This window comes from Amaranthus tricolor, chromosome 2, assembly GCF_026212465.1.
Source record: "Amaranthus tricolor cultivar Red isolate AtriRed21 chromosome 2, ASM2621246v1, whole genome shotgun sequence".
NCBI classification, from domain to species: domain Eukaryota; kingdom Viridiplantae; phylum Streptophyta; class Magnoliopsida; order Caryophyllales; family Amaranthaceae; genus Amaranthus; species Amaranthus tricolor.
The window spans coordinates 29,306,639-29,378,727 of record NC_080048.1 but is presented as its reverse complement, the minus strand read 5'-3'; the positions used below and the strand labels follow the sequence as shown (position 1 = coordinate 29,378,727).

Below are 72,089 nucleotides of genomic sequence, written 5' to 3'. Positions count from 1 at the left end.
GTCGTACAAGTCATGCGTCAAATGTTGTTATTTCTTAATTCATTTTATTTGTTTAGATGTACATGTTTAACAATTGTTGTTATATTCCACATTTTGAAACCTATCAATTCCGACAAGAATTGGTGTTGAAATGAATGCGAGGTTAGAGCCTAAAGTATGAAAGTTTATCTTTAATATCACCAAGAACAACGGTATAAAGTTGGTTGATGAGACATTACTATAATAATGAAATAACAATGTAATATGGAATTTAAATAAAATAAACAAACACAAAAATCTACGAGGTTCTCTTAACTTGGGCTACATCCTTGGTGGTGTGTAGTTGCCTTGATTAGTATCAAACAATGGAATTCAAAGAACTGTTATAATGGAGGAACTACACTAAAGAATAGAACAGAAGAACTAGACTATGTGTTTAGGCTTAGGGGTTAGAATGATTAGATAATCAACAATGAGTATATTATCCGCCTATTTGTAATAACTTTTTACTTAAATAAGTTACATAGGAAAAGCCAAAAGTAATTAAAGTAATAACATCTGTAGAATACCAAATGTTAGAGATCAAGAAAATCTGCACAAAGTTGCTCATTCAAGCTCCATTATACTTGTTCAAGCAGCATACACTTTCATTCACTAGATAGTTCCGTACTTAGTGCTTTTTCGAGCGGCTATGATGCTCGTTTGAACACTATAATTTTGAATTCTATGTTTGATTCTAGCTAATATGTTGTCTCGTTCAAGATAGATGACTTCATTATACATCTTTATAATTTCCATCATTCTCACCTTTATAGGTTGATCGGGACTTTATGTCCTTCAATAGTAATACCGCAAGTGCACAACGTAGCTTAGTACGACCGTAAGTACGGGTTGCATCCACAAGGAGTGGGGGTTAAGTCAATGGTTTCTCAAATTAATTAATGCGTTCAACAACGTATATTATGATGGTTGGTGATAAAAGCTACTAAAGCAAGCAATTAAAAGTACTAAAAAAAGAAAGCTAGGCACAAAAGCAAATATGAATGCAATGAACTAAAAGATAAGATGATCAATAAGCTATAGATATAAAGGGTAGACTTTCTCATCAAGGTAGTGGCTTTGCTAAACTTTAACCTAAGGTCATGGATATGAGTTATTTGGAGGAATAGATCAAAATACTAAAGTTCTCTCTCGAGCAACATTTGCTTCCTAAAACATGTTAAACTACCTATTCTTTTAGAGCAAAACACATTTCAAGACATGAAGCACATATACAAAATTTCCAATCTAAGCATCTACCTATTCTCATGGAGATGACTTAATTTTCAAGTGTGGATTATCGTTGAAATTGGCTCTCACCCTTAATCCAATGACATTACAATAATAGAAAAATCCACCTTCAACCATAAACAACAAATCCTACACTTAGGTGAAAGAAAGAAAATTGAACTATGTTCATGGTGATAATACCTAGCCAATACCAAAATAGAATTGCTTACTCATGTTCATACTGAAATTGTAATTTGAACAAAACATAAAGGGCATGAATTTGATAAAGCAAGCTTAAACAATCAACCAAAATTAGATGAATGCAATAACAATATAGATTGAATTAAATAAAGATAATGATAGAAATTATTCTCGTGGATGCAATCCAATAGCTTCATAAATAAAACATTAATTGATGAAGAATCCAAATTGCAAAATGCTATAATAAAGTGTTGCAATTGAAATAAGGGATTGAAATTGAGATTGTAATTGAAATTGAAAGTTCTTGATTGAACTAAAAGAGAAATTACACAACATACTTAGTTGAATTGAAATGAAAACTAAACTATGAAAAATACATGAAAGTTATTGGAAAAATAAGGGATGAAATCTAAATGCCTTAGCTTGATTTTCTTCTTCTTTATTTATAGGCTCAATAAAGCAAGTAGGGGTGGTGGTTTTATTATTACTCCTCCACCCCTAGGTTGTAGGAAAAAGCTGTCACCCCTAATTGATAAGGTAGGGTTGGCTATGTAGAAATTGTAGGTGAATGGCAACAACAATTGAAGAATTGAGTCTAAATAACCTCGTATGATATTTAAAATATTGCAAAAACTGTTGGCCGCCCAATTGGCTCGACCTAGCGGAGTTCACTCGGCTAGTCAAGCGACCATCACGTACCTAGATCAAAACTTGAAGAAAATTAGGCAGAAGGTTAAAAAAATGGTCGAATGTCCTGTACCCATAATGATGATCCTGACAACATTTTGCAGCTACTGGAAGTGAATACTAGTGCATTCGCTCGACCTTCGCTCGACCGGTCAAGCGAGCCTCAACTTGCGCGTTGTTAGTGTGTAATACATAACTTTTCCATTTTAACTCAAAATTCGACATACAACCAATCAATTCGAAGCTAAAGAACTTAATTTCGATGTTAAACTAAAAATTTTAACATAATGCAAGTGTACAAATTTGTATGATGATTTTAGTATGTCCTTGCATGAATGATGTTTCTACTTTGCATAGGTTGGATTTCTTTTTATGGATTGATTTCTTTTCTTGCACTGGCGCTTTGGGAACCCGTTAACGTGAGCCTCCACAATCAGGTGAGAAGTGTATGTACCAAAGATGCTTGATTTGTACTTCGTAATGACAAATTGAACCTGAAATGCGCCAAGAACACCAAACCAAACCCTATAGTCCTAGTTAAAACCTTTTAGAACAAGAAGAGGTTTGTACCGTTTAAGAGAGCTAACAACCTTGAGCTTAACCTTATAAACCCACTCGCACCCAATTGGTTTTTTTCCCAGAGGTAGAAGAACAACATCCCGTGTTATTGGAGATAAGAGTATCAATTTCAGTCTAGATGGCTTAGACCTAGGAAGGATGTTGGGCAGTTAACTTGTAACTTTTTGGTTCAACAAAAAAACAAGAGCAAGCATGTTTAGTGGATGCAATGTTGTAGATATATTGTTCTAAGTATGAAGGAGGTCTATGTGTTCTAGTAGATTGCCTAAGTTAAGAAGGTGAGGAAAGATTAGTAGTACTCAATAAATTTCCAAACTCGAACAATTCCAAAATTAGTTTTTCACCACTGAAACAATATAAGCACCTAAACTAAAGTAATTATAATTAACCTCTAAGTCATAAGATATGTACTCCATAATCAATTCCGGAGTCATCCGAATGCAAAACTAATAACACTTTCTTATATTAAACCCAAATTCAAAAATCCATCACCAAACTAAAGTAACCAAACCTATTATAGGTTTAAAGATCAATCCAAGTTAGTTCTAATTGTTACACATTCATCCAAGCAATTATACCCAAGTTTAGTAACAACATTAAACTCTTATATCCACTTTTATGAAGACATATGCTTACTCAAAGGCTTATAGATTAAAATACCATTAACATTTTTGAGCTATTCCAAATGGATGATAAAGTAAACTCTCGTACGGCCGTAACGACATAAAATTTGCCTAAATTCGAGTCCAGACGAAGAAGATATCGCATTTTCAAAATAGGGTAGAAAACTACTAGCTACTCGCAAGCCGCGAGCTGCACTATTCTTCATTCCATAAACTTTTCTGAAAAAGACAGAAACTTTAACAAAGGGACTCGCCAACCGCGAATTTAAAATTTTCTCGATCCAAAACCTTTATTTCAGATGTTTTACGTAGAAAAACAAAGTATCACATTTGATTGACGAAAAACCCATAATTTCCACAATACATTTTATACATATAAAAATTCAAATCACTTTGAAACATTCTATTTGTAAGTAAATTGAACAAAGTTTGTGGGTTTTATCTTTATGAGAAAATTCTTTGCAATACTTGCAATCCACCAAAATTAGGGATTCACTTCTTCTAAAACACTAAAAGAGCTTCTACCAAAAAGCCCTAACAATTAAGCACATCGATGTCAATTGAAGGTCTTTTAACCTTAATTAACATACACATAATCAAAATGAAAAATGGAGATGTTTAGAACTTACTTAACATAAAAAGGTTGGAAGAAGATGATGAAGATGCTATCTACTTGGATTCTTCTATTCCAACATCTAAACAATCCACGGTGAACTTCAATTAGGCTCCACACTCCATATAAATTTTGTAGAGATTGAAATTGAACTTCAAGAAGTATTCTATGGGATAAGGGTTTTTCTTTAGTAAGGAGATAATACTAATCTCTTGAGGAAATCTGAAATTATGAGAGAAAGAAGGTGGAATTTAAATTTTTAAGTTGCTTGCTCACTTAGAGAAGATGAAATTCAGCATTTTTGCTTTGCTTGTTTACTTGGAGAAGGAAAAATTCTGAATTTGAGTTTACTTAGGAGTGAGGGGAATGAATACACATGTATAAGAAGGAAAGGGGTTAAGTGTTGGGTGAGTATTGATTGAGGGGGCATGACTTACCCATTCAACAAGCTTAAGGTGCATAAAAATACCCATATTTTTGTCTTATAATTTATTTTGTCCCCAAATAAAAAAAACGGACATCTAAAACGTAGCAAAATTTTATTTGAAAATGACAAACTCATTTTACTTATTAAAATAATGATTTTTAATGAAGATGTTTTTGTAAATATTTCACCTTCCTATACTTCAAAAATACATATTGACAAAAAAATGAAAGCATTCGATCGAATCCCTTCTTTAATCGGTTGAATGAAACCTGGCTTGGGCGAACGAAGCCTCCATTCGTTCGAATAGAGGTGGTGCTCAACTTAAAAACTTGTAAATGGTCTAAAATTTGTCAATGGTGCCCTATACGGTCGAATAGATCATCAAAAGCTTACTTCAATGCTTAAATGCACTGGAAACATCGAATACAATATCATTTGGTTGAATAAACCCTCATTCGGTCAAATGAGGGGTCCAATCGGTCGAATGGGTTTTAGAAACTGTGCGAATTTTTTTTTCACAAGTTTATTTTCGAGGGCTTGTTCTTCCTTTTGTTCTTAGCGTATAAATACACCTCCAATCTTTTGTAATTCCCCTATGCCTACTTTAAAAGTTTATTAATTCAACTTAGAACATCAACTCTTTACTTGTTTTTATTTCATTTATTCCTTAAAATGGATTTAAGTTTTCTTTTATGCTTTTCTTTATTGTTTTTCTTTACAATCAAGTCTTTTTCAAGTTTTGTATTTGGATTCATGTTATTTAATTCCAAGCACTTTCATATATATAAGTTTTCTTTCCTCTGTGCTTTATTGTCATTTAATGCATTTATTTATGGTTCTTTGATTCCATTCCCTTCTTTATTGCTCTTGTTTATCATTCATTACTTGATAGAATAGTTGTTTGTTTTATTTTTGGCTCTCTTTATTGCTTTATTGCTTTATTGCTATCTTCATTCAAGTTCTTCATGTTTTCACTAATGGTTTTCTATAGCTTTTCTTTTAGTTATTTCTAGTATGTGTGAGTAATTTTCTTAGGGGTTTTGGTTTTGTGAAACCTTAAGATTGGTCTTTTTCTTCATATGTTGGATTAGGGCTTGATTATTGATAATTGGTTGATTAATATTCGATGTGAATCTTGTCCTGCCACTTTTAGGAGACTTAGGGCGATTATAGGTTATTCGTGTAATTTATATGGTCACAAACTTTCTCTCACTATCTAGAGTGTCTCGATTGATTATTGTATGATTTTTCTTGACCTAGATTTTCATGAGTTCATATAGACCTTCCTAGGGTTGATCTAATCCAGCCCCATTTGTCTTTCATTGCTATTCATTATCGTTTTTATTTTTTTTTGTCATAATTGCTAGTAATCTAGTTTAAACAACCTTGCACCCTTATAACCTCCTTACGTTAAGCTTAGAGTCTTGCAAGTCTTGTCCTCGTGGCTCGATCCCCGACATACCATTACACTAGTTGTAGTTGTATTAGGGTGTTTATAAATATTTTTTGCATAACCTGGTTCTTAGTTAATGACGCTAAGAGCTGGTTACTAGCTTTCATCCATTCTCTATCAATAATTTCATCAAACAAATATTAGTTATCTCGACAAAGTTTGAGTATTTGAATCCATTAACGGACAATGATTACTAGAGTTGCGCTCTAATTCAATTGGGTTTTTAGGAAACTTCAAAATCAGGGAGTTTTTTAAAAAAAATTTTGATCATACAAGCATACATTCGATTTTAAGTTTAGGACTCAAGTTCTAAGCTACTCTTTCTTTTCCAATTCATTGTCTCATTCTTCCAGTTAGGTTTGTTCTCATATTCAAATCCTATTATTCTTATATTACCTGATTTTTAGTTGCATATGAGAGGAAGACATAGGAGAACGTGGGAGGAACAAATAAAGAATGACTTTGCATGACCTACACCTTTCTAAAGACCTGACCAAGAATAGGGGTAGTTGGAGGCGCCTTATCCATGTCTTAGACTACTGATATTCTTTCGCTTACCAGTTGGTGTTCTTATTTTTTCCTTTGCCTTTTACATATTAATTATTTATTTGTTTGTGACTATTGAGGTTGTTTTCAAGTATTCATCTGTATGTGTGTGTTGGTGACTATTAAGGTTGTTTTTGAGTATTCATCTGTGAATCTTACTCAAGCCGAGGGACTCTTTGGCCGCACTCTTCTATACAGGTATGATTTGCCGCTTTTCTTCCCTCTCCAGACCTTGATCATAGATGTCTATGAGAGGAATACACTTGATATGATAATTGATCGGGACTTCACGTCCTTTAATATGATAATTGATCGGGACTTCACATCCTTCAATATTTATGCTACAAAGCTCATCATTTATGCCATTAAATGATGTTTCTAAAATAGGCTTATCTATAGAGGAGGAAGATTGGTTAAGAGCTTGTCTTAACTGCATACGAAATTCCTTAAATTCTTCATCTTCATAAATCAAAACATCATCATCATCAGACTCCTCGAAGGGTGGATAAGGACAAGGGTAAGAAAAAGGTAAAGCAGAGGACCCGCTAAGGTATCTAGGATCCGCATTTTTTACACTAAACTCACTAACCATGTCATAACTTCCATATGAATTTTTCCAAATATAGTCATCCTTCAATGCTAAACATGAAGGACTGGCCTCCAAATGTTTAAGAAAGGTTGTGTGATTCATATTGAGAGAAGGGAGAGTATGAGCCATTTCTTGTTCATAGGTTTCCTTGGCCAAGCATTTAAAAAATTCCCAAGCTTTTCTATTGGTTGGTTTAGAAACTCAAAGTTATACATGATCTCGACTTGATCCCTAGTCTCATTATTTAAACCATTATACATCATTTTGCATATATTCCACATTTCAAGGTCATGGTCATGTGGGAGGGAGTCACCAAGCCTCCAATAATACCTCTAAAAAGCTTCATGCTTAAATTGGCAACACAACAAGCTAGCCATAAGAGTCACACAAAGAATCAACTAACTAAGAAAAACCATCAATATAAGACCGTCACTCCCCGGCAACGGCGGCCAAAAACTTGATCGGGACTTTACGTCCATCAATAGTAATATCGCAAGTGCACGGCGTAGCGTAGTACGTTGGGAAGTACGGGTCGAATCCACAGGGAGTGGGGTGTATATTAAAGGATTCTCAATCAATTAGTTGGTTCAACAATGTATAAATAGATGTTTGTTGGTGTAATTAACAAAAACAAGCAAATAAAAAGTAAAGCTAAAATAAAGTATAAAACACGTAAAGATGCTAATTAACCAAGAACATAAGATCAAAGCCAATACAAACACATCAAAAGGTAATATGATGACGAAGAGGAAAAGGCTAGGCTTTCTTACCAAAGTAGTGTTTACTAATCTTCAACCTAAGGTCATGGATATGGGTTATGGGGAAGAATTCATCTTGGATACTAATGTTCTCTCTCGAGCAACAAATGCTTCCTAAAACATACTCAACTACCTATTGTCATGGAGCTAAGCATATTTTAAGACATGAAGCACACATTCATCACTTCCAATCAAATCATCTACCTATTCTCATGGAGATAATTCAATTTTCAAGCATAGACTATTATTAGAAATCGACTCTCGCCCTCAATCCAATGGCACTAAAATAATAGCAAAATCCATCTCAAACCATAAACAACACAACCAAGCCAAAGGTAAAGACAGCAATTTAGACTACATACATGGTGATAATACCTAGCCTAAGGCAAATTGAACTACTCACTTATTTTGAAATTGAACATTACTAAAGACATTGAATTCATGATAAATAACAACAAAATCAAAAGCAATAAAGTGTAGAGAATAGGAATTACTAGCTTGGAATTCAATCCAAGGAAGACAACCAAATGAAGAATTAATGAATACCAATGATAAACTCCATAAAACTTCAATTGCAATTCAAATGCTTGATGAAATGTTTTAATAGAATTAACATAATCTCAATTACATTAATGTATCAAATGATCTTCAATGATAAATCAAAAGCTTGAACTATCTAATAAGTGTTTGAGTAGAAAAATGCAATTAAGAATACATTACCAGAATCATGGAAAGTAATTAAGGAAGTTTAAAACTAACAAATACCAAAGAAAGCTTGAAGTACAGAAAAATGAGTAGTAGAAGGATTAGATGATTTGCTTGAGCCTTCTTCTTTTCTATTTATAAGATGGAGGACAAGTGGTGGGTGGTGGCTTCATGATTTCTCCACCACCCTATGTGTAAGATAGGTAGGCTATATATGGGTAGAAAATAAGGGTGGTGGAGCAGTAGAGTATGAGAAGCATAAGCATTGGGTAGGGCATCCAATCAGCAGCTTTTAAAAGCGTAATTATTTCTGACCGCCCAAATCGCTCGACCCGAGCCAATTCGCTCGACTTGTCGAGCGAGCATCAGGTACATAGTTCAAAATCTTTAAAAACAGAGCAGTCACCAAAAAGGCTCCGCTCGACCTGTCCGCTCGACTGAGCGAGCTCGCTCGACCCATTGAAAATGCTCTTGCCGACATTCTAAAGCTAATGGAAGTGAATAGTACTTTCGCTCGACCCGAGCCAACATCGCTTGACCAGGTTGAGCGGCCTTCAAGATGGTCCTTCTCAGATTCTATCTCTAATACAAGTCTTTTTTATGTTCGAGCAAGCTTGGCTCGACTCAGTTTTGGCCGAGTGGGCTTAGAAAGGTCTAGTTGAGCTCCTTTTGGCCTTGTTTCCTTGACTTGGGTCATTAAGGCTTTGATTACTTGAGCTTTTTGAGTTAAGTGAGTATTGTATGCGCCAAATGTACTTGGTTTGTGATCGGTTTTGTTGAATATTACCTAAAATGCACAAAAACACCAAAATACCCATCCAAGCGTAAAATCCCAAATGAAGCAAGCATAGTTATGCAAAATCCCAATACAATAAAGCCAAATAATGGGGATAAAATATGAATAAAATGAAGCTAACAATAATGATGATGATGATGAATCGATCGGCATCCATCTAGAGTATAACCTACACCGAGTTTAATCCTGACAATGTGGTTAACCAAACTCGATTGCACCCGACATATTACAGCTCGACCCCGTCTTTAACCCGATAGGTACTTGGCATTAATCCCATCCAAAATGATTCAAAATATACATCTAAGAATAACCCGAAAATATGGTAAACCGAACTCGATTCGCACCCGACCTATTACAACTCAAACCCTAATTTAACCCGATAGGTATTCAACGAAATCCCACCCGAAACAGAGAGAATTCTTTCTGAAAACTTGATAAAAATTATCGAAGATCGTGGGCAATTAGTAACATACTCAATTAGAATGTTTTTAGGAAGATGGTTTTTAAGGAATAAAGGTGGGCAACATCTTAATATTTATGAGAGTTTCTGAGAATATGGTTTTTGCTTAAAAAAGATTGAAATAATGGGATAGATTGGTGGGAAACCTTTGAAGCTTGGTAATACTTTTCACATTATTATTATTATTATTATTATTATTATTATTATTATTATTATTATTATTATTATTATTATTATTATTATTATTATTTATTTATTTATTTATTTATTTATTTTGTCAAATGATTTTCCATTAAACACTAAATGAAGAGAATGCATCCGTGTGAAAGAGGAGACGATTTTATATGAAGAGTTTCTCGACCTCACTCTTCATGTACAATGGACCACTAAGATATCTCAAAAATAGCAAAAGTGCCACAAACGGCTTTACAAAAGTATCTCTACCTATGTACTATAAATATGCAGAAAGTCAAGCTACAAGTGTTGTGCGACAGCAGAAGCAAAGATCGAAAAACAATAATGAAACAATAAAGATTCAAACAAACAATAAAGAAAATCACACCGAGAAATTAATGTGGTTCACTATCAACGTGATAGCTACATCCACCGGCACCGAGAATAAACTTTTCACTATAAACAGGGAGATTACAAGATGAACACGAGAAACCACAACAATGGCTCTCCAAGCTTTTTCTCTCTTAGTTTTCCTCACTTTGTGTTTTGCGTTGCATCTACTTCATAATTCTAATTACATGAGGCCTTTATATAGCATACCTCATAATAAAAAGGAATTAGGTTAAGAAAATACAAAAAAACCGTCAAAGACTAAGAGTAACCGGCCAAAAACGTGCCAAGAAACCGCCATTACGCGAGCCGCGAAACTGGGACAGCACATACTCCGCGCCCCGCGGAGTTCTCCGCGACCCGCAGACTGGGACAGCATGTCCTCCGCGCCCCGCGGAGGTCTCTCTGCCTGGCAATGGCAACTTGTTTGAGTCACCTTTTTCCAACAATCTCCACCTTGACGAGAACATGTAGTCAACCACTACCTCATCAAACCACAGTGAAGCAAAACCATTCTCAAGCCAAAACCCGATGCAAAGCTCAAGCATAAGCCATACATCCCGACAAGTCTCCAACCAAGACCCATCCGCGATAAGTCTTCAACTAAGACCCATCACATACTCGTTTCCAAGTATAACAACTCATAACGCTCAACTAGCATCCCAAGTTCACTCATAATGCTCCACCTGCATCACAAGTACACGAGGCAAGCTCCACCTTGAGGTTGTGCACACCTCCACCTGTGAGCTCCCTCACACCGCCCCTAAGGGCCTATGCTAATGAATCCAGCATAGTAAAGAATCTACTAGGACTGTCAGACCATGCTACCTTCTTTACCTCTATCTTCACGTACGTGCATTCCGAATGAAATCTGACCACACTGTGCTTCTCCCGAACATCAAGTACCTGATCACTAAACACACAATCGTAGTACACAAAAGCCAGACAAGGTTGATCACAAAGAACCATCACCGGGATCAAGACATAATCAAACTCAGCGAACACAACCCAAGCTTCAACCGATGTAACAAAGCATTTAGTATCATTCCCGTACATAAGAAACACAAAAGCTGATCCAAGCAAACCGTAGAGAGAACAAATCTTTACCTGCCAGTGCCCCCACCCAGGTTGAGTCACAAACCTGCAAATGACACTTCTGGCATGCGCAGAACAAGTACACATCAACGCATACTTCAAACACCGAACCATTACTCTAGACATGTAGACCGACTTAGTCTCAAAATGAGGTGATGTAATTGAGCTAAGTAATACTACCAGTCCATACAACAGTTCCCACACTCTGCTCATACGTAAAGTCATAGCAAGCCACTGCGCCCGCTCACTATACTCTACAATGTACTCATAAGTTGGAGGTCCAAGTGACTCCACAAAAATGGCTACCAACCTTGCCAATCCCACAAGGTTCAATGCATAACCTTCCACACTTATAACAACCAAAACAACACTCCCTACAACCAACCTATTAGACTTCTCGATAACACATATAGGCTTTTCTTGAAACCCTTTAGATCGGCAGAATGTTCCCTGTATTGACTCCTTTAAACTATCCACAGAGATAAAGATAGCACCAGAAATCACAGTCAGAGAGATACCTGGGGTAGCATTAACATCATCAATCTGGGGTCGAACAGAGATGGATGAGGAGTTAACCTCATACTCCACCTCAAACTCGGTATCACTATCACCATAACCAGCTACTGCAAAATACACAACAACACACCAAAGCCCTAACAAGACTCCAAATATGAGATAGCACGATACCCTACTGAGCCACACCACACACATACTGGGCACCTCTAATCCTGTGTGTAAACCCCGATCGAACAAACTGATCCAGTATCTACTCAACAACCAAGTATCAGAGAGCATGCATAAGACTCCTCCTAACAAGGTCCAATTTGCTATTCCTGTAACACCATTCTGCAATGGTGTTATCCCATAGGTATGATGCCACAAAATACCTAAAACACAGAACATAACAAATCCACAAAACGAACTATCCAAATGTAGCCAATTAACCATCTTACCATACAAGTGATCATGAGCTTCAATGCTAAGCTCAAACCCGTGTTTAAACCCAAACACACAATGCTTGTCTTCTTCAAGGTAGGCATCCTTGACACATGTAAGACGATTCTCAATGGACAATTCCAGCCCTCTACTTTCACCCATATGACCATGCCTATCACAAATCGTCATCTCCTGGTGACAAGTAGAAGCACTAACAGCAGAACTAGGCAGCGTAATACCCTGAAAGACATACAGGGATTTCACCTTGACACCCTTAAGTATCAAATCCGAACCCTTAAAGAAACTCACTTCCCCATTGCTAAACTCACCCTTGAGCCCCAAATCATCTAAGGTCCCAAGCGATATCAAGTTCTTCTCCAATGTAGGCACATGCCTCACCTTAGTCAAAGTAACCCTTCTCCCATCACTAGTCCGAAGTCTCATGGAACCAATACCTACTACTTCACATGGAGTACCGTTAGCCATAGTAACTGAAGCCCCAAAACAAGACTCATAAGTATCAAACCAATCCCGACGAGGACTCATATGGAACGAACTACCAGAATCAAGAATCCAGCTATCAACCAAATCACTAGATTCAACACAACTAATCAACGCTAAATCTTCCTCCGAATCACAGCTCTTGTTCTGTTTACTTTCAACTACTGTGGCATGAGATTTATTCTTTAATTCTGGACATTTAGACCTGAAATGTCCTGGTTCCCGACAGTGATAACATATTATGGTCTTAGTGTTGCTAGACCCATCTCTACTATTACAAGTATCCGACCTAGCACCGATACTATTGTTAGACCCTTTATTCTTTTTAGAATTTCTACCCGACCTAACAACTAACCCACTGCCATAATTCTCATTATCACCTGTCACCTTTTGACGCAACTCCCTAGTATAAAGTGCTGCCTTAACTTATCCTAGGGTCAACGAGTCTTTGCCAACCACAAAAGACTCCACAAAGTTCTCATTACTATTCGGTAAAGAAACAAGCAATATTAAAGCTGCATCCTTATCATCTATCTTAACTTCTAAATTACGCAAATCTAGTAAAATAGAATTAAGATTTTCTAGATGATCCCTTAATGGCGTACATGACTGCATCCTGAGGCTAAACAACCGCTCTTTCAGTAGTAATTTGTTGGTTAAAGATTTTGTCATGTATAGTGACTCCAATTTTAACCATAATTCTGCGGCCGCCTCCTGATCAGCAACCTCCGTGATGATATGATCATCAAGACTTAGTAAGATGGTAGAATGAGCCTTCTCTTCCATCACTACTAACTGTTCATCAGTCCATCCGTTTCCAGATCCCGACGTAGACGCCGCACTCTTTGGGATCAACGGACGCCAAATCTGCAACTACTTTAATAACGCCTTCATCTTAATCTGCCATAGCCCAACGCTATTCTTCCCATTATATTTCTCAATCCTTATTATAGAATCTCCTACCATTGTTTCCTTCAAAAACTCTTCCTAGGATTAAACCTGAGCTCTTGATGCCAATTGTTGTGCGATAGCGGAAGCAAAGATCGAAAAACAATAATGAAACAATAAAGATTCAGACAAACAATAAAGAAAATCACACCAAGAAATTAATGTGGTTCACTATCAACGTGATAGCTACATCCACCGGCACCGAGAATAAACTTTTCACTATAAACAGGGAGATTACAAGATGAACACGAGAAACCACAACAATGGCTCTCCAAGCTTTTTCTCTCTTAGTTTTCCTCACTTTGTGTTTTGCGTTGCATCTACTTCATAATTCTAATTACATGAGGCCTTTATATAGTATACCTCATAAAAAAAAGGAATTAGGTTAAGAAAATACAAAAAAACCGTCAAAGACTAAGAGTAACCGGCCAAAAACGTGCCAAGAAACCGCCATTACGCGAGCCACGAAACTGGGACAGCACATACTCCGCGCCCCGCGGAGTTCTCCGCGACCCGCGGACTGGGACAGCATGTCCTCCGCGCCCCGCGGAGGTCTTTCTGCCTGGCAATGGCAACTTGTTCGAGTAACCTTTTTCCAACAACAAGACTACGCCATCCAACTCAAAGAGACCAACAATGCAGTACAAGAGCTAGCAAGATAGTCAGTTTGATTGGGATGTGTCTCACACATTTGTGGCTGTTAGAGACACCACAAAATCAGGCAGCAGGTTGTACTAGAAGTCTGTTCTCTGGAGGCAGCTGATGCTTACTGTTGCCTTGCAAACAATGCAGTTAGTGATAGGTGGTGCTGCTGGCGTCAGTCTGATCAGGAGCATGAGGCTCATCTGGCAGCAGTCGAGATACCTGCCTATGAGGGCTGCTGGTACAATGAGCAAGTGGTGGGTCGTGGCTCTCATGGTATATGCTCCTCAACCATGAATTAGTAGTCCTGTTCATCGTCACAATATTGAACCTGATTTTTGATTCGTTTTTGATGGATTCAACCACTCGCCCATTTCTCACATTTCTCACATTCGTTTTTGCCGAACAGCTCCATTTCTCACATTCCATATAGCATAAACCAAGTTACTGAAGATTGCTTGTACAAGTCTCAATTTGGGTTTAGGCATTCTTCTTTCCGATGGAGGTCTTGCAAAGTGTTGGTTCCCCATTGTACGCCCAACCATCCCCGAACAGCTGCCACACATTGACTACTGAAGGTGCATTTGAAAAAGAGGTACACCCAACTATTATTATTATTATTATTATTATTATTATTATTATTATTATTATTATTATTATTATTATTACTATTATTATTATTATTATTATTATTATTATTAGAAATATTATCAATGGTAGCCTGTATTATAGCAAAATATCAATGGTACCCCAATTAATTTCAATGGTACCCTCCAAGTATATGCTAATTACAACCGTGACACTATTATTGATTTTTCCGTTAAATGTCCATTAAATTTTGAATTTAACTTAACCATGGTTAGTTTTTTCTTCTTCCCTTTTCCCTTTCCTCTTTCTGCTCTGCTTCCATGGTTGCTTTAACTCAAGTCCGACAATGATCAATCCGAATATGCAGAAAAGAGTGAATTGATTTTTCGTCGCCGGAGAAAACATTGTTGATGGCATGAATTGAATTTAGACACAAATAAAAGCTTAAAAAAGGCTGAACCAGGAGAAGGAGAAACACAATGATGTTCCAAAGGTAGGACCCACAAAAACCACTGGCCGTCAATATGATCGTATATTTGGGATTTGGGTTAAAGGGGTTAAACTTCTTCGTAGTTGTACTGCTGAGCCTACTCATTCTGGAATCTTTTGGAATGTTCGTAAGGATGTAACTAAATATTCATTTCTTCTTATGAAATCTAATTTAAATCTTTCAGTTTATATGGGAAATATTGTTGATAAAACTTATACTGGTGTTTATCATGTTAACGTCACTTTTCATTACTACCCATTTGAGAATTTTGATCAAAAAAAGGGGAATTTGGTTGATATATATGAAAATTCAGCAGATTTAATACTACCCATTTCCAGAAATTTGCCATTAAATGATGCGTTATGGTTTGAAAATCAGAATTCTATTGATTTTCAAATGAAGGAATTGGTAATCCCTAGGAATGTTTATAGAGTTGTATTAGAAATTTATGTTTGCCTGGAAATGATGAGTTATTTAATGGCTAATAATTTGAGTTTGCCTGGAAATGGTCCTTTTAGGGAGGTTTTAGTGAAGTTAGATGATGATTTAGTACGAGTTGTTTGGCCATTTACTGTGATTTTTACTGGTGGAATTAATCCCCTTTCTATGAAGACCAATTAGTGCCATTGGATCATTTGATTTACCCTCTTACGACATCGAAATTACTCCGTTTTTGGGTAAATTGTTGGATGGAAACCCACATAGATTCGGGTTTTGTGTTACGAATTCGCTCTTTTCTGCATATTCGGGTTGATCATTGTCGGACTTGAGATGAAGCAGCCATGGAAGGAGAGCAGGAAGAGGAAAGGGAAAAGGGAAGAAGAAGAAGAAACTAACCATGGTTAGGTTAAATTCAAAATTTACGGACATTTAACGGAAGAATCATTAATAGTGTCACGGTTGTAATTAGCATATACTTGGGGGTACCATTGAAATTAACTGGGGTACCATTGATATTTTGCTATAGTACAGGGGTACCATTGATAATATCCCTTATTATTATTATTATTATTATTATTGAATAAAGAAAATATGTCATTGATCAAACCAAGATAGATACAAATCAAAGCCTAGGGAAACCAATTCCTTTTTACATGTTGCATCAGTATGAAAATAGAGTCCACCTTTGAGGAAAGGTTGACCCACCTCACTCTATATATGCATTAAGGACGAGGACACACCTTAGGTATAAAAAAACATAAACTTAAACATCAATGAGCTTCCTAAAGTAAGTTTGGCAACTCTCCAAAGCGTACAAACTCATAAGTGGTATCCTCACTTCGTGGAGGATCCTTTTAGTGACAACAGCAACAGTGCTCATACTAAGCGACTAGACAGCTTCATTCCAAGTTCTCCAAACCATATAATTAAGAATGCAGACTAGTGAGGACCAAAGTTATACGAAATTTAAACCCCCTCCATTTCTTTGTAGCAATACAGTGTAAATCATATGGAATCTCAACAGCTACCATTGCTCAATAACCTGTAAACACTGCATACTGAATGCACATTGAAAGAAGGGATGATCAATAGACTCAGGAGTAGCATTACACATGAGGCATACATTCTCATCAATGACACCCATTTGAACTAGCTTATCCCTAGTTCTAAGACTCATGGACATAACAAACCAGAGAATAAAACACACTCTAGGGATAGAAACATGATTCCAAAGTTGAATAAAACACCCATCTGACTCTAGAGGTTGTATCAAGGTAGTGCATATACACCTCATTTATCTGATATTTTCATTTGTGCATCCGCTCACCCAACCGAAGTTGAACAGAACACAGCTTCTTCAAAGCCTAGCTAGCCTTTATGGAAGTATCGAAGAGCATCCAATCAGCACCCTTCGTATATACTTCATGGACCCATTAGACCCATGGGGACTTGTATTCAACTGATATGCCAGGCTAATTTTTCCGCCGCCACCATATTCCAAACATCAAGGTTCCGGACCCCTAGGCCACCACATTTGTTATACTAATAGACCTTAGGCTAACTTAAATTTCCACCAGCTATTATTGACATCACCATGCCACTGAAACGATCTATAGATACTTTTTACTTTCCTAATAACTATACGAGACAAAATAAACAACTGACACCAGTAAGAAATAATTCCCATAAGGACAGAAGTTACAAGTTGCAAACGAGCAGCGTAGAAAAGATTCTTACAATGATACAAACGCAGTCGAGCTGTCATCTTATCTATAAGAACATCACAATCCTCTGTAGATTATTTCTTGGAAGTCCAGGGGATCTGTAGGTACCTGAAGGGAAGGTTACCCAAAGGAAGACTCATCTAGGTTGCCATGTCTTCTCTCACCATCAAAGGTAATCCAACAAGTTATATGGTAGAGTTTTTCTTATTAGAGATTAAACCAGAAGCAGAAGCAAACTTGTCTAGACACTGGCATAAGACTCGAACAGAGTCTATATCACCCTTTAAAAAATGCATAAGATCATAAGCAAAACAAAGGTGATTAAGTTTGAGCCTCTACATCTAGGGTGGAACTTAAACATCTCAGTAGAGCTGGCACTATTAAGCATTCTAGATAAAAACTTCATCCCAATGAAAAATAGTAGGGGTCACATAGGATCACCTTGGCGCAATCAACATTTAGGTTGAAAATTCCCAGAGGGGTCCCCATTCACCAGCTAAGTATACTTTGTAGAGAAGAGGCGAGTCCTCACAATCTTGACAAAGTGAGGAGGAAAAATCAGATCCACGAGCATATACTGGATGACACTCCATTCTAATGTATCATAAGCTTTGCGCAAATCCACTTTTACCAAGCAACTAGGTGAGCAGCTCTTCCTAGTATAGTGTTTGACAATGTCCTTACATAAGAAGATGTTATGTACAATGTTCCTACCAGCAACAAAAGCACCTTGTGATTGACTAATGATATCTCTAAGAACCTGTTTCAGCTTAGTAAAGACAATTTTTGAAATACATTTATAAATAAATGGCAGCAAGATATAGGCCTATAATCTCTTAGAGCAGAAGGGCAAGAGATTTTAGGAACTAGAGTAATAGTAGTAAAGCTCATGCTTTTGAGATATTGTAACCATCTAACCTTTCAAACTTCCTCAGCAGTAAAAGACGATGCAAGGCCCTCCCACACAGCAGACAAAACAAGACCAGTGTTAATGATACTCATTGTAACCGCCTTGAATTATGAAGACAAACACTAACTGGAATTTAGTATTAATCAAGCGGAAGCTTACTTTTGCCAACACAATTAAGGGGTTACTTAATGGTCAAACCAATATCCAAGTATAATATTTGAACCAAACCAAAGCAATATAACGGAAATCTTAACTATCCAAAATATACAAAATTACAACCAAATTGAAATAAGTCCAAAGTTCAAATTACATCCTTAAATTAGTCTAAATCTAAACTAATAGTCTCTCAAATACAATAAAGAGATCTAAACAAAAGGGGAGTCATAATCCATGATGTGGAAGTGTAATGGGACCGTTTTAGAATGTATGAATTAGCTTAAGAACAAGCTTAACAAGGAACGAAACAAGAGAACACCCACGCAACTTAGAAACTTATTCTAGATTGGATGGTTTCTTTGAGCAGCAAAAATTCAATAAGTATTTTAAACTCTCAAAGCTTTTACTCTCAAACACTAAGTAATAAGAATAAAAGGGGCGTGCAACACAAAGTAAGCACAAAGAAATTCACAAAGAAAATCAGAATTTTGTTTTCAATCTCACTTGCCTAAAATGCATGGCAATGAGTTCCTTTTATACTAAAAATAATGCAAGTGTTACAAGTCTTCAAGGAACCTTTTAACTTCCCTCAAGGAACCTTTTAACTTCCCCTTCAAGGAGCCTTTTAACTTTCCCCCTTACAAAAAATCAGAAAACAAAGCATTAAACTAAAGCTAGAATTAAGCCTTTTTAATGTTAAGCATTTAAGGCTAATAATGACCCTTTATTAATAGCTATTTAAACAGCAAATTATGGCTAATTAAACTACTTTGAACCGTCCATATTCTCCTAAAAAAAACTCTTGCATTTCTCCTAAAAAAAACTCCCATTTAAGCATTAAAGCTAGAATTCAAGTTGCTGCTTGTATTCAACTTCCCATTTAAGGCAAGTAATAAAGGATTGCTTTGAAGAGAATCCCACGAAATTAACAGCCATTTGCTTGACATTTGCATGGCTAAGTAAAGCATGGACCGTAGCTTGTGTTGTAGGAACCGTAACTTGATGATCTTGGACTTTTTGGACTGAATTCTCATCATTCTCCCCCTCTTTAAAGAAGTTTGCCCTCAAACTCTCATCTTCAAGGTATGGAGACAAATCACCCACATTGAAAGTTGCACTAACACCACCATAGTCACTTGGCAATTCAAGCTTGTAAGCACTTTCTCCAATCTTTTCAACCACACGAAATGGACCATCTGATCTAGGCATAAGCTTGTTCTTCCTAAGGTTAGGAAAACGTTCCTTGCACAAATGTAACCACACCAAATCACCTTGAGCAAAAGTAGGTTGTTTCCTTCTTTTATTAGCTCTTTCCTTGTAAACGGTATTCATGGCTTCAATCTTTTCCTTGACTTGAGCGCATGTTTCTTGAAAAGCTTCCCATCTTTTCTTTGAATCAACATGAACTAGATCTTTCTTGGGCAAAGGAATAAGATCAAGAGGAAGTAAAGGATTTACCCCATAGACCACCTCAAAAGGAGCACGAGTAGTAGTAGATGACGGTGATCTATTGTAGGCAAACTCAGCATGAGCCAACTTCACATCCCAATCCTTTTGCGTTCTACTCATTAGACCACGCAATAAGGATCCCAAAGTGCGATTTGTGACCTCTGTTTGACCATCCGTTTGTGGATGATGAGAAGTACTAAAAAGAAGTTTAGTACCTACCAACTTCCAAAGAGTCCTCCAAAAATGACTTAGGAACTTAGTGTCCCTATCCGAAACAATGGTCCTTGGCACTCCATGTAGGCGTAATATTTCTCGAAAGTACAAATCAGCAACTTTAGATGCATCATCCGTCTTGTGACAAGCAATGAAATGCGCCATTTTAGAAAAACGATCAACAACCACCATGATGCTATCTTTTCCTCTTTGAGTCCTAGGAAGACCCACAATAAAGTCCATACTTACCTCTTCCCAAGGAGCATTAGGAACGGGTAAGGGAGTGTAGAGACCCTTATGAAAGGTACTCTTGGACTTTTGACAAGTAGAACATCTTTCAACCACATGTGTTACATCCTTTATCATTCGTGGCCAATAGAAATGTTCTTGAAGTATCTCCATAGTCTTATGAATTCCAAAATGACCCGCAATACCTCCTCCATGGACTTCACGCACCAATAACTCACGCACTCCACTTTTAGGGATACATAACTTGTTTCCCTTGAATAAGAAACCATCATGAACCAAGTATCCTTTAGTGGGCTTAGAAAATTCAGTAGCAAAATCATCATCACTTTCATATAAGGCCTTTAGGTGTTCAAAGCCTAATATTTGAGTGTGAACCATAGCAAGTAAGTAACTCCTCCTTGACAACGCATCCGCCACCACATTCTTCTTCCCTTCCTTGTACTTCGAACTAAAAGTGAAGGATTGTAGGAACTCCACCCACTTTGCATGTCTATGGTTGAGCTTTTGTTGACCATGAATGAACTTCAAAGCTTCATGATCGGAATGTAGAACAAATGGCTTTGGCCTTAAGTAATGAGACCAATAATCCAAAGCTCTAACAATGGCATAGAATTCACGATCATAATTTGAATAATTCAACTTAGCTCCACTTAACTTTTCACTAAAATAACAAATGGGACGCCTTTCTTGAACAAGAACTGCACCAATGCCTACGCCACTTGCATCACATTCTACTTCAAACAACTTGTCAAAATCAGGTAATGCAAGTATTGGAGCGTTGCATAACTTGGTTTTGACGTCTTCAAAGGCTTTGTGGGCTGCTTCAATCCATTGAAATGCACCTTTCTTCAAGAGCTCCGTTAAAGGCGCCATAAGAGTGGAAAAGTTCTTGATGAAGACTCGGTAAAATGAAGCTAGTCCATGAAAACTTCTAACCTCATGAACATCTTTGGGTACCTTCCATGTTGAGATAGCTTTCACCTTCGCGGGATCAACCTGTACTCCTTCACTAGAAACAATGTAGCCTAGGAAAGAAATACTACTACACATGAAAGTAAATTTTTCCATTTTTCCAAACAATTTATGCTCTCTCAATGCCTCAAGTAAAACTCTCAAATGTATCAAATGCTCATTTTCAGTTTTACTATATACTAGAATATCATCTAAATATACAACAATGAATTTATTCAGAAAGGGACGTAATACATCATTCATGAGTCTCATGAACGAACTAGGAGCATTGCAAAGTCCAAATGGCATGACAAGACATTCATATAGACCTTGCTTTGTCTTGAAAGCAGTCTTCCATTCATCTCCTTCACGAATTCTCATTTGATGATAACCACTTCGCAAGTTAATTTTGCTAAAAACTGTGGCTCCACTTAATTCATCAAGCATGTCTTGTAGCCTTGGCATGGGAAATCTATATTTGATAGTTATGTTGTTGATGGCACGACTATCAATACACATCCTCCAAGTTCCTTCTTTCTTTGGCACCAAAAGGGCAGGCACCGCACATGGACTAAGGCTTTCACGCACATAGCCCTTTTCCATGAGTTCTTCAACTTGTCTTTGCAACTCCTTAGCTTGCTCGGGATTGCATCTATAGGCTGCCTTGTTTGGTAATGAGGCTCCCGGTACCAAATCAATTGCATGTTCAATACCACGAAATGGAGGCAACCCTTTAGGCAAATCATCGGGAAACACATCTGCAAATTCTTTAAGCAAGTTTCTCAACGGAATAGAGTTAGTCACATGAGAAACATCATCAACAATGGGCTTTACAATAAGCAGAAACCCTCCTCCTTCTATCACGCATTCTTCCTCAAACTCCTTCCTAGACATAAGGAAGTTTGGTTTCTTTTCCACCATAGGTTCAACCATAGGGGGCAAAGGTAACAACCTAATCTTCTTTCCTAATTTGGTAGTGACCGTATAGACATTAGAAACACCATCATGAATAGCTTTTCCTATCAAATTGCCATGGTCTACCAAGCAAAATATGACACGCACTCATAGGTAAAACATCACACCAACGTTCATCATAAAAATTTCTTATAGTGAATGAAACTAGTGCTTGTTTCTTAACCTTTAAACCGGTGTCATTATCCAGCCAATTTAACTTGTAAGGTTTAGCATGATTTCGTGTAGGTAACTTAAGCTTACTTACAAGTTCAGTTGAGGCCACATCCGTGCATGATCCTCCATCAACAATCACATCAAAAACCTTGTCTTGAACCTTGCATCTAGTATAAAAAAGGTTCTCTCGTTGTTGCATATCTTTGAGAGGTTCGGAATATAGAAGTCTTCTCACAACACCACATAATGGAGTGTCATTTTCTTCAGCACCATATTCCTCATATTCCTCCTCCTCTTCCTCTTCTTCGAAACCCCACTCTCCTTCTTGAATAGTAAGTGTATTCCGTTTAAGACATTCACTAGCAATATGTCCTCTTTCATGGCACTTGTAACAAGTTCTTTTGGATGCATCTTGCTTGAAATCTGGTTTTCCTCCATAAGTTTTCGAAGGGTTAGTAGGAACAATTGATTTAGAAGGGCTAGGAAAAGAATCAACTTTTCCCGCGGAAGAGAACGCTCTAAAAGGGGGTCTTGGAGCATTCTTTGGTTTCTCCTCTTTGTTTTGTGCTTCAACCTTCCTAGCAGCCTTCACAACCTCATCATAAGTGGAATAAGGTAGAAGATCCACCTTATTAGAGATTGGTTTAGAAAGCCCCTTTGTGAAACGCGCAATTTTGAGTGGTTCCTTCTCTTGTATGTCACACACCAAGCTAAGCTTCTCAAACTCACGTACATATTCATCAATATTACGCTCACCTTGATTTAGGCGAGTTAATTTGACATATTGATCCTGCACATATTCACGTGGGACCCAACGTTGCTCCATTTTCTTCTTGAGTTTTTCCCAAGATGCAATCTTTTTTTTCCCTTCTCTCCTTCTCTTGGCTTTGAGGTTATCATACCAAAGCCCAGCAAGTTTTTTCAATTTAAGAGTCGCCATTTTACAAATCTTATCATCATCATACTTTTTATACTCAAAAATATTCTCTAATCTTTGTACCCAATCATAAAAAACCTCCGGATCACTAGAACCATCAAATTCAGGAAGGTCTAATTTGAAACTTCTATCTTCTTGATTGTTACGAAAATGGGACTCGCCATGGGTGGGAGTGGAATTCTCTAATTCCTCTACCCTTCTACCCACTCTAAGCAACGTCTCTCCAATGGCATCCATCCTTGTTTCATGCCTCTTCATTCTATCGTGCATTACATGAAGTTGATCCACGATTACTTTTAACATTTCGGCATTGGACTGATTATCACCCATGCTGCGTTTTAACGAGTGTAATCTCGTTCAACACAATTTGGCTCTGATACCAACTGATGTGGAAGTGTAATGGGACCGTTTTAGAGTGTATGAATTAGCTTAAGAACAAGCTTAACAAGGAACGAAACAAGAGAACACCCACGCAACTTAGAAACTTATTCTAGATTGGATGGTTTCTTTGAGCAGCAAAAATTCAATAAGTATTTTAAACTCTCAAAGCTTTTACTCTCAAACACTAAGTAATAAGAATAAAAGGGGCGTGCAACACAAAGTAAGCACAAAGAAATTCACAAAGAAAATCAGAATTTTGTTTTCAATCTCACTTGCCTAAAATGCATGGCAATGAGTTCCTTTTATACTAAAAATAATGCAAGTGTTACAAGTCTTCAAGGAACCTTTTAACTTCCCTCAAGGAACCTTTTAACTTCCCCTTCAAGGAGCCTTTTAACTTTCCCCCTTACAAAAAATCAGAAAACAAAGCATTAAACTAAAGCTAGAATTAAGCCTTTTTAATGTTAAGCATTTAAGGCTAATAATGACCCTTTATTAATAGCTATTTAAACAGCAAATTATGGCTAATTAAACTACTTTGAACCGTCCATATTCTCCTAAAAAAAACTCTTGCATTTCTCCTAAAAAAAACTCCCATTTAAGCATTAAAGCTAGAATTCAAGTTGCTGCTTGTATTCAACTTCCCATTTAAGGCAAGTAATAAAGGATTGCTTTGAAGAGAATCCCACGAAATTAACAGCCATTTGCTTGACATTTGCGTGGCTAAGTAAAGCATGGACCGTAGCTTGTGTTGTAGGAACCGTAACTTGATGATCTTGGACTTTTTGGACTGAATTCTCATCACTCCAACTTGGGTTCAACTTCCGCTCGCATATCCATTCTCCGTCGAGGTGCCATAGGGGTTTACTCTAAAAACAAAACCATTGGAAAAACATACAAAGCATAGTATCAGCAAAAAGGCTGAGTATAAACACACTAGTGTCCGTCAAACAAATTATTAAAATCTTTTTTTTTTGCGTAAATTCATTTTGAAATATGCTTTTTCAATTGATAAATCATATTATGATTCAAATCCAGTTCAATGGCTCTATAGTCATTTCAAATTCTCATTTTTCATCATAAATCATAAGATCTCAATAGATCCAAATCAATTTCAAACTCACATCATAAGTTTACATGGGTACTCTGTGAGTCATCCTGTGACTCGTTTGGTAGTCAGTCTACCGTCCGCGACATATCCGGTAAGTGTAACACAATGGTATTGTGAACAATACGCGCTCGGCATTGGTGAGCCGTTTAATCATGCACACAACATTTGCTGTGGCATATGTACCCGCTATTTAGGCTAAAACAATTTTTGTACATAGTATATATCTTGTAATTTTAATAGCATTTGATAGTCAAAAATATAACTTTTTCCATATGATAAACATCTTTTATTTGCACATAGCAAAACATACTTTATTTGCGACTTAGCAAAATCAAATCATAATATTTTCCACATGGGTAAAACATGCTTAACATAATCATATCATTAAACATAACCTTTGTATTATATTGGGGCATCACTAGCATGTATGGAAATACATCGTAACAAAAAGTGATTAAAGTTCAATACGATTTTTGTAAGGAAACCACTAAAATGTTTCGTTTCAATCCTTCTTAAAGTAAATATAACTTAAAAGGGTTTTGAAATTCATTCAAAACAACTAGAATGTGATTCATAAGTCTATAAAATCATTACGACAGAAGATTTCATAAAACACTATTTTCTTTAATACGAGATAGTTTTGCCGGTAATAAAATCGATAATTGATTTACAAAGTACATATTAATTCTCCAACAAGGCTCAAATTAATCAAGTCATTATAATACCTTATTTAAAATCAATTTAAGGTTGTCCCATCAGATTATAATTGGTTATGCGAATTTATAATGATCTTACAATTATTTTCGACAATTTGGGTATTTACCGTTATTTAAATGGTGTCTTAAATCCGTAAAATTTATAAACCATCTAATTGAAACTTAATTTATACTATGAGGCAGTAGGTTATTAATATAATTATAAATTTTTAATATAGGTCTATTTTTACCCAAATTTAATAAAAAATATTACACTTTTTAATAAATAAACATTTTCTACTAATTTGATAAATTAGTAAACAATTAATAATTTATTTTGCAAAATTATACCAAAGTTTCAGAAGTCATATAACATATTTATTAGGCCATATAAACTTATAAAAATCATGTATGATGTTTTATTATTTTTTGTATAAACATTTTATCGATAAATAGAATAAAATACGTTTAAAATTATTTGAGTACGAATAAAATATTATAAAACTTATATGTTATACCAGAAGCTATTTTAAGGGGTATAAAATTTTAAATAACCATTAAAAATCATGTGGGGTATTTTTAATAATTAATATCGTTATTTTACCGATAAACCTAATAAAATTTATTTAAGTCCATATATGGTCAAGAAAATCCATATAAATTTTTGAACATGTATCTACTATTTATATAAGTGTATCATAAAAGTTTTATGTCCAAAAGAAGTCATTTAATATTTATTTTATATTTTACCGTTTTCCAACTTACCGATTATTAATAACAGAGTAAAAATTATTAAGGTCCTTAAATGTCAACGAAACCTTCCCAAACTTTTACCAGTTTTACCTACTGTCCATATGAGTATGTGATAAAAATTTTAAGTCCATATGTCTTTGTTTGGTAATTATTTTATATTTTACCATTTTACAATTTACGGTTGAACAATTTAACGATTATTCAAAAATAAAAAAAAAATTCCAAACTAAATATATTCTGGCCAAATCTTGTTGGAGACATTATAATATATTTTTATTAATTATTTTTGATGATGAAGAGTTCATCTAATACCATGTTTTATAATAAGAGTATTTAACACCTTAAAATCCATTAAAATATTAATTTAACGAATAATCTCAACAAAAAGTATCCAAGAAATTTTCTTAACATATAACTACTGAAAATTTGTTTTAAAATGAATTTCAAATATTTTGAAATTGATATAATCATTTCCATCACAATAACTTTCACAAGTGTTAAACATGCCTTTAAACATACAATAATTTATAAAATCAACATGCATGATGCCCACAATAATAATACATGTAATAAATTATTCCATACTCAAATTTATCATTTTGACATTATTTTTCAAGATTTAAGAACTTCTCTTTGGGATTTTTTTTTTTTAAAAAAACAAGTTTATACACAAACTTTCCCAACTTGTTCTTAAATCCTTTAAAAATCACCCCATGTGACATACCTCGACTCCAAGCCTATATAATTATTCAGTAAGCTCCTACGCGTTCTTAGAAGTGGTTTTAACTTCAGGTCCTTGCCCTTCAAGTCTCAACTCCAACTCTTCAACTATACATATTGCATTCATCCAAAAAAATCATTAATAATTTTGGATTTCTAACATGCACTTAACTTTCCATAGTTAGAGTTGTTAGACTAATACTTGTGATGATTTTAACATATTTGGAGTATACTTATTATGTTGAGCAACATACTTAGTTAACTCCCATAATTTTACTTTCTATTATGGCCTATTTTTATAGATTTATAAGTGATGATTTTCTTAGTTTAGAGATAAAATACTCATTTTATAATGATTTAAATTTATAGGATGATTCATGTAGAACAAGTTTTAACAAAAATTAGTGGAATAAAGAAATGAACATAACTTACTCTATACTTGGTGGATTTCTTTAAGTTTGGTGTCTATGGAAAGCTCTTAGGATGAAGATTATTTTTATGGGAGATTTGAGTTTATAAACATAAACTTTCAGAAGTTGTAGATTGGTTTTTGAAGGAGATTTGATGAGAAAAGAAGGTGTTTTAGTTATTAAAAGTTTGAAGTATTCTAGTGTTTGTTCATGGATGAACTTGGGAGCAATGTGTTGGGGTTTATGGCTGAATAATTATTCAGAAAATTGAGTGTTTTTGCTTCAAATATTTGCCTCTTGCATGCTTGTAATGATGCACAAGCTTTGGATAGAACAAAAGGGGTTCTTGGGTAGAGTTTTTAGCTTCTGTATGTAAGTATACAAAGGGCTATAAGGGGGAGTAGGATAGCTTTAGCATGGCTGGTTGGAGTTGTTTTTTTGCTGATTTTTGTCCATCATTTGATCTATTATAGTGTAGAAAAGGTTTATCTAAGATAGTTTAAGGTTTGGGTAAAAATTGTTGTACATGTAACAAGTTATGTAACTTGTACTTCATGTTTAAAAATCACTTGTATATGTGTGAAATATTTAATTTACTCCCATCATGGTTATATAATATGCTTGGGTAATAATTAAAATTTTCTCGAACTGTTATGGGTAGTTGCTCAACTTTAAGTTTTACCTCCAAAGTTTATGTTACTTGTTACGATTCATAATCACGTTACGAATTAACAAGTTTCTAATCATTGTAGAGATTTTTCAAATTACTACCATCACTAATTAAATTATAATTAGTAACGAACAAATATATAAGGAAAATTAGGCGCTAAAAACGACTAATTAAATCTCCTAATAATACGACTGTTTCACTCATGCTAACCCTTTGTCTATTATGCATTTTATGACATAATAATTCTAAATAAAAGGAAACAAAAGCATGTTTAATGATACAAAGGACTACTCAGAGTGTTTCCATCTAGCACAAGAGTGTTAATTTTATTGTGTGTCGCCCTCTGCTTGATACTATTGTGGAAGAAAGCAATATTATCATCCCCATATTTCAAACAATCCACTTCAATAATAATAACAATAATGGCTACTAAGATAAAGCTCTATGGCTTGATGGTTTTAATAGTAAATTCTACAAAGCAGCATGGTCTGTGGTCGAACCTGATGCGATAACTGCCATCCAATCCTTCTTTCAAAATCGAAATCTTTTACAAGCATGGAACATAGTAACGATCACCCTTGTCCCTAGAGTCCCATGTTCCTCTCAGCCTGGGGATTTTAGGCCTATTTCTTGCTACCATATTTTGTACAAGTGTATCTCCAAACTTATATAATCTAAGCTGAAATGTGTTCTTGGGAGATCGGTTAATCAAACACAAGGGGCTTTTTTTGTAGGGAGATATATACCACATGACATTGTGTTATGTCAGGATCTTGTGAAACATTACTCAAGCAAGCATTGCTACCCTAGTTGTATGATCAAGGTTGACTTAAGGAAGGCCTTTGATACTATGGATTGGGATTTTATCCATGACATGTTGATAGCACTGAAATTTCCCCCTCATTTTATCAAGGTTATTATGGTCTGCATTTCTTCAACCAAGTACACTTTGTTGATCAATGGATGCTCATCAGAGGTTTTTGAACCTAAACGAGGTCTTAGACAAGGTGACCCTTTTTCTCACCTTCTATTTTAATTGGGATTGAATACCTGTCTAGAATCCTCACTATGGCTGGATCTCACAAAGATTTCAAGTTTTATCCTAGGTGTAAGAGGCTAAACCTCAATCATATTTCTTTTGCGGATTGTCCCATGTTATTTTGTAAGGGTGATGGGACTTCATATAAGATTCTCAGTCAATGCCTAGAGTTATTTGCTGCTTCATCTGGCCTGTATGAAAACACTTCCAAATCTATTATCTTTCTTGCAGGTATTCCTAATAGTATGAAATCCCACATAGCCTAACAAGTCAATATCCCTCTAGGAACTTTACATGTCCGATATTTAGGTGTTCCCCTCACATCAAGGAGGATATCAAAAGCTGATTGTGAAGTTTTTGTTGATAAAATGAAAGCTCGTATCATATCATGGAGCTCAAAGTCTCTCTCTTATGCTGCTAGACTACAATTGGTATCAGTTGTCTTAATGAGCATTAGTTTTTTTTGGTGTCAGCTTTTCATTCTCCCAAAAGTTGTAATCAAGAGGATTAATACTATTTGTAGATCATACCTATGACATGTTGACCCTAATAACACTGCCCTAGGGAATGTCAAGCAAGAGGATGTATGCAAGCCTAAGAAATCTAGTGGGCTTGGTGTCCGAAATCTTGAAGTTTGGAACGAAATGGTTGTTGGCAAATTAGCTTGACATGTGCATCATATGACTGAATCCCTTTTGGTTAGATGGATTATGGGATTTACACTAATGAGATGACTAGCTTCACTTCAATTCACCTGTTAGTGCTAGCTGGTCCTTCAAGAAGATATGCTATGTGAAAGAAAAACTTAAATTAGGGATCAACAAAGACAAGTATAGTATCCCAGAGACATACAAAAGCTTCATTGTTGAAGGCTTTAGAGTCTCCTGTAGAGATTTGTGTGGAATAGACCCTCTATTCCTAAGGCTCAGTTTTTGCTTTGGATGATAATGCTTAATAAATTGAAAACGAAAAAAAAAAAAAAAAAAAAAAAAAAACTTATGCAAATGCAAGTGCTAAGAATGATTTATGCCCTATGTGTCTGACAACAACTGAATCTGCTGAACATCTGTTTTTTGAATGTCAATTTAGCTTCAAGTGTATCAAGGAACTTCAGCATTGGCTTGGTATTAATTTATCTCCTCTGGACTTGAAGATGATTACAAGAAAGAAATGAAAAGGGGATAGCTTCAAAAGGCAAGTGATAATTTCTAGTTTATGTAGCCTATGCTATAACATTTGGCTCACTAGAAATCAGACTATATGGCTCAAGCAAATGAATACCATTGAGAAAATTTTGTATTGTGTTCGTCAGGAAATTTTGTTTAGATTTACTGCTTTATACCCTATAAAATCTCGAAGCAATATGTGGTTTAGAGACCTTAGCCAGTAGTTTATTTGTTTGAAGGTCTCTTCACTACTATTTGCACATAAAGAGTGGGTTAATACAACACTTCATAGAAGGTGAATACTTCCTCCATACTAATGCAGATTCAGGAGGGTTAGAGCCCTTTGTCTTTGTGTTTTGTATTTTCTTGGTTTGGTTGGAAAGTAAGCTTTTATTTTCAAAAAAATAATAATAGTATTATTATTATTAATATTGTCGTCGTCATCATCATCATCACTACTACTATTATTATACTAGACTTTAATCCAATCATTTAGCCTTATTAGCTTTTGGCAAAAAGACTAATGAAATGGACATAATTAATTAAAATAATGTGATATTTATATAAGGTAATAGAATTGCTAATTTATATTGTGTAAGTTTGTTTTACAGGTTCTATTAATAAGGAATATCAATTTTTTTTTTTTTTTGAATCAGTCTTCCATAAGTATCAATTGAACTCATTTTAGAGTATAGACCTATATTTATCATAATTAGGTTCGATACTAATTCTGATACATACTAGTACTTACAAATTAATCAATAACTACTAAGATATACTAATACACATTAATATTAATATAATACCTGTGATGCCAAAAATAGGTTTAATTTAGTTGAATCAAGTTTTGTTTAGTTAAAAAATACTCCCTCTGTTTTTTTTTATCTTCCACATTACTATAACGGGTAGTTTCAAAAGTTCTTCTACTTTAGAATACTTTCTATTTTTAGAAATTTTTTATCCCACTTTTACCCCCTTAAAACCCCCCATTTTCTTTTAATGTACCCATTTTCTTTTATTTATAATTATTTTCTCTCTCATACTTTCAATACAATCATTACTTCACACTATTATTTAATTAAAATAATACTCACTACAACATCATACTTCCAATACAATCATTACTTCATACTACTATTTAATTAAAATAATACCCATTACAGTCCAAAGATTCTATCTTCCTTAATATGTGTGAAAAATCCAAAGTGGAAGATCAAAAAAGAACGGAGGGAGTATTTGATAGAGGTGAATCAAGTATATTTTATCTAAAAATAAGCTTGATTAAGCTAAATTAAATTTATTTTAGGTAAAAATAAGTTTGATTTAGTTGAATTGAATTTAGTTTAGTAAAAATAAGTTTGATTTAGTTGAATTGAATTTAGTTTAGTAAAAATATGTTTGATTTAGCTAAATTAAATTAGCTTAGCAAAAGATAAATTTAATTCAACTGAATGATGATTTGTTCATCTAAATCTAATGTGATTCTGTTGCATAAAGTTTAGTAAACTAAAATAAGTTTCGTTTTCCTGAATCAAATTTAGTTTAGGTAAAAGAATGCGAATTACGGCCTTAATGTTTGATGCTGTTGCGAATACAATTTTGATGTTTTTTTGCGAATTACAGCTTTTAAAGTAGTCTTTTGACCAGGATTCAAGCAAGTGAGCGAATCATTGACCACGATTTTTACCTTTGACATTTCTTTTTTTTTTGTTCTTAATTTTTTTTTTTGAGTTCTAATATTTTTTTCACATTTAATTCCTTTTTCTCAATCTTCTTCATTGAACCTGTTGGATCATATTCAAGAACAAGCTCTCCAAATCCTTCATCGTTCATCCATCTTCATTAATAAATATTCCCAAACTACTCCCTTTCGCAAGGAACCCTAAATTCCCAATTGAAAGCACTAGTGATTTCAATTTTCAGATTCGATCGACTACGAAGTCAATCCTAAATTCCCAAACTACTTCCTTTCGCAAGGAACTAAATTCCCAATCGAAAGCAATAGTGATTTCAATTGTCTCTGGTAATGTGGTAAGTATTAATTTGAAGAAGATTGAGAAGTTAACTTATGTATCAATGAAGATGGATGAACACAATAGAGGAAAAGAGAAGTTTACCTCCTGCGATAATGGAGAATTTGGAGAATTCAGCCCTTGATCCACTTGAAAATTATTTTGATAGAATTATTAATGATCGTCAAATGCTGCTTAATCATGTGAAAGAACAATCCAAATTAGGGTTTCCAGATTTAGAATTCCCCCTTTCCCTCTTTCATCAATTGGCTTCTTTACACCCATTTCCTGCTGTTTTTGTCTTCAATATGCTATTCTCTTCCATGGTCAAATTGAAACCCCTTCAACCTCATTCCAACATTATTAATTTCTTCAACCAACTTCAGTCTCTATTGGTATTCTTACCAATTGTTATTGCCATTTGGTTCACGTTGACTTATGTTTCTCTCTTTTCGGAAAATCAATTAAGCTTGGTGGTCCACTTAATCCTTTCATCTTTGATACACTGAATGGTGTTATTTATTGCGATAATGTCCCCCAAGTTGTTGAATTGTTGGAAAAACTTGCCCAGAATTCAGCCATTAATAATTTTATCAAAATATTTTCTAGGCAAACGTGGAATGGTAGTTTGGTAAATATTTTTTGGACAAATCTTAGAGAATTAAACCAATTCGAATTAACCATTGATCTACTTGAGGAAAAGATAATCATCTATTGAAACTGTTATTCTTTCTCTTTGCCCAGAATTCAACCAGATCGACATTGATCCACTAGAGGAAAGGATAATAAATTATTATTCAATTTCAAGATTCTGAATTTCACTAAATTACTAATGTGTGTTGAATCACTTCAGTAGCTGGGAAGGATTGAAGGGAGGGAGAAATAATAATTATTACTAATGTGGGTTATCAAAAAAGAATTAAATGTGAAAAATATTAAAACTCAAAAAAAATTAAAAACAAAAAAAGAAAGTCAAAGGTAAAAAATGTGGTCAACGGTTAAAATTGTACGGAACCGGACACTTACTGGTCAAAAGGCTACTTTGGAGGCTGTAATTCGCATTAAAAAAAATTAAAAAAAAAAAAGACATCGAGACTGTAATTCGCAAAAGTATCAAACATTAAGACTGTAATTCGGCTAAATCAAGTTTAGTTCAGTAAAAAGTTTGATTCAGCTTAATTTGGTTTAGTTCAACCAAAATATGTTATGTTAAGCTAAATCAAGTTTAGTTTAGGTAATAAAAATAGGAAAATAAATTTTTGATTTAGACGAATCAAATTTTTTCAACTATAATTAAATTTGATTGAACCGAAATAATTTTTGAAAGTTGATAAGAGGTCGAATACTTTCTAGAGGGGTGAATAGAGAGTATGCACGTTTAAAATATATGTAATGCTTCAACATATCCTTGAAGAGCAAGAAAGCTTCATCCGTCAATTTCGTTGATCTGGATAATCTGTGTCAGTCTTCAAGATCTTAAGCTTTAACTCAAACTGACGTTGCACTGACAGCTCATATAATTTTTTCATTGTGCGTTGTAACTTGTTATTATCATCCAATGTTGTGCTACCATGTTAGAACTCACACAAGATATTGAAAACTCAGCAAAAACAGATAATTCTACATGTAAATAATTATTCAAAATTAATTCATATTTTTAGCATTAATTTAAATTGTCTTTTCCTATTTTTAGCATCAATTTAAATTATCATCTTATTTATAGAAAACTCTCTAATTAGCATAACTTAACAACTTATTTAATTTCAAATATAAAACGTGTAATATTAATAGCAAAACGTGTGAAGCTTGTACTTTAACATTTAATCATCTAAATATCTTAAACACACATTTTAAATTCAAATTCAAATTTAATAACTAAAATACATACCAATTATTCACTTTATATTTAATATGATTTTGGACCGACTTAAACAACTAAATATAATCACTTAATTTATTGTTTAATTTAATATGTGTTTTAAATTATCATCACTTAAGAGAGTTGATTCTTTAATCTCCCCCTTGATGAAAGTCAAAACCATATTTTCCTAAATCATATTTCTAAGTTAACATGAATTTAAAACATGATAAGAATAACAAGATATCATAAAGCAGAATGTTTTCAAGACTTTGAAAACAGTTTCAAAACAGAATAGTATAAACCAATAAATTTTCAAGCATGGATATTGAAATCATTAATAAGATAAACTACTATCACAAGTAAACAAATAACTAATCACAATACATGCAAAAGTATAATAATAATCAATATTAAATTGTAGCAACATATCATCAAATCAATATTTTAACATCAAAATCATGATTATCAAACGTCATAAACAAGAGCATGAACAAGAACAATAATCAGTAACTATGAACATATCATCAAACATTAACCAAGTAACTATGAAACACTTTGTTTTTCAAAACAAATAATCAACAATAATAATCTAAATAATGAAAAACAAAGCAACCGAGCAAACAATTAAGATGAACAACTAAGCAAATCAAAATTTTCAAATTTCTCCCTCTTTTAAAACTTCTCCCCCTTTTTAATAAAGCAAAATAGAAACATATAATATGAAACAAGAATTAACATTATGCAAAGCAAAACAAAACATAAACATAATTTAGATAATAATTTCTCCCCTTTTTGACTTTCATCAAAAAGAAATAGGGATGATAATGTTAGTCTTGTTTAAACCAAAAAAAATATTGTTAGCCGTCAAATAAAATTGTTTATCAACCAACAAAAATAAAATCACTTCCTGGACCGGGTCTTTCTCTTCTTGGAAGCCTTGGGTTTGCCAGGTGAAGTGGTGATTGGTGTAGCTTCAACAGATGGTGGAATTGTTTGCATGGGTGTAGCATCAATCTCTTCATGTGGATTCTCCTCCTTCACTGCTTCCTTCTCTTTTTCTTTCTCGTCTTCCTCTTTCTCTCTTGCTTTCTCCTTTGGTTCCTCTATAATAGCATCCTCTATAGCATTACCCTCGTCAACTTCTTCTACAACCATATCTTCAACAACCATACCCTTCATGTCTTTCATAAATGTGTCTAACATAAAAGTTAATGTGGACACCTTATCATGTAAATCAAGAATAGACATTTTTATTTCACTTACCTTAGAGTCAAGAGGCAAGAGATGTGAATAGGTGGTGTGTTCTTTGAGTTGAGGTTCAAGACGAGAGAGCCTTTTGCCATGGATCTTTTGAAGATCCTCTTTTTCAGATAAGGATAAGTGCGAACACAACTCATACTACCATGAACTTTAAAAATTTCTAAGGGAGGGAAGATGTTGCTGAAAAGAGATTGAGGACCAGAATAATCTACTTCTGCTAAATCAGAGAGTAAATTAAAATGATCAAAGAATAAGGTCAGGAGATTAGCATAAGGAAGGGAACTATTACGAACAGGAGAACTGCAAAAACGCATAGTTGAAATAATAAGGGAGGCATAATCAACGTTTTTCAAAGAAGCAATTTTCCACATTAAAATGAGATGTACATCTGACAAGTTCACAAGATGAATTGCGAGAGAAGACTGTTCTGACAAGAAGATTATGTAACAATTTTCCACATAGATTCAAGGCATTGTGAGTGAGTTGTTTGTTAGGAGAAAAATGAGAATGAGAATCAAGAATAAACATATCTTTAGCATTTTGAAGTGCTAGAATATTTGGTGTGGAGTCATCAGCAACATTTAAAAATTTTAGTAGATCATTAATTAGGGTTTTAGAGATTATAATCTCTTGGCCTTTAACAAAACTCCTTAAGGCCGGATAACCATCAACCATAGACAAATTACAGTAGTAATTTTTGACCAAAATAGGATATCAAACAGCACCGGGATCCAACAACTTACCAAGAGTTGTTTGGATGAATGAAGAAATGATCTCAAAATCTTCAAATAGAAAGAAGTTCTAATCAAGAATGTCTACATAGGATAATGAACGGTGTTTGAATGTATCAATCCATCGACCAAATGCAGTATGGTTTTCAAACCAGGTTTTAGGTACATCTAAGGATGTAAGAGGTGAGGGAATGAATGGAGTTGTTGATTCAGTCATTGGGGATTTGGATGATTCATCTTTTTTCGGATTTTCAGGAGGAACTAGTAAGTTTTCTTTTAGGGGCCATGGAAGGGGTTTTTCAAAGCTTGAAAAGAAAAGAATGAAAAGAATGAATAAAAGTAAATTCAAACTATAAAAGAGAGGATGAACAAGAAAAAGACGGTTCATTCACTATAAAAAGGGAAATGTAGTACAATACATTTGTACTTCATTTAATAGTGATTTAATTTGACAACATAGGGAAAGGCACAATTAGGGATGGCAATGGGTACTGGACCCGACCCGGATCCGTGGATCCGTACCCGTTTTCACGGATCTGGGTCCTAAAAATATAGACCCGTCGGATCCGGGTCGGATCCGGATCCTGTTATTATTCACGGGTCCGGATCCGGATCTGAGAAAAATACGCAAACCCGGACCCGCGAATCTAGAGGACCCGTTTTTTTTTTTTTTTTTTTTTTTTTTTTTATATATATATATCAGCCTAACCTAAGTGAGTAAAGTAACCCTATCCCTGTTTTGAATTTGGGTTTGAATACCCTCCTCAGTCCTCCCCACTCCCATCTGTAGCCGACCCCGTCTCCCTCCCCTCCCTGCTCCCATTTCTCAAACTCCATCCTTGCTCCCACTCGCATTCTCGCTCTCTCTGTACTCTGTGTCTCTGTCTTTCATACTCTCCCACTCTCGCAGTAGAGTGGGGAAGGGGTTTTCAAATCTAAAATTTTAACTTTATTTCAATAAAATAGTCGCCCCAATAATGAAGAACCCAGCAAATTTGGCCAAACATCAAGGAAATCCGAAGGTGGCCCCAATAATAGCCAAGATGATGAACAAGTTTGGTGGTCGATCGTGAAGATATGCTTACTGGTTAGACAAATAATAATGTCTCTCCATCGGCTCTCGTAGTTTTCGTGCATGTTCCAACATTATTGAGCTCAACTTTTCTGTACTGCTCGACCCAACCAGTAGATGAATTTGATTTATTGGTCTAAATGAAATTTTACTTTGGTCGAGAGCTGTTGTGTCTTTTGAATCTAGTGATTAATGTTGTTTAAATTGAGCAGCAGTTCTATTGTCTTTGTTGTAGTTGACCTTTGGATGTCTTTTCCTTTTCTAGTTCATATTCTGCTATTATCTGACGTAGATGGCGTGAATGAATCAATGAAGGAATACTTAGTTTTAATGACAATTTTAAGTTGTATAATGTTTTTTTGAGTGATTCATTGTGAAATTATATGTATTATTAACATTAGTCTATTAATATCGCTTTATTGCAATCTAAACACATTTAAAAAAACATTTTAAATAGGACCCATTTTGGACCCGGATCTGGTACTGAATCCGCAATATCCGCGGATCTGGATCTGAATCTTGCAAAACTAGACCCGCGGATCCGGTTCCGGATCAGGATCCTGCTCTTGAAAACGGATCTGGATCCGGGTCCACCTGGACCCGGTCCAGATCCGACCCGTTGCCATCCCTAGGCACAATTAGTGTAGCTTGATCGGTTGGAAGAGTGACGTGAAGGGGTGTGTAATTTAGGAGTGTAATCATGGTTGACGTCCAAAAGATGTATTTAAGCAAACAATTTTGTTTTAAGATTGTTAAATATCTTTTATTGATTAAAGGTAATTAAATATGAATCCCATTTTATATATATTTATATGTAACAAATAATTTAAGAGATTGAAATTTAATCTTCACTTCTCAAAAGCATGTATAAACATACATATATGCAACCATAATTAAAATCATGTAAATTAAATGAAATATTCCCCCTAAGTACATACTGAGTATTTAGTAACGTTTTACCTTTACTATTGAACCCTTACTCCCCCTTAGTTCATGCAACATCATTTACCATGCCAAGTTCCATTCGAATATAAGCAAACTTATCAGGACTTAAAGGTTTTATAAATATATCAACTAATTGATTTTTCTGTAGAGATAAAGGATAGAGTAATATGACCTTTTTCAACATGATCTTGTATGAAATGGTGACGAACCTCAATGTGTTTTGTACGTGAAAGTTGTACTGGATTTTTAGTAATACAAATTGCACTTGTGTTATCACACTTAATTGGAATAACTTTGAGATCAACTCGAAGATCTCGAAGTTGTTGTGCAATCCATAAGATTTGTGAACAACATGCACCAGCAGCTATGTATTCAACTTCAACCATAGATAAAGCAACTGAATTTTGCTTTTTAGAATACCATGAAATCAATGAATTTCCCAAGAATTGATACGATCCTGAAGTGCTCTTTCTATCCACCTTATGACCAGCATAATCAGCATCTGAAAAACCAATCAAACTAAAATCTCCACAACTAGAGTACCATAAGCTGAAGTCTTTAGTCTCATGCAAATATCTAAAGATTCTCTTAACTTCTGTTAAGTGAGATTCTTTTGGGTTAGCTTGAAAACGTGCACATAAGCAAACATTAAACATAATATCAGGATGACTAGCTGTTAAATACAATAAAGAAACCAATCATACCTCTATAAGTCTTTTGATCAACACTCTTACCATTTATATCTTGGTCTAGACTTAATTGCACTCATAGGTGTATTAGCATCTTTGCATTGATCCATATTGTACTTCTTTAGCAAATTTCTAACATATTTACTTTGACAAATAAATATGCCATCTTTCTTTTGCTTTATTTGTAGTCCAAGTAAAAATGTTAAGTCTTCCCTCATGCTCATTTCGAATTCTTTGCTCATGATCTCAGAAAATTTCTTTCACAAAGAATCATTAGTAGCTCCAAATAATATATCATCAACATATACTTGATCAATAAGAATATATTTACTCTAGTCTTAATGAAAAGCGTTTTATCAATTTTACCTTGTTGAAAGTTATTTTCAAGTAAATGTGTGCTAAATCTGTCATACCAAGCCCTTAGAGCTTGTTTCAAGCCATATAGTGTTTTGTTTAGTTTAAACACATGATTAGGTAGATCGAGATTTTCAAAGCTAGGTGGTTGTTTAACATATACTTCCTCTTGCACGTAGCCATTTAAGAAAGCACATTTAACATCCATTTGATATAGTTTTATATTCATGTATGAAGCAAAAGCAAGCATAATATAGATAGATTCTAACCTTGCATCAGGAGCGAAAGTCTCTTCATAATCTATTCCTTCTTCTTGATTATAACCTTCAGCTACCAGCCTTACTTTATTCCTTATAATGTCTCCTTCCTATTTAGCTTATTGCGAAAGACCCATCTAGTTCCAATGATATATGGTGGTCTTTCAATTAGATCCCAAACTTTGTTTCTTTCGAATTCATTTAATTCATTTTGCATGGCAATGATCCACTATGGTTCTTGTATTGCTTCTTTAACATCCTTTGGTTCTACAAGAGAAACAAAAGCAGAAAAAGCACATAAATTTTAAGAGGGGATCGAGTTTGAGTACCTTTGTTTGGATCACTTATGATGTTTTCTAGAGGATGTTGAGATGACATTCTAAGTCTTCTACGTAATATGGATGGTGTGTAATCATTCAAAGAACTTGTTCCTACTTCCGTTGAGGAATTTCTAATTGATGTATCTAAAACAGTAAGTTCAGGAGTTGTTTCCAGGTCTTGAGGTTGGGTCTCAAGATTAGGCTGTGAGTCTTCAATGTTTTTAACCTGTTTTTCTTCAATCTCATCGAGACTTTGTATGTTATCCTGCATGTTTTTCCTTTTAACTTCACTAGGATCAATGGCATCCAATTCGTCATCACTTATGTCCTCAAAATGTTTATTAAGGTTTAACTCTTTAAATCCTTCACCTAATATTTCATTGTCGGATTCATCAAATAATATATGTATACTTTCCTCAACCATACTTGTGCGCTTATGTAGAACTCTATAAGCTTTACTATTTAATGAGTATCCAAGAAATATTTCTTCATCACTTCTAGCATCAAATTTACCTAAATTGTCCTTACCATTATTCTAGATAAAATATTTGCAACCAAATGGTCTAAGGTAGACTATGTTTTGTTTTCTTCCTTTAAATAACTCGTAATGGGTTTTCTTAAGTATAGGTCTTATGAGACACCTATTTAAAACATAATTCGATGCGTTAACAGCCTCGGCCCAATAATGTTTGGCTAATCCATTCTCTATAAGCATTATCCTAGCCATTTCCTCTAAGGATCGATTTTTCCTTTCAACCACCCCATTTTGTTGGGGTGTCCTAGCAGCTGAAAAGTTATGGGTTATACCGTATTTTACACAAAAGGAATCAAAGCCTAGTTGATCAAACTCTCTCCCATGATCACTTCTAATCGAGACTATTGGAAGATTCAACTGAGTTTGCATTTCTTTACAACGTCTTGAGAACGGTTTCAAGGCTTTACTTTTATCCTTCAAAAAATCAACCCACGTAAATCTAGAATAATCATCAACTGTAACTAAGATGTAAGATTTACCTCGTATGCTCCGTACACGCATTGGACCACATAGATCAATATGTAAAAGTTCACATGGTCTTGAAGTACTTACCATTTTCTTCGGTTTAAATGAACTTCTTTCTTGTTTTCCTCTAATGCATGCGTCACATGTAGGACTGTCTAATGCATGGTATGCGTATTGATGTGACCAAGACGTCTATGCCAGAGTTTTGGATCATCTGTCATAGCCTTCAAGCAATTGAAATTTTGAGCTGCAATTTCATTTGTATTCAAAACATAAACATTATCATGTCTAAGAGCGGTAATAAATATATCTCCGGTGTTCGGGTTTTTAACAACACATTTTTCTTTATCAAAGATTACTTGATTACCTTTATCACATATTTGAGACACTCTTAGCAAGTTAAATTTTAAACCTTCAACTAAATAGGCATTATCAATAGTTTTAGAGGGATTCTTACCAACTTTGTCAACGCCTAAAATTTTGCATTTACCTTTGTCTCCTAAGGTGATCGAGCCATTGCATCTTTTAATTTCAGAAAATAAAGAAACTTTACCACTCATATGTCTCAAGCATCCACTATCTAAGATCCACTTTAGCTTTCCCTACAAAACAAAAAAATAACCTTTCTCAACTTTACTTAGCTAACCAAGTGACAAATTTGACACCATATTCGGGGTAAACCATGTTGGGTGGTCTTGTCTCTTTAAGAATGTAACACCCGAATTTCCTCCATTCCTTCACGATTCTGGTTTCGTTTAAGGGGTTGGAAATTCAGGGGTTTCCAACCCCTTAAACGAAACCAGAATCGTGAAGGAAGTGAGGAAATTCGGGTGTTACAAAGAACCCATATTTGCTTTATTTGCCCACGTAATTCAACAGGAAAGGAATTCTATGATATAATTGTCCTTACATCTGTAGGGACATGCAACTTAAGATGTCCTTCTTTGTAACAAAAGGAGCAAGTAGGTATGCTTCTATGTTTGTATGTACTCTTAACAAATATGGTTTTACTCTTATTGTTATGTGTAACATTATTATAACCTATACCCCGTTTATCATTGAGTCCTTTTTGACGTGTAAGCATTTTTGTAAACTTAGATTTGAAGTTATTTAGCTTTGTTCATGCTTGTAAATTTTTCTCAGACTCATGTCTCAGAGTCTTGAGCTTGGATTCAAGATCATTGTTTTCATTCTTAAGATCAATGAGCTTTTTCGTTTTGCTGAGATTCTTTTCTTTTAAGACTTTGACAGTCTCTTCAAATTTTACTGTTTTAGCCTTTAGCGATTCATTTTTCTTTATAAGGTCTTCAAAACCTTCGGCATAGTGACAAATTCTATTTTCTAGAATGTTTTTCTCATCTTTTAAGATCTTTTCAATTTAAAACATGTCAAAGAGAGCTTCAAGTAATTCGTCTTTAGAACAAGAGTTAAGAAAGTCAAGTACCTCTTTATGATTTTGATCTAGATCATCATCTTTATCATCATTAGCCATAAGACATAAGTGAGCTTGACCATCTTCACTTTCAAGTTCGGTTGATCCTTCGGAATCACTCCATGTAGCAACCATTGCTTGTTTCTTCTTGTTTTTCTTGTAAGATTCCCTTTTCTTCTTAGGGCATTCTTTTACAAGATCTTCTATAGATCCACATTCAAAGCAAGCAAGTTTGTTAGTTCTAGAATTAGAGTTAGAGTTTGAAGATTTACCTTTGTTTCTAGATTTAAATTTCTTAAATCTTTTGCGCATCTTCATGATTCCTTCTAGACCTCTTGTGATCAAGGCAAATGGATCTTCCTCATCATCACTTTCTTCATCATCGCTTGAGGATTCAAGATGTTTCGTTGCCTTCAGAGCAAGAATCTTCATGAAAGGTGTTACATTACTTTCTCCATCATCATGTAGGGTAAGTTCATGAGTTCTGAGTTTTCCAAGAAGATCGTCAAGTGATAAAACTCTCAAGTCTTGAGCTTCTTTGATGGCGGTGACTTTTGGACCCCATTTGGATCTTGGAAGACACCTCAAGACCTTCTAGATCTTTTCTGCATTAGTAAAAGTTTTGCCAAGAGAATCCAAACTGTTAGTAATTAATGTAAAACGAGTAAACATTTCATTAATATTCTCATCCTTTTTCATGTTGAACATTTTGTATTGATGCATAAGGATGTTGATCTTAGTCTCCTTTACTTGACTTGTTCCTTCATAAGTCACAACTAACTTATCCCATATTTCCTTAGCACTTGTGCATGATGAAACTCTATTAAACTCGGTACCATTCAAAGCACAACATAATTGATTCATTGTCCTATAATTTTTGGAAATGGATTCCAAATCACTTTGTGAGTATTCGGATTCGGATTTTACCACATCATTTCCTTCAGCGTCCTTTTTCATGGATACCTTAGGTCCTTTAGTTATTATGTCCCAAAGTTCCACATCTTGATCAATCACAAACATCTTCATCAAAATTTTGCAATGAGACGAATTTATTCCGCAAAACAAAGGAGGCCTAGAGCACGAACGACCTTGAGCAAACAACCCTTCTCCTATCGGATCCATCACAAGATATTAATCTTTATATGAGAAACTCAGCTCTTATGCCAATTGAAAGTTGATAGGAGGTTGAATACTCTCTAGGGGGGGGGGGGGGGGGGTTTGAATAGAAAGTATGCTTGTTTAACATTTTATCTACTGCGTGTCATTTGTTGCGGTTTTCTTTAGACGCAGCATTAAATAGCAAAAAGAAAAAAAGAAAAAAAATATACTACAAATGTTGCGGTTCTTCTGATGCCCGCAGCACATAATCAATTATATGCTGCGTTTTTTGTAGCCCGCAACATATAATCAATTATATGTTGCGGTTTTTCTCAGCCCGCAGCATATACTCTTGTTTTTTCTTCTTTCAAAATCCCGCCAGCAGCATTATAGGGCAAAGCCTCAAAATTTTTTACACTTCTTGCATATTACTGTATTGTTCTTCCTAAACTTGCATACTACTGTGTTCTTCAAAACCCACGTAAAATTCAACTTTCATCTTCAAAAACCCGCCAACATTGTTCTTCGAAGACCCACCATTGTCACTTCTTACATACTACTGTTCTTCGTTTCCTTCAAAAACTCACCATTGTTGCTTTTCCTTCTTCATCTTCAAAGACCCATGAAATTTCAACATATTGTTAATTTTCCTTGTTTTAATCTATCACATTTCAACCCACCATTGTTGCTTTTCCTTCAAAAACCCACGAAACCCACGAAATTAGGGCTAAGTCTTCTTGTTCTTCTTCAAGGTATAAATTTTTCAATCTTTATTTAAGTTCTTCAAGTTTAGCTTCATTGTGTTTTATGGATTTAGTTTTTTTTTTAATACTAATTTTGATTTTGTTTTTCACTGTAAGTTAGATAATCCAATTGTAGAAAAAAAATTATCATATCTAATTACCAAGGTATGTACTTGAATATTTGAATGTGAATAATTCACTTATATGTATGTACATGAATATTTGAATGTGATTAATTTTAATCAATTAGGAGTTTTCGGGTAGATTGAATGTGAATAATTTACTTATGTATGTAGTTGTATATTATTAGTTTCTTATTATTTTGATATTTGTGTATTTGATTAAAGAAAATGGCCTTTTTTTGTTATATATGTTTTGTCATTAAAATATGTTTTTGGTTATATATGGTTAAATAGGGTTAATTCGGATAAAATTATATATGTTAAAAGTTATGTATTAATTTTTTTTTGAATTAATTAATCATACTAATTAGGATGACAAAAGATCGTTCTTGGATGTGTGAAAGCATTGAATTGTCAGAATTTATTGATGGCGTATTAGAATTTTGTAGTATTGTAGTTGAACATCAAGTTAGGACGTGGGGAGTTGGTTTTTATTGCCCATGTGTCACTTATGGCAATATATCAAAGGTAGATAGTGTTGATATCCTTAGGGAGCACATACGTCGACGTGGGTTTAGACCTCAATATCATGTTTAGGTTTGGCATGGTGATGAAGGAGTTTACAAAGAGAAAAGTGTTGTTGAGGACGTAAATAATGAGGCTGATGTCAATGAGGATGTAGTAGATCATGTTGATGGGTATGAGACAGATGACGAGAATGTCGATGAGGATGTAGATCGTGTTGATGAGATGATGGAGGGAGTCGAGGATGAGTTAGGAAAATGTCCTCGTGTTTTTGACTTGTTGACAGAGGCTTCTCAAAAGCTTTTGTACCCTGGATGTACAAAGTTCACCAAAATAACAACAGTGTTGAAAATTTTCAACATTAAGTCAAACTTCAATTGGAGTGACGCTAGTTTCACAATGTTATTAGAAGCGTCAGGTGATGCTTCCTGAGGGAAATGAACTTTCAAAGTCGACATATTATACCAAAAAGCTCATGTGTCCTTTCGGCTTAAGTACCAGAAGATTCATGCGTGTCTGAATGATTGTGTGTTGTATCGGAATGAAAACGAAAACTTAGAAGAGTGTCCTAGATATGGGTTATTGCGCTATCAGCGCAAAGGGCTCGGGATGCTAAAGGGCCCCGGCTAAGGTATTGTGGTATCTTCTAATAATACCTAGATTCAAGCGCTTGTTTTCTATAAAGAAAGATGCGTTAAATTTGAGGTGGCATGCAGATAAGGTGGAGAAAGGTCACTTGCTCATACATCCATCTGATTCTCCAGAGTGGAAGAGTATTGATAGGTTGCATAAGACTTTTGGGGATCAGGTTCGTAATTTAAGGCTCGGACTGTGTACGGATGAAATGAACCCATTCGGCAATCTTAGTTCTCAACATAGTACTTGGCCGGTACTGTTAGTGATTTATAATTTGCCACCTAGGTTGTGTATGAAGCGTAAGTACATTATGCTTTCGCTTCTTTCCTCGGTTCCTAAACAACCTGGCAATGACATAGATGTATATCTTGCATCTCTCGTTGGGGATTTGAGAAAGATGTGGGATGAAGGCGTTTTCGTGTTTGATGCATATGCTAATGAGGAGTTCACCTTTCGTGCAATCATGCACCGTTAATGATTTTCCGGCATATGGTAACTTATCGGGGTATAAGAACAAAGGGAAGAAAGCATGCCAAATATGTATCGATGACATAGAATCCATGTGGATTCCTAAGTGCAACTACGTATTCATGCACCATCGAAAGTTCCTCCCACGAGATCAGAAGAAGAAGATGTTCAACGGGGAGGTTGAGGACCGTGTAGCTCGTCAACCGTTGACCGGTTATGAGGTTTATGAACAGGTTAAGGGAGTTGAGACTGTATTTGGTAAAACAGGGCAAGTGCAAGGCGGTGAAGACCGATTAAGGAAAAAATAATCAATCTTTTGAAAACTTTCATATTGGAGAGATCTAAAGGTTAGGCATTGTCTTGACATTATGCATATAGAGAAAAATATATGCGATGCCATACTCGGGACTCTCATGAATATTCTTGTAAGACAAAGGATGTTAGGGCCGTGCAAGTTGGTTTGGTTTGAATGTAAGGGTCTTCGTCCGGAGTTGTGGGCACATGTTAAGATTAGTACGAAAAGAAATAAAGCTGATGAAGTTGGTGGCAGTAATAAGGGAAAGGGCGGTAAGAAGAAGATAAGTAATGACAAAGTTTATTTGCCTCCAAAGCAGAGAAGCGGACATTTTGTGAGTCTTTGTATGGCATTAAGGTTCCGTCTGGGTACTCATCCAACATGAAGAGATTTGTGAGTCTAAATGGTGAGCTGAAGTTGGGAAGCATGAAATCTCACGATTGCCATATAATGATGCAAGTGTTCTTACCAATTGCAATCCGTGGAATACTGCCAAAACATGTGACATATGCTATTACCAAGCTATGTTCGTTCTTCAACACAATTTGTAGTAAAGTTCTTGATCCCTTTAAACATGATGCTCTTCAAATCGACGTGATTGTAACTTTATGCAAGTTTAAGATGTATTTTCCACCTTCTTTCTTTGACATAATGATTCATCTTATTGTCCATCTCGTTCGTGAGATCAAGCTTTTGGGTCTAGTTTTTTTAAGGTGATGTTATCCTTTATAAAGACACATGGGTGTTTTACAAAACAAGGTGAGGATTCCATCACAACCCGAGGGGAGTATGATTCAAGGCACTGTGAGCGATGAGATTAGTAACTTTATAGCGATGAGATTAGTAACTTCCCAACTCTAGACATGAAGGAAGGCTTGAGGGAAAAGGAACAAATGGCTCCAAATCGGTCACACTTCCTCGAGACAGCCTTCTACAAGAACACTTGTATGTGTTGCATCATATTCCGGAAGTTCATCCTTTTTTGAGTGAGCATTTTGATATATTGCGCGCAAAACATCATTCTAAAGGGGATAGGGCATTGATGTAGTTGAATAACAAGACGTTTATTAATTGGTTTCATAATCGAGTAATATCCGAAGAAGTCAAGGGTATATCAGAAATTGTTAAGTGGTTAGCTTTTGGTCCACATGATGATGTCAACAAATATGAGGGTTACGATGTCAATGGCTTCACATTTTGGACTGAGGGTCAAGACAAGAAGTCATCTTATCTACAGAATAGTAGGGTTTCTATTTTGACGTCATCTATATTTTACGTGAGTGCGAAGGATCAAGCGCCGCTTGATGCTAAATTAGTATACTACGGGCGGGTACATGAATTATGGGAGCTTGACTACTCTACTTTAAATATTGGTCTTTTCAAATGTAAGTGGGTAGATAATAATCGACGATGCATAAAAAATGACGAACCTTGTGGATTCACTCTTGTAGACTTAGCTCGTTTGCGTGATAGTGAGGAGTCATTCATACTAGCCACACAAGCCAAGCAAGTATTCTACATTGTAGACCCGTCTGATAACAAATGGTCTATTGTTGTACCGGGAAAAAGAAGCATCCTTGGTATAGGTGATGCTGAGGATGAGGAAGAATATGAATCTTTTGAAGACTCCCCTCCCTTTATCAATCCAAAATCAGTGGATCAAGATGATGTAGATGATGTAGATGTTGGTTATATGCGTGTAGATCACACGGAAGGAATACATTTGAATTAAGTGATTTACAAGGTATGAATTTAAAGCTTGTATTATTGTGTTGAACGTATTAGAATTGTAAATTATAGTCATATATTTAATATTACTTAGCTTATGTTCTAATATATTTCTATTCATACTCTTTCAGGTACTTATATACAATGCATCTATTCAGAGACGAAATTGTCCCCGAGATTGAGACATCGAATAATGAGCATCGTAGTTACGACAGTGAAAAGGACCAAATTGTGGGATACGAGCGTATGGCTGAAGACGCTCCACCAATTGACAATGATTTTAAGACTGAAGATGCCCCACCAATGGATGCTCCCACTACTAGTAAGTAAAAAAAGGGCGAGGTCCTACGAAGAACTTCAAAGTCATAGAACCCATGCATTTGGAATACAATGCATTGGGTCAACCCTGCGGAAAATGACGTAGGCAATATGGAAACGAGTGGGCCTATGTATCCGCAAGATTTCCATATTGCACGCATGGAACGAGGTTCCGGAGGGTTTGAAGAACTCTCTATGGAATGCTACTGTGGTAAGCAACTTTACTATTTTTACTCATTTAGTTTAATTTTAAAATTAATTTAATTGACAGTAATAAATATAACTTCTTTGTAAAATCTTTTCCACATCGAGAGCGATAAGGACAAGAAGAATGGGTTTCTTTCAACTGTTTAGAGATTTCAAATCCAAGCTAGTAACTGGCTGGATTACGAAGAGGCCCGTACGACCAAAAAGGTCAAAACGGGAAACGAAGGTGGAGAGCAAGCACCTTCGAAGATGCCCTACGAAATATGGGGTCACATATCGAAGAGGGATTGGGAGGCCTTTGTTGCCAAAAGAACAACTCCCGTAGAAGTTGGAAGTATTTCATATTATATAATAGTTTTTTATTTGAATTTACTTCTTTTGATTCAGTCATTAAACTAATACATGACATTCGATTTCTATTGATTAATTAGGAAAAGCGTGGTAAAGCTTCTGATTCTGCACGCAAAAAGAAGTTTTACCATCGCTTGGGCCAGAAAACGTACGATAAGGTCCGAAAAGAGTGAGTGAATGCGGGTTTATACCCCAATCAAAGTTCATCCACGCCCTCATCTACGATTACCTCCGCATCCGTGAATACTCCTGCTGGAAATCGGGTGCGTGATTGGTATTGCGGGCTTCATTCCCGAGATGCAAGTGGTAAATGTACCATTAATGATCCGGGAACGAAGAAGGTTGCTGATGCTGTGGTGAATTTTGAAATTATTAAGTATATTCTTGATTTGTTTTGTATTCTTTGGCTTTGATTTACTTATACTAATTGCTATATATGTCACTTTTTATTTGAACATATGGGCTGGAAAGAAAAAGAAACTACGGGGGAGTTCACCCCAAGAGGCAATGTTGACGCATTGCATATGGTCTTAGGGAAAGACCACAGTGGGCGGGTAGTCGGAAAGGGAGGCGTCCGCGTGGGGTTACAGAAGGCATTCGGCAAAGAGTGTGTTGCTACTCAATCCCGAACGACGTTGCGGGATGAAGTAGCAACCCTCCGAGCAGAGATTACGAAGGACGTCCTCGCCAAACTGGCCGTCGTGTTACAGAAGATGGGAGCACCTATTGTTGACTTGTCAAACCTGATTGTCGAGGATCAAGAAAGTCAATATGGGGATCCTAATGCTTCAATCGAGCCAACACCCGAGCCCATTACCCCCGTAGCACCCCAGCCCATTACTTTCCATGAAGGGGAAAACCCCACACCGGAGACCATAAACTTCGTTGCTCAAAATCCAGAGCCAACTTCGGAGCCAGTGCTACAGGGACATAGTTTTTAAATATATAAGCAGTTATTAATTTAAATTGCAACGCGTTTTAATATTTTATTATGATGCTTATTATACTAAACGACACAATTTTCAGGAGGCGACTCCTTGTTCTCTTTTGCTGCCTCAGTTAGGTGTTGCTAGTGATGGCGACTTAACTGAGGTTGCATATGGTTTAGCCTAGCCAACCAAAGAGGACCAAACAGTGCATTCGATGCCTGTTACAAGTGGTCACATCAGTGTTACCGTAGAAACTATTGTAAAGGAGTTTGAAGATTTCTCACTCCCGGTTCCAATGCCAGAATGGAGCCTTGAGAAACTATCAAGCGCCCTAGGTAGTTTCGTCACATGGCCATATGCTTGGGTCCGATTCACTAACATGGTAAGAATCATTAGTACCTTATTTATTTTATTTTTTTAATTGCATGCTTACACTAGTTTAATTGTATAATTTGAAGTAGCAAAAGAGTCCAAAAGGATCTAGGAGAGAGATCGGTTCCTCAGGAAGGTGTCGACGGCGTCAAAGTCGATGGCAATCACTCCAATTTTGACTGATGCGGAGCTAAAAGATCTCTCATAAGATTGCAAATGGCTGCACACTTGTGCATCTCGCATAAGTAAGGAGGACCCAATCATTCTAAACTTGCAGAAGGAACAATTCTGCTTCATAGAGCCCATTTGTAATTATTGGTCCTAGTGACATTGGGCAATTTTTGAGAGGAGAGATGTTCGACGTAGCTTTTATCCATGTCTACATGAGGTGATGTTCAGTATCTTACAAGTTAAGCATTGTTGTTTAATTGTTTTAATAATCAAATTATTGACAAAATTTTCTTATTCGTGAGTTTAGTGCGGTTTACGAGGAGCTAAATTTTTGCGAACCTCCATTAAAAATTGGATGGTTTTGTCCTGAGTCGATTTCGGGTACTAAAAGTGTAAATGATCCAAATTCAAAGCATACATTGAGACTTCTTTGACTAATTCCCTTGCATCTAAACACACGTTCATTCTGGCGGAGTTTGAGGTTTTGTAATGAGTCAAAGACGTGCACAGTGTTCGTTAAAGGACAAATGACCAAAAAGTATTCAATGCAAATTACCAACGCACATTTAAAATCAACAAATTAGAGATTTTGTGAACTTAAAAATCAAAAGATAAGTTCAATTTCAAAAATAAAACTTGCTCTTTCACATATGGAGCCAGAATGAACGTGTGTTTAGATGCAAGGGAATTAGTCAAAGAAGTCTCAATGTATGCTTTGACGTCATTTGGATCATTTACACTTTTAGTACCCGAAATCGACTCAGGACAAAACAATCCAATTTTTATTAGAGGTTGGTAAGAAATTAGCTCCTCGTAAGCCGCACTAAACTCACGAATAAGAAAACTTTGTCAGTAATTTAGTTATTAAAACATTTAAACAACAATAACTAACTTATAAGATAATGAACATCACCTCATGTAGACATGGATAAGAGCTACGCTCAACGTCTCTCCTCTCTAAAATTGTCTAATGTCACTTGGACCGATAGTTACAAATGGGCTCTCTAAGAAGCAAAATTGTTCCTTCTGCAGGTTTAGAATGATTGGGTCCTCCTTACTTATGCGAGATGCACAAGTGTGCAGCCATTTGCAATCTTAAGAGAGATCTTTTAGCTCCGCGTCAGTCAAAATTGAAGTGCTTGACATCGACTTTGACCCAGTCGACACCTTTGATGAGGAACCGGTCTCTCTCCTAAATCCCTTTGGACTCTTTTGCTATTTCATTTTATACAATTAAATTAGTATAAGCATGCAATTAAAAAAATAAAAATAAATAAGGTACAAATGATTATTACCATGTTAGTGAATTGGACCCAAGCATATGGCCATGCGACGAAACTACTTAGGGCGTCTGATAGTTTCTCAAGGCTCCATTCTGGCATTGGAACCGGGAGTGAAAAATCTTCAAAGCCCTTTAGAATAGTTTCCACGGTCACACTGATGTGGCCACTTGTAACAGGCATCGAATGCACTGTTCCTCTTTGGTTGGCTGGGCCACACCATTTGTAACCTCAATTAAGTCGCCATCACTAGCAACATCTAACTGAGGCAGCAAAAGAGAACAAAGAGTCGTCTCCGGAAAATTGTTAAGTTTAGTATAATAAGCATCATAGTAAATATTAAAACACGTTGCAATTTAAATTAATAAGTGCTTATATATTTAAAAACTATGTACCTGTACCACTGGCTCCGGAGTTGGGTCCGGATTTTGAACAACGGAGTACATTGTCTCCGGTGTGGGGTTTTGGCCTTCAGGGGTAGTAATGGGTTGGGGTGCTACGCGGGTAATGGGCTCGAGTGTTGGCTCGACCGAAGCGTTAGGATCCACATGTTGACTTTGCTGATCCTCGACAATCAGGTTTGCCAAGTCAACAATAGGTGCTCCCATCTTCTACAACACGAGTGCCACCTTAGTGAGAACGTCTTTCGTAATTTCTGCTCAGAGGGTTGCTACTTCATCAAGTGGCATCGTTCGGGATTGAGTAGTAACACACTCTTTGCCAAATGCCTTCTTTAACCCTACGTGGACGCCTCCTTTTCCAACTACCCGCCCTCTATGGTCTTTCCCTAAGACCATATGCAATGCGTCAACATTGCCTCTTGAGGTGAACTCCCCCGTAGCTTCTTTTTCCTTCTTCAGCAACCTTCTTCGTTTCCGGATCAGTGATTGATTTACCACTTGCATCTCGAGAATGAAATCCGCAATACCAAATCTCGCACCCGATCTCCAGCAGGAGTATTCACGGATACGGAGGTAGTCGTAGATGAGGGTGTGTGGCTGGACTTTGATTGGGGTATAAACCTGCATTCACCCAATCTTTTCGGACCTCATCGTACGTTTTTGGGCTCAAGCGATGGTAAAACTTTCTTTTGCTTGCTGATTCAGAAGCTTTTACCACGCTTTTCATAATTAATCAATGGAAATCAAATGTGAATGCTTACAACTTCAATGGGAGTTGTTCTTTTGGCAACAAAACCCTCCCATTCCTTCTTTGATATGTGACCCCATATTTCGTAGGGTATCTTCGAAGGTGCTTGCTTTCCACCTTCGTTTCTCGTTTTGACCTATTTGGTCGTGCGGGCACGCTTCTTCGTGATTCAGCCAGTTACTAGCTTGGATTTAAAAATCTCTGAATCTTTCAGCAACACATTCTTCTTCTCCTCATCGCTCTCGATGTGAAAAAGATTTTACAAAAAAAAAGAATTATATTTATTAGTGTCAATTAAATTAAGGGATATTATCAATGTACCCTAGTGTATTTCAATGGTAACCCCCAAGTATATATGCAAATTACAACCGTGACACTATTAATGATTTTTTCGTTAAATGTCCGTTAAATTTTGAATTTAACCTAACCATGGTTAGTTTATTCTTCTTTCCTTTTTCCTTTCCTCTTCCTACTCTCCACAGTATCATTCCATAGAGAGTTCTTCAAACCCTCTGGAATCTCGTTCCATGCGTACAATATGGAAATCTTGCGCATACATAGGCCCACTTGTTTTCCATATTGCCTACGCCATTTTCCACAGGGTTGACCCAATGCATTGTATTCTAAATGCAAGGGTTCTGTCAATTTGAGGTTTTTTGTAGAACCTCGCCCATTTCGTTTCTTACTAGTGGGAGCATCCATTGGTGGGGCGTCTTCAGTGTCATAATCATTGTTAAGTGGTAGGGCGTCTTCAGCCATACGCTCGTATCTCACAATTTGGTCCTCTTCAATGTCATGACTATGTTGCTCATTATCTGAGGTCTCAATCTCGAGGACAATTTCGTCTCTGAAAAGATGCATTGTATATCAATACCTGAAAATGTAAGAATAGAAATATATTAGAACACAAGTAATATTTAAGATTATGACTATGATTTACAATTCTAATACGTTCAACACAATAATATATACCAAACAGTGTTGTGTGCAAAGTTTCATGCAAAACAAACCAAATTTAAGCTAATTTATACGCGAAAGTGCCAAAAAAGCTTTAAAAAACCTTAAAATCGCAACTTACAAAGTAAAATTAAGAATATGACTATGATTTACAATTCTAATACGTTCAACACAATAATATATAGCAATTAGTATTGTGTATAAAGTTTCATTCAAAACAAACCAAAAAAACTTAATCCACTGACTTTGGATTGATAAAGGGTGGAGAGTCTTCAAAAGCATCATATTCTTCCTCATCCTCAACATCACCTACACCAAGGATGCTTCTTTTTCCCGGTACAACAATAAACCATTTTTTATCAAACGGGTCATACAATGTAGAATATGCTTGGCTTGTGTGGCTACTATGAATGGCTCTTCACTATCACCCAAACGAGCTAAGTCTACAAGAGTGAATCCACAAAGGTCGTCATTTTTTATGCATCGTCTATTATTATCTACCTACTTACATTTAAAAAGACCAATAGTGAAATTACAGTAGTCAAGCTCCAATATTTCATGTACCCGCCCGTAGTATACCAATTTAACATCAACCGGCGTTTGATCCTTGGCACTCGCGTAAAATGTAGATGACGCCAAAATAGAAACTCCACTATTCTGTAGATAAGATGACTTCTTATCTTGACCCTCAGTCCAAAATGTGAAGCCATTGACATCGTAACCCTCATATTTGTTGAAATCACCACGACGACCAAAAGCTAACCACTTAACAAGGATATTTTGATACACCCTTGAGTTCTTCACTTATTACTCGATCATGAAACTAATCAATAAACGTCTTGTTATGCAACTGCATCAATCCTCTATCCCCTTTACAAGGATATTTTGCGCGCAATATATCTAAATGATCACTAAAAAAAGGATGGACTTCAGGAATATGATACAACACATACAAGTGTGCTTGTAGAAGATTGTCTCGAGGAGGTGTAATCGATTTGAAGCCAATTGTTCCTTTTCCCTCAAGTCTTCCTTCATGTCGAGAGGTGAGAAGTCCAATAGGCTTTGCCATGGCTAAACACTCTGCTATAAATACTAATCTTATCGTTCACAGTGCGTTGAGTCATACTCCCCTTGGGTTGTGCTGGATTCCTCACCTTGTTTTGTAAAACACCCATGTGTCTTTCAAAAGGATAACACCACCTTAAAAAAACTGGACCCAAAAGCTTGATCTCACGAACGAGATGGACAATAAGATGAACCATTATGTCAAAGAAAGAAGGTGAAAAATACATCTCAAACTTGCATAAAGTTACAATCACATCGACTTGAAGAGCATCAAGTTTAAAGGGATCAAGAACTTTACTACAAATTGTGTTGAAGAACGAACATAGCTCGGTAATAGCATATCTCATATGTTTTGACAGTATTCCACGAATTGCAATTGGTAAGAACACTTGCATCATTACATGGCAATCGTGAGATTTCATGCTTCCCAACTTCAGCTCACCATTTAGGCTCAAAAATCTCTTCATGTTGGATGAGTACTCAGACGGATGAATCAGAAATTTAACTTCCCAAAACTTTTTACGTTAAGAAATGTAAAAATAACTTCTACAAACATTAGTTAACTATACAAAAAAAAATATTTAAACCTAAACTTATATTGTTAGGATTATTAGTGACTTGTGTTACCACGTAATTATAACATGATTAAGTTAATTAATCATTTTAGCTAGTGAAGGTAAGAAGAGGACAATGTATCACATGTTGGTGGTTTAGTTTGATGGGAATCCAAAGTACATGATACTATGGGTAGTATCTTTGACATGTGAAGAGTTTTAAAGGGAAGTAATCAATCCTGGCATTGAGTGTAAGAAGCATCGGAGACTGTGGCTTAGCATGGATAAGGAAGAAGAGAACCAGAGGCTACTGATCCCTTGCTCGACAGGCTGCTCGCCCTAGCCATTGGGTCGACGGCTCACAGCTGGCCTCCACCACGACTGTTTGTAGTTTATGCTTTAAACACATTAATATAAATCTTAGGTTAGATGGTGGATGTAGCCTAAGATTGGTGAACCACATTAAATCTTTATCTTAATTATTTACTTATTATTGTCATTCATCATTATATTGCATTATTTGTTTCTAAACTTTGACACAACATAAACATCCAACTTAAACTTCATACTTTGATCCTTGAGTGAGGTCATTAGCCTCTCCTTTCATATATATCTTATGGGCTACCAAAGAAAATGCCGTACCTATTGTACCTTGTAAACCGAAATTAACATGTCACTTTATCTTCGACATACCCAGCAATATGCACAATTCTACCAGAACACTCAGACACGGTAAGTCTTCGAACTATAAGCAAAATCTAGCAAAATCTAAAATACTAAATCATCACAATACATTCTTCTTTTCAATCCTTACATAAAACCCTTATTTATAAATTCATCAGCATCAAACGCTAATACCTACATTTATTCTCATGAGTCTTGACATAAAACACTAATTTGTACGTTTATCAACATCGAACACAAATTTATAAGCCTTAAAGGTCATAATTAGACTCTCATCAATGATGAACAAGATACAAGTTTTTCCTTTATAGCCTAAAATGTTCCCTAATAACCAACATCAAACTAAATGAAATGTGTACTCGTAACTATACATAGAAACCTTAAAGGTGTACTCGTAATTACAATTCAATCCAAATGAATTCCTACACATAACCCTAATTTGAAAATTCATTGACACCAAAACTAATCAATAAGCCTTAAGAAGGGCAAAACCCACATAATAATTTCATCAACAATGAAATGGATATCACCCAAATAAACCAAAACGCATTGAAATTCACTCAAATTTTTCGCATAGAAAAGACCATCAACAACTTGAAAATGTGTACTCGTAACTATACATTCTCTATCAAAACTCAACAGCAAAATACGAATGATTTAACAAATACAGGTAAAGACACACCATTCCGCAAATTTCCCATCAAGATAACACAATCAAACATAACTAATTTGTAAAATAAACATTTACTACCAAAAACTCAACAAAGTAATCCAATTTTAATACTTTACAAAAAAATACATTACATTTTACTTACCCTGAATTGATTCTCGATTCACAATCTTCACTTGTAATCATTTCTACTTGTACCACTTTCACGTTTCTTCTTTTTACCAAACCGATCCACCACCACCATCAGCGCCGGCCGGATACCTTATTTGAGCCCGAGACCGGAACATGTGTTCGGGAGTTCGGGTTCGGGTTCTCGTTATTTTTTGGTGTTTCCATTACCCATATTCCGTAGAAGTAGATGGATAGAGAGAGAAAGGGGAAGACAATAGCCAATGAGAATCATTTGATGTGTGATTTGAGAGTTGCAGAGACCCTTGTTGATTACAAGTACCTTTTCCTAATTATAGCTATCAGAAAAGAGGAAAGTTTTAGTAGGTTGCATTGGTTTCCAACTCAACAACGGTAATATTTAATGTATCCTTGCTCAACGGTAACATTTTCTTGTTTACTTTTAGCTGTCGTTTGCAATGGCATTTAGTCTTTAATATAAGGCGTTTGGAATGAGAATCATAAATGATTTAATAAACAAATTGATTCTTAATAAAAAAAAATAAAATATATTTTTCATAAATAAATTTAAACTTAAATAAAATATATAAAAGTATCAATTTAATAAGATTATAATTAATTGTGTGCATGACAATTTATTTTCATAAATAAATTTAAACTTAAATTTAGTAAGTATTTAAAATATACTTTTACATTAATTCTTTATATCTAAATAAGAATCTTAAAGAAATTAATTATTTTAAAATTTTTTTATACATAAGTAATAAATTATTTTTGAAATATATATTAATTTAAATTATAACATAATCATGAATCATAATCATAACATATACTAAAAGAACTGTAAAATGACAAATGGCAATTCCTAAGAGATTTGTCAAATGTCATTTTTTTAATAGGGTAATTTAATTGTTATATTATTTTGTTTTGAATTTGGCAACTCTATAATTTTTTTTAAAAAGTGATTAAAAAACTGATAAAATTCAGATCTCATGTTTCATAAAATCTTTGATTGAATCATAAATTAACAACAATCCATTTATGTTTTGAACAAAAAAAATAGATTATAAATTCTAATAAGTACAATATTCAGTTTTAACAGTTTTTTATTATTCCAAAAAAATAATAAATAGAGCAACAATTTTACAGTGCAACATTGATTATTTAAAATTCATTTGATCAATTTATTCTTGACTAGCAGTATTTACTTTTGGAAATGATTTACAAAATCTTTTACACGATATTTATTACGATGTAAAACAAGTAACAACATCATCTTAATTAGTCAAAATTAATTTTCTGCAATCCATATCAATAATATTTGTTTTATAATATCAAAGGCGTATTAAAAGCCATATGTTAACCAATTTTTATTAAACCAAAAAACTTTTATCACACTTTTGGTCCATTTAATTTATTTATAGGGCACATTTCATAGTGAGACTGTGAAATAAATCACTTTGTGTTCGAAACAACTACTCTTGTGTTATTTGAAATTTTAATATAATTTAAACATCTTTTGTTTATCTTTGTCTTTAATCAAATTCTTTTAATATTATTGTATTAAATAGAACATATTAATGTAAAAAATTAAACCTAATAACGATAATGTATTATATATACTTGCGCACCATTGTTTAAAATTATATTTTTATATATGTAAACATTTAGAATCATAACATATACTAAAAGAACTGTAAAATGACAAATGACAGTTCCTAAGAGATTTGCTAAATGTCATTTCACTAGTGGAAAAAACCTCATTTGCTGCGGTTTTTTGGCCATTATTTGCTGCGGTTTTGGCTCCAAGCAATACTGATAGCAGCAAATGACCTATTTTAAATGCTGCGGTTAAACACCGCAGCAAAAAAGGGCATTATTTGCTGCAGTCAAACCCCAAAACTGCAGCAAATAAGTGGCATTATTTGCTGCGGTCAGCCCCCAAAACCGCAGCAAATAATGCCACTTATTTGCTGCGATTTTGGGGGCTGACCGCAGCAAATAGTTGTTATTTTTTTTTCTTTTTTTTGTTTTATACTAATAATAATCCAATAATAATGTACAATGTAATAAAAATGATTAATCCAATAATAATCCAATGATAATCACAAATAATCACCAATAATCTCTTTACAATAATAAACTCTCGATCGTATATATAATATAATATTATGTACGTACACACACACACATATATATATATATATATATATATATATATATATATATATATATATATATATATATATATATATATATATATATATATATATATATATATATATATATATATATATATATATATATATATATATATATATATATATATATAATAACATTAAAGTCCTAAAAAATCTATACTAAATACAATTTATCAAGGACAAAAATTAGCAAGATACGCGGCAATCTTGTCTTTTAATTCGCACATCTCTCCACTTCTCAGAGGGCATGTTTCCCTCCGAATATCGTATAAAACCTATAATATAATATAAAATTAAAAGATTAGTAAACATTAGATTTTACCAATAATAATAATTTAAGAACGTAACAAATAATTACGACATCTATGTTTTCGACTCCAACCACCTTTACGGATTTTAAGATATCCTCCATGTATTTGAGAGTGTGGTAGCCGCAATCAACGGAATTAGAAGGTTGTTGAAAGCACTAAGAAAAAATTAGATGTTAGTAACAAAAAAGCATAAAAACGCATAAAATCGCAACTTAATATGTAATTTCTAGCATATGACTATGATTTTCAATTCTAACCACTTCAACACCATAATATATACCAAATAGTGTTATGTGCCAAGTTTCGTGCAAAACAAACCAAGTTTGAGCTACTTTATGCGCAAAAGTGCCAAAAACGCTTAATAACGCATAAAATCGCAACTTAACACGTAATTTCTAGCATATGACTATGATTTTCAATTCTAACCACTTCAACACAATAATATATATCAAATAGTGTTGTGTGCCAAGTTTCGTGCAAAACAAACCAAGTTTGAGCTACTTTATGCGCAAAAGTGCCAAAAACGCTTAAAAACGCATAAAATCGCAAGTTAACACGTAATTTCTAGCATATGACTATGATTTTCAATTCTAACCACTCCAACACAATAATATATACCAAATAGTGTTGTGTGGCAAGTTTTGTGCAAAACAAACTAAGTTTGAGCTACTTTATGCGCAAAAGTGCCAAAAACGCTTAAAAACCCTTAAAATTGGAACTTAACACGTAATTTCTAGCATACGACAATGATTTTCAATTCTAACCACGTCAACACAATAATATATACCAAATAGTGTTGTGTGCCTATTTTCAAGCAAATCTAATACAAATGTGGTTGTATGAAATGAAGATACCAAAGGAGCCCACACAAGGCTGCATACAGACCTCACAGAACAGGACATGGCTTCAGAACAGCACAGCAGCAAACTAGCGACCAGACCACCTTGCACGACACGTGGAGACCAAACCTATGCATCCAGAACCTAGGCTAAAGTGGAAATGGAATCTTGGTACTTGGATCTAGCTATCAAGGTCCTACAACCATTCTAATAATCCCCGTGGACTCCTAGAAGTTGAGCTGAAGGAGGGCTGCTCGACAATTTGCTAGATCAGAATTGTCTAAGTGTTTTTTTGTTTTATGTTTCTGTTTTAAGTGCCCATGTAATAGCACATGCGTTTTAATTAGGCGTGTGCAAATATAGCCGTTATGTTAGTAGAGAGATCTATATAAGGAGAGCCTCACTTGTGTAATAAACGTTGAACAACTTATATTTCAGATTTAATCGAAGTAATATAGAGCTATTTCAGAACATTAATCCCAGGTTCTGTTTGTGGTTGTTTCATGTTCTTTTCAAGATAATTTGTAGTTTTTGTCTGTGTCATTAATCAAAGCTTCCGCACAACATTAATCCTTGCATAACCAAAGCCTTAATCAGCCCCGGTTTCGCATCAAAATCAAACCAAGTTTGAGCTACTTTATGCGCAAAAGTGCCAAAAACGGTTAAAAACCCTTAAAATCGCAACTTAACACGTAATTTCTAGCATATGACTATGATTTTCAATTCTAACCACTTCAACACAATAATATATACTAAATAGTGTTGTGTGCGAAGTTTCGTGCAAAACAAACCAAGTTTGACCAATTTTATGCGCAAAAGTGCCAAAAACGGTTAAAAACGCATAAAATCGCAACTTAAAACGTAATTTCCAGCATATCACTATGATTTTCAATTTTAACCACTTCAACACAATAAAATATACCAAATAGTGTTGTGTGCCAAGTTTCGTGCAAAACAAACCAAGTTTGAGCTACTTTATGCGCAAAAGTGCCAAAAACGCTTAAAAACGCATAAAATCGCAACTTAACACGTAATTTCTAGCATAAGATTATGATTTTAAATTCTAACCACTTCAACACAATAATATATAACAAATAGTGTTGTGTGCCAAGTTTCGTGCAAAACAAACGAAGTTTGAGCTACTTTATGCGCAAAAGAGCCAAAACCGCTTAAAAACGCATAAAATCGAATTTGTGTACCTTTATTGCTGTCCATTTTGGAAATGTGACTCTAGATGTAGATCCCATTTGTCGATGCACTTTTTTCATTGTGCTGAAACGCATGAGAAAAGTAATACTATTTATATATATATATATACATATATATATATATATATATATATATATATATATATATATATATATATATATATATATATATATATATATATATATATATATATATATATATATATATATATATTTGTGTGTGTGTGTGTGTGTGTATGTATATATATATATATATATATATATATATATATATATATATATATATATATATATATATGTATACATATATATATATGTATATATATATATATATATATGTATATATATATATATATGTATATATATATATATATATATATATATGTATATATATATATATATATATATATATATATATATATATGTATATATATATATATATATATATATATATGTATATATATATATATATATATATATATATATATATATATATATATGTATATATATGTATATATATATATATATATATATATATATATATATATATATATATATATATATATATATATATATATATATATATATATATATATATATATATATATATATATATATACATATATATATATATATATATATATATATATATATATATATATATAACACTTAATTAAATCAAATTGGTAAAATAATTAATATTACATACGCATTCAACAACGCTTTGAATTTTGTGTTGCGAGGCGGGCTTTGAGGTTTTTGTAATGAGTCGAAGACGTGCATAGTGTTCGTTAAAGGACATATGACCAAAAGTATCCAATGCAAACTACAAACGCAAATTCAAAATCAACCAATTAGAGATTAGATGACTTTGAAAATCAAAAGATAAGTTTGATTTCAAAATAAAACTTACTCTTCCATGTATGGAGCCAGAATGAACGTGTGTTTAGATGCAAGGGAATTAGTCAAAGAAGTCTCAATGTATGCTCTGACATCATCTGGATCATTTGCACATTTAGTACCCGAAATCGACTCAGGACAAAACCATCCAATTTTTATTGGAGGTGCGCAAGAATTTAGCTCCTCGTAAGCCGCACTAAACTCACGAATAAGAAAATTTTGTTAGTAATTCGGTTATTAAAACAAATTAAACAACAATGCCTAACTTGTAAGATAATGAGCATCACCTCATTTAGACATGGAAAAGAGCTACGTTCAGCATCTCTCCTCTCAAAATTGCCCAATGTCACTAGGACCAATAATTACAAACGGGCTCTCTAAAAAGCAGTATTGGTCCTTCAGCAGGTTTAGAATGATTGGGTCCTCCTCACGCAGGGCAGATGCATAAGTGTGCAGCAATTTGCAATCTTGAGAGAGATCTTTTAGCTCTGCATCAACTTTGCATCGACTTTGCCCCAGTTGACACCTTGCTGATGAACCGATCTCTCTCCAAGATCCCTTTGGACTCTTGCTATTTCAATTTATACAATTAAATTAGTGTAAGCATGCAATTAAAAAAATAAAAATAAATAAGGTACAAATGATTCTTACCATTTTAGTGAATCGGACCCAATCCTATGGCCATGTGACGAAACTACCTAGGGCGCCTGATAGTTTCTCAAGGCTCCATTCTGGCATTAGAACCGGGAGTAAGAAATCTTAAAACCCCTTTACAATAGTTTCCTCGGTCACATTGATGTGGTCACTTGTAACAAGCATCGAATGCACTGTTTGGCACTCTTTGGTTGGCTGGGCCACACCATATGCAACCTCAGTTAAGTCGTCATCACTAGCAACACCTAACTGAGGCAACAAAAGAGAACAAAGAGTCGCCTCCTGAAAATTGTGTCGTTTGGTATAATAAGCATCATAATAAAATATTAAAACGTGTTGCAATTTAAATTAATAAGTGCTTATATATTTAAAAACTATGTACTTGTAGCACTGGCTCCGGAGTTGGCTCTGGATTTTGAGCAACGGAGTTTATGGTCTCCGGTGTGAGTTTTTCCCCTTCAGGGAAAGTAATGGGCTGGGGCGCTACGGGGGTAATGGGCTCGGGTGTTGGCTCGACCGAAGCATTAGGATCCCCATGTTGACTTTCCTGATCCTCGACAATCAGGTTTGACAAGTCAACAATGGCTGCTCCCATCTTCAGCAACACGACGACCAGTTTGGCGAGAACGTTCTTCGTAATCTCTGCTTGGAGGATTGCTACTTCATTCCGTAGCGTCGTTCGGGATTGGGTAGCAACATATTCTTTGCCGAATGCCTTCTGTAACCCCACGCGGACGCCTTCCTTTTCGACTACCCGCCCACTGTGGTCTTTCCCTAAGACCATATGCAATGCGTCAACATTGCCTCTTGGGGTGAACTCCCTCGTAGCTTCTTTTTCCTTCCAGTCCATCTGTTCAAATAAAAAGTGACATATCTAGCAATTAGTATAAGTAAATCAAAGCCAAAGAATACAAAATAAATCAAGAATATACTTATTAATTTCAAAACTCACCACAGCATCAGCAACCTTCTTCGTTCCCGGATCATTAATGGTAAATTTACCACTTGCATCTCGGGAATGAAGCCGGCAATACCAATCACGCACCCGATCTCCAGCAGGAGTATTCACAGATGCAGAGGTAGTCATAGATGAGAGCGTGGATGTACTTTGATTGGGGTATAAACCCGCATCCACCCACTCTTTTCGGACCTCATCGTACGTTTTCTGGCCCAAGCGATGGTAAAACTTCCTTTTGCTTGCAGAATCAGAAGCTTTACCACGCTTTTCCTAATTAATCAATAGAAATCGAATGTCATGTATTTGTTTAATGAGTAAATTAAAAGAAGTAAATTCAAATCAAAAACTATAATATAATATGTAATACTTACAACTTCTACGGGAGTTGTTCTTTTGGCAACAAAGGCCTCCCAATCCCTCTTCGATATGTGAACCCATATTTCATAGGGCATCTTCGAAGGTGCTTGCTCTCCACCTTCGTTTCCCGTTTTGACCTTTTTGGTCGTACGGGCACGCCTCTTCGTAATCCAGCCAGTTACTAGCTTGGATTAGAAATCTCTGAATCTTTCAGCAACAGCTAAAAGAAACACATTCTTCTTGTCCTCATCGCTCTCGATGTGGAAAAGATTCTACAAAAAAAGTTATATTTATTACTGTCAATTAAATTAATTTTAAAATTAAACTAAATGAGTAAAAATAGTAAAGATTCTTACCACAGTATCATTCTATAGAGAGTTCTTCAAACCCTCTGGAACCTCGTTCCATGCATGCAATGTGGAAATCTTGCGGATACATAGGCCCACTCATTTCCATATTGCCTACGCCATTTTCCACAGGGTTGACCCAATGCATTGTATTCCAAATGCATGGGTTCTGTGACTTTGAGGTTTTTCGTAGGACCTCGCCCTTTTATTTTCTTACTGGTAGTGGGAGCATCCATTGGTGGGGCGTCTTCAGTCTCAAATCATTGTCAATTGGTGGAGCGTCTTTAGCCATACACTCGTATTTCACAATTTGGTCCTCTTCACTGTTGTAACTATGATGCTCATTATCCGAGGTCTCAATCTCGGGGTCGATTTCGTCTCTGAATAGATGCATTGTATATCAGTACCTGAAAGAGTATGAATAGAAATATATTAGAACATAAGCTAAGTAATATTAAGAATATGACTATGATTTACAATTCTAATACGTTCAACACAATAATATATAAAAAATAGTGTTATGTGCAAAGTTTCATGCAAAACAAACCAAGTGCCAAGAAAACTTTAAAAAGCTTTAAATTCATACCTTGTGAATCACTTAAATCAAATGTATTCCTTCCGTGTGATCTACACGCATATAACCAACATCTACATCATCTTGATCCACTGATTTTGGATTGATAAAGGGAGGGGAGTCTTCAAAAGCTTCATATTCTTCCTCATCCTCAACATTACCTATACCAAGGATGCTTCTTTTTCCCTGTACAACAATTGACCATTTTTTATCAGACGGGTCTAAAATGTAGAATACTTGCTTGGCTTGTGTGGCTAGTATAAATGGCTCCTCACTATCACGCAAACGAGCTAAGTCTACAAGAGTGAATCCACAAGGGTCGTCATTTTTTAGGCATCGTCGATTATTATCTACCCACTTAAATTTGAAAAGACCAATATTGAAAATAGTGTAGTAAAGCTCCCATATTTCATGTACCCGCCCGTAGTATACCAATTTAGCATCAACCGGCGCTTGATCCTTCGCACTCGCATAAAATGTAGATGATGCCAAAATAGATACCCCACTATTCTGTAGATAAGATGACTTCTTGTCTTGACCCTCAGTCCAAAATGTGAAGCCATTGACATCGTAACCCTTATATTTGTTGACATCATCACGCGGACCAAAAGCTAACCACTTAACAATTTCGGATACACATTTTCCAAAGTAGAGAAGCGGACATTTTGTGAGTGTTTATATGGCATCAAGGTTCCGTCTGGGTACTCATCTAACATGAAGAGATTTGTGAGCCTAAATGGTGAGCTGAAGTTAGGAAGCATGAAATCTCACGATTGCCATGTAATGATGCAAGTGTTCTTACCAATTGCAATCCGTGGAATACTGCCAAAACATGTGAGATATGCTATTACCGAGCTATGTTCGTTCTTCAACACAATTTGTACTAAAGTTCTTGATCCCTTTAAACTTGATGCACTTCAACTCGACGTGATTGTAACTTTATTCAAGTTTGAGATGTATGTTCCACCTTCTTTCTTTGACATAATGGTTCATCTTATTGTCCATCTCGTTCGTGAGATCAAGTTTTTGGGTCCAGTTTTTTTAAGGTGGTGTTATCCTTTTGAAAGACACATGGGTGTTTTACAAAACAAGGTGAGGAATCCAGCACAACCCAAGGGGAGTATGATTCAAGGCACTGTGAGCGATGAGATTAGTAACTTTATAGCTGAGTATTTGGCCACGGAAAAGCCTATTGGACTTCCCACCTCTAGACATGAAGAAAGACTTGAGGGAAAAGGAACAATTGGCTCCAAATCGGTCACACCTCCTCGAGACAGCCTTCTACAAGCACACTTGTATGTGTTGCATCATATTCCGGAAGTTCATCCTTTTTTAAGTAAGCATTTTGATATATTGCGCACAAAACATTCTTCTAAAGGGGACAGGCATTGATGCAGTTGAATAACAAGACGTTTATTAATTGGTTTCATAATCGAGTAATAAGTGAAGAACTCAAGGGTGAACTTCCTGAATATGATGCAACACATACAAGTGTACTTGTAGAAGGCTGTCTCGAGGAGGTGTAGTGAAAGTAGAGTAGCCAAGCTCCCATATTTCATGTACCCGCCCGTAGTATACGAATTTAGCATCAACCGGCAATTGATCTTTTGCACTTGCGTAAAATGTAGATGACGCCAAAATAGAAACCCCACTATTCTTTAGATAAGATGACTTCTTGTCTTGACCCTCAGTTCAAAATGCGAAGCCATTGACATCGTAACCCTCATATTTGTAGACATCACCACGCGGACCAAAAGCTAACTACTTAACAATTTCGGATACACCCTTGAGTTCTTCGCATATTACTCGATTATGAAACCACTTAATAAACGTCTTGTTATTCAACTGCAATAATGCCCTATCCCCTTTAGAAGGATGTTTTGCGCGCAATATATCCAAATGCTCACTCGAAAAAGGATGAACTTCCGGAATATGATGCAACACATACAAGTGTGCTTGTTAGAAGGTTGTCTCGAGGAGGTGTGACCGATTTGAAGCCAATTGTTCCTTTTTCTCTCAAGCCTTCCTTCATGTCTAGAGGTGGGAAGTCCAATAGGCTTTGTCATGGCCAAATACTCAGCTATAAAGTTACTAATCTCATCGCTCACAGTGCCTTGAATCATACTCCCCTCGGGTTGTGCTGGATTCCTCACCTTGTTTTGTAAAACACCCATTTGTCTTTCAAAAGGATAACACCACCTTAAAAAATCTGGACCCAAAAGCTTGTTCTCACGAACGAGATGGACAATAAGATGAACCAATATGTCAAAGAAAGAAGGTGGAAAATACATTTCAAACTTGCATAAAGTTACAATCACGTCGAGTTGAAGTGCATCTAGTTTAAAGGGATCAAAAACTTTACTACAAATTGTGTTGAAGAACGAACATAGCTCGGTAATAGCATATCTCACATGTTTTGGCAGTATTCCACGGATTGCAATTGGTAAGAACACTTGCATTATTACATGGCAATCGTGAGATTTCATTCTTCCTAACTTCAGCTCACCATTTAGGCTCACAAATCTCTTCATGTTGGATGAGTTACCAGACGGAACCTTAATGCCATACAAACACTCACAAAATGTCCGCTTCTCTGCTTTGGACAATGTGTAGCAAGCTGGAGGCAAATAAACTTTGTCATTACTCTTCTTCTTCCTACTGCCACCATCTTCATCAGCTCTATTTCTTTTTTACTCACTTTAACATGTGCCCATAACTCCGGACAAAGACCCTTACATTCAAAACAATCTCGCACGGCCCTAACATGCTTTGTCTTACCCGGAATGTTCATGAGAGTCCCGAGTATGGCATCACATACATTTTTCTCTATATGCATAACGTCAAGACAATGCCTAACTTGTAGATCTCTCCAATATGGAAGCTTCCAAAAGATTGATTCTTTTTTCCATAATCGGTCTTCACCGCCTTGCACTTGTCCCGTTTTACCAAATACAGTCTCAACTCCCTTAACCTGTTCATAAACCTCATAACTGGTCAACGGTCGACGAGCTACACGGTCCTCAACCTCCCCGTTGAACAACTTCTTCTTCTTACGATATTGGTGGTCTCGTGGAAGGAACTTTCGATGGTGCATGAATACGTGTTTGCACTTAGGAATCCACATGGATTCCATGTCATCAATACATATTGGGCATGTTTTCTTCCCTTTGTTCTTATACCCCGATAAGTTGCCATATGCCGAAAAATCATTAACGGTGCATAAAAGCATTGCACACAAGGTGAACTCCTCATTAGCATATGCATCAAACACGGAAACGCCTTCATCCCACATATTTCTCAAATCCTCAACGAGAGGTGCAAGATATACATCTATGTCATTGCTAGGTTTTTTAGGAACCGAGAAAAGAAGCGAAAGCATAATGTACTTACACTTCATACACAACCAAGATGGCAAATTATAGATCACCAACAGTACCGGCCAAGTACTATGTTGAGAACTAAGATTGCCGAATGGGTTCATTCCATCCGTACACAGTCCGAGCCTTAAATTACGAACCTCATCCCCAAAAGTCTAATGCAACCTATTAATACTCTTCCACTCCGGAGAATCAAATGGATGTGTGAGCAAGTGACCTTTCTTCACCCCATCTGCATGCCACCTCAAATTTAACGCATCTTTCTTTATAGAAAACAACCGCTTGAATCTAGGTATTACTGGAAGATACCACAATACCTTAGCCGGGGGCCCTTTAGCATCCCGAGCCCCTTTACGCTTGTAGCGCAATAACCCACATCTAGGACACTCTTCTAAGTTCTCGTTTTTATTCCGATGCAACACACAATCATTCGGACACGCATGAAACTTCAAGTACTCTAAGCTGAAAGGACAAATGAGCTTTTTGGTATAATATGTCGACTTTGGAAGTTCATTTTCCTCAGGAAGCATCTCACTTGACGCTTCTAATAACATTGTGAAACTAGCGTCACTCCAATTGAACTTTGACTTAATGTTGAAAATTGTCAACACTGTTGTTAGTTTGGTGAACTTTGTACATCCAGGTTACAAAGGATTTTGAGAAGCCTCTGTCAACAAGTCAAAAACACGAGGACGTTTTCCTAACTCATCCTCGACTCCCTCCATCAACTCATCAACACGATCCACATCCTCATCGACATTCTCTTCATCTGTCTCATACCCATCAACATGATCTACTACATCCTCATTGACATCAGCCACATTATTGACGTCCTCAACAACACTTTTCTCTTTGTAAACTCCCTCCTCACCATGCCAAACCCAAACATGATATTGAGGCCTAAACCCACGTCGAAGTATGTGCTCCCTAAGGATATGAACACTATCTACCTTTGATACATTACCACAACTGACACATGGGCAATAAAAACCAACTCCACCCGTCCTAACTTGATGTTCAACCGCAATACTACAAAATTCTAATACGCCATCAATAAATTCCGACGATTCAATGCTTCCATACATCCAAGAACGATCTTTTGTCATCCTAATTAGTGTGATTAATTGATTCAAAACGAAATTAATACACAACTTTTAACATATATACTTATTTCTAACAAACATATTTAACTCTAAAAAAATATATACTTATTTATACCAAATCTATTTAACCCTAAATATACATACTTCATATTCTAATTCTATACTTCATACTTCAATATTAAGCACTACATTGTAAATAAAATCATATTCTAATTCTAATAGTTAAAGACATAACTATAACAACAAACCACATTTTTAACAAATTACACAAATATTTAACGAACTAATAACATAAACTTGAATAATGTAAAATTCACAAATAGTAAAATTTTGCTCAAATAGTATCCAGATTTGGCATACTAGCATACAAGCAAAAGCAAAACAGTACATATCATTTGCAAACAACAATTCAAACAAAAATTCACTAAATTACTAAATTACATGTTAAACAATAAAGATATGAACTTGCAAATTAGTAAAATAAATGTAATTACCTTGATTTCGTGGGTTATGTTATCAACAACGAAAAACAGAGAAACAAAATTAGTATATATACAAATGGTTGCCATAATTTTCGAGTTTTTTCATGAATATCTTGCAAAACTTAAATGCTCAACAAATTAAAAGCAGAAAAAATAGCTTAATGTCGTGGGTTTTGAAGATGAACAAGACTAAAGTATTAAATTTCGTGGGTTTATGAACCAAGAATATGAAGAACTTTGAAGAAACTGTTAACACACAGCGTTTTTTGAGTTTGCAGATGAAGATGAAGAACTTTGAAGAAGAAGGCTATTACGTTTGTAAAAATGAAGAAGAGGAACGAAGCAGGTGAAGATGAAAATGAAGATGAAGCGTTTTTTCAATTAATGCTACTGTAAATGGCGGGTTTGAGAGAAGGAAGCAAAGTGTATAGTGTATATTGTAGTCGAGTTTTGTGAAAAAATAAATGGCGGGTTTTATATAATGCTACTGTAAACTGCTGTGTACATTATAATTAATATTATTCCAACGGTTATTTGCTGCGGGCCCTAGTCAACCGCAGCAATTAATGTTGTTCATCTGAATTTTAATTTTGTTGTAACGGTATTTGCAGCGGTCCCTCTCAAAACAGCAGCAATTAATTTTGGTGCTAAGTATTTGCTGCGGTCACACCTTTAAATAGCAACAATTAATTGTTTTTTTTTTCAATTCTTTTTTTTTCAATTCTTTTTCCTATTTATTGCTGCGAATATACAAAAACCGCAGCAAATGATAAGCAGCAAATACGTTTTTTTCCACTAGTGTTTTTAAATAGGCTAATTTATATATTATTTTGTTTTAAATTTGGCAACTCTAGATTTTTTTTTATAAAAAAAGTGACTAAAAAACGGATAAAATTCGATCTAATCACAATATATACTAAAAGAACTGTAAAATGACAAAGGGCAGTTTCTAAGAGATTTTCTAAATGTCATTTTTTTAATAGACTAACTTAATTGTTATATTATTTTTTTTTAATTTTGAAACACTTGAAACTTTTTTTAAAGAAGTGATTCAAAATCGAATAAAATTCAGATCTAATGTTTCATGAAATCTTTGAATGAATCATAAATTAGCAATAATTCATTTATTTTTTGACCAAAAAAATAGATTATAAATTTTAATAAGTATAATATTCTGTTTTAGCAGTTTTTTATTATTCTAAAAAAATAATAAATAGAGCAGAAATTTCGCACTGCAACACTGATCATTTAAAATTCATTTTATCAATTTATTCTTTATTAGCAGTATTAACTTTTGAAAATGATTTACACAATCTTTTACACGATACTTATTACGATGTAAAACAAGTAACAACATCAATCTTACTTATTCAAAATTAATTTTCTGCAATTTATCCATATCAACAATATTAATTTTATAATATCAAAGGCGTATTAAAAACCATATGTTAATCAATTATTATCAAACCTAAAAACTTTTATCACACTTTTGGTCTATATATATATAGATCGTGTCTGATAGTGAGAGTGTCACAACACTTTGTATTCGAAACAACTACTCTTGTGTTATTTGAAATTTCAATATAATTTAAACATCTTTTGTTTATCTTTATCTTTAATCAAATTCTTTTAATAAGATTGTATTAAATATTACATATTAATGTTAAAAATTACACCTAATAACAATTGTACGGGCTTTTACACTAGTATTAATAAAAGAGCTAGAAAATAGCAAATGACAACTTCTTAAAACCTTGCCAAATGTATTAATTTCTTAAGGTTATAATTAATTGTGTGAAAATTTATTTTCCTAAAAAATTTATAACTATTTAAGATAAGTAT

At 35.1% G+C, this 72,089-nt stretch overlaps 1 protein-coding gene and 1 long non-coding RNA gene across 2 annotated transcripts; both read right to left on the bottom strand.

Moving 5' to 3' along the window:
- Positions 1-24,197: 24,197 nt before the first annotated feature.
- Positions 24,198-33,742, bottom strand: LOC130803641 (uncharacterized). The gene is made up of 3 exons (XR_009039939.1): positions 32,670-33,742; positions 27,272-27,375; positions 24,198-24,857 (listed from the first exon to the last, which is right to left on the bottom strand). It is a non-coding gene; the product is annotated as an uncharacterized LOC130803641 (long non-coding RNA).
- A 3,498-nt stretch (positions 33,743-37,240) lies between these two features.
- Positions 37,241-43,071, bottom strand: LOC130803631 (uncharacterized). The gene is made up of 2 exons (XM_057667832.1): positions 42,498-43,071; positions 37,241-41,655 (listed from the first exon to the last, which is right to left on the bottom strand). Exons 1-2 carry the CDS (start codon positions 42,915-42,917, stop codon positions 41,209-41,211), a joined length of 867 nt encoding a protein of 288 aa, XP_057523815.1. The 5' UTR covers positions 42,918-43,071; the 3' UTR covers positions 37,241-41,208.
- Between the last annotated feature and the right edge of the window lie 29,018 nt (positions 43,072-72,089).

What these genes read in the sequence shown, in the direction of transcription:
- LOC130803631 (XM_057667832.1), bottom strand. Translation starts at nt 42,917, where the DNA reads ATGAAGATTCTTGCTCTGAAGGCAACGAAACATCTTGAATCCTCAAGC. An exon ending in TAGATCAAAATCATAAAGAG is followed by an intron (nt 41,656 to 42,497) that starts GTACTTGACTTT and finishes TTTGTTTTGTAG; the next exon opens with GGAAAGCTAAAGTGGATCTT.